This window comes from Maylandia zebra, unplaced genomic scaffold (assembly GCF_041146795.1).
Source record: "Maylandia zebra isolate NMK-2024a unplaced genomic scaffold, Mzebra_GT3a scaffold01, whole genome shotgun sequence".
NCBI lineage: Eukaryota > Metazoa > Chordata > Actinopteri > Cichliformes > Cichlidae > Maylandia > Maylandia zebra.
In genome coordinates, this window is record NW_027490031.1 from 2,302,622 (window position 1) to 2,374,710 (window position 72,089).

Here is a 72,089-nt window from a genome sequence, read left to right on the forward strand (position 1 = left end):
ACTGACTGTATTACACTCAATACCACTGCATTTATAATGCAGATGCTGCTCTATCGACAATTCTCATTCTTTTTTTTTCTTTTTTCTTTTTTTTTTTGTGTGTCCCGTTTGGATCTTTAGCCATCAGAATTGTTGTCTTGAGGCCAAGAAAGATGCCAAGCGGATTTATTTTACCAAGTGGATCATCATGGCCTTGCCATATTGGTCCATTTGATTGACCTTTATTATAATTATGAATTTATTTTATTTTCAGTTGCTACAAACGGTAAAGACATGACTGTGGGATAGGCCAGGGAGAAAGAATGAAAGAAAGAGAGGGAGAGAAAGAAAACCAAAGGGGAGAAGAGACGGTGAGAAGGGGTGAAGAGAGAAAGAAAAACAAACAAAACACCTGGATCACCTGTATGGAGAAAAAAACAGAAGAGAAAGCAAACACAAAAAAAAGAGCAACATATTAAAAACAGCACCATCACAATAAACTAGCTAGCAGTAGATAACAGTAGATACTAAATATTAAACAATATTGTGCAGCACGCAAGATAGACAGCGCACAGTGTGCTTTGAGGCAGCAGCCAAGAAAGGTGTAGTCCGCGTCTGTGAACACCCATGTGTACAACTGTGTCATACCTGTGTGGATCAGCAGGCTTGTATTCCAAAGGTTTCTCCATGTAACGATCTGCTAGGGAGTGTGGGGAGCCATAGCTCCGTCCACCAGGGTATGAAGCAGGTATGGAGGAGATCCAGGCCCCAGATATCCAGAGGCCCCAGAGTACAAGGACCCGAGGAGGACCACCAAAAGGGGGGGAACCGTGCCACCCTCCTGGGAAGAGCTGAGTAGAGCCCCAAATGAGAGATCACCCAGCAGCTACGGAGCAGAGGCCAGAAGGGGTTGCAGTGGCGTGCCCGCGGGCTCTGCTGGCAGCCAGCTGTGCCAGAGAGGACTGAGCTTCAGGCCCAGAGGCCAGAGGCCTGAGGGCACCCCACCCCCCGGAAGGGGCCCAGTAGGGCCACAGGCGCCAGGCCCCACCAATCGGCCACCAGGAGTGATCCGGTACATACATGAGCGCCCAGCCCCAGTTGACAAGGACCAAACCCTTAGTGTTGGGTCTAAACTCAGACCCCGCTGTATCCAGGACTTATTCCCATGAAAGAAAAACAAGGCAACAGTGTTCGATCGATTTCTTGCGCAAGGGAGGCCCTTCCATCTGTGACCAGCACGTCGAAATGACCACACTGGTGGCCCTCCTCTCGCTGCCTTTTATTGACAAACTTCAAACAATAGTTTACAAAACACCTCCCCTTGCAACCCCCTTTGGTTACAAAGACAAGGCACTGTATGTAAATGTATATGTGTGAACTTCTGTAAGAGTGTGTGTGTGTGTGTGTGAGACCTCCTGCTGACCAAAGGGTCGTAAACGCAGGAAGCTTACATCAAAAGAAACAGATCTTTCAGATAGGATGTATCTACAATAAAACCTCCCCCAGCACAGAGTGGCTGGAGAGGTGGTCAGGATCAAAGAGATGGCTTTGATCCTACTGCTTAAACTAAGACTATACAAATTTAAGAAACACAATGGCAACATTCAACAATTAGACTTAACACTTAGTGTCTATATGAATTTAAAATTGAGGGTAGGGCACCAGCGCCAGAGGTGGGTTGGAGTACGCCGACCATCCTCTGGATGCTGTAAAACATGCCCACCCCCAAGGCCCTATATGTATGTGTTATGTGAGAGTGTGAGTAATGTGGGTGTCTAGGTTGCAGAATAAAATTGAGGCACAGGCGGCCAGAAGGGGACAGAGGGGGAGTGCCTCCCCTGCACCCTGGTGACATACCTGCACCCCAAGCCTTGCGTGTGTGGGTGGGTGTGGTAGAGCGGGAATAGGGAGGCAGCTGAGGATGGGGAGGGAAAAAAGGGAGGGGCAAGCGGCCCCTCCCTGGGGCCAGCTCCCCCGCTGACCCCAGTAGGCACCCCCACACTCTGGAACCCACCAGGGCAAGGGGGCCCAGGCCCATCCGGACCGGGGCCCGCAGCAGCATCGCCCAGCCCCACAGAGTCCAGGGCAGCCCACCTGACTCCACCCCAGAGAAAACTACACCCACCCCATCATCCAATCATCTCCCAAACTACACAAGACAATAGACACCCAGGTTGAGTTCATTCTCCACCTTTCCTATATCTCTCCCCCACCTGCAGAGTGAGCTCCTGTAGAGAGGAGACCACCTGCAAAGATATAACAACCTCCCCACCAGTTAGAGAGCCCCCTAGTTGGGCCGATGCACCAGAGGTCCCCTGCACTGGGGCTGAGCCCCCCTGCACCCACCCGCCCACAGCTCCGGCGACACAACAGCCAGGACCCAAGCCGCCAAGGCCCGGCCAGCACCCCAGACCGGGGGCGGAGCACCCCCAGACCCCCAAGCCTCCACGCCCGTCCCGGACCCTCCCAGGGGCAGCCAGGCTACCAGGCCGGTAACCAGTGTCCGCCAGCACAGACCCTGCCCCATCTCCGCTGTACGCAGCCACGTGGAAAACACCATCTAAGAGCCACCAGAGCTTCTAACCAGGTCATGGCCACATCCCCCAGGTTAGTCCCTCCAGGGAAACATCCCTAGGGACTCCCCAGACACCCTAAGGCCGTCCCTACCCCATATCAACCACAATAGCAAAGGCAGGACAAAATCATGACCCCCCCCCCCACCCCCCACTAGGTGATGAAGCAATCAAAGGAGCCCAAAGGGATTGATCAAATGTGATGGCAGAGGCTGTATCAAGACTAACGTGATCTATTAGATGGTTTTTATATTGGTTAGAATTAAGATTATTTTTATTTTTCCAGTTAATGACGACCATTTTTTTGGCAATGCATAGGGCCGTAAAAACAATGTGGGCTATGTTTATTTCTTCAGTGACCTCATTCAAGTTGCCCAGCAAGCATACTAAAGGGGAGGCTGGAATGTTACATTTCAGACACTTTGATAAGTCTTCACATATCTCACACCAAAACTTCTGAACTGGACAGAACCAAAGAGCAGGGGCCCGTTCTTCGTACGTCGCTTACTACATCCAAGATCAAATGACACATCCAGAGACCAAATCATCGAGCTAACCGTGAGCTCGCTAATCCGGTTCCCCGAACACACCTGCTGTTGACGATTAGTACAGCTGGATGAAGTAATGTGAGATCACTGGGTGTCGTAAAAGGGGCTACGCATCGATAGTAGAAACATTGATCGGCAACCCGCTGATTGGTCGGCGAAAATGTCGAAGGAGCGCGTTCGGTATTTTTCGGCAGCAGAGCAAGAACTCTTGAGTGAGGGATTTCAGGAGTTTCAGAGTTTAATCAGAACGCAAGGGAACACTGCAAAGGCTGCAAAAGCAAGGAGAGAGGGCTGGCAGAAAGTTGCTGACAAATTAAACTCGTAAGTAATTTCATATCACACTATATTATCCAATATTATATTACATTATATTATATTATAATATGTTATATTATATCCCCTTTCACATTAGAGCCACAACAGGACCCACTAGAACATGGGAACAAGTAAAAGTGAAATATAAGAATATTCTACAGAATGGTAATATTTATCACTTATATTGCTTTTCGTCTCTTGGAAAGAGACCCTGAAATAATCTGTTTGTTTGTTCATAACAGCAACCAAGAAAAGGGCAGAGCAGAAGAAGACAGGTGGTGGTCCTGCACCCCCTCGTCAACAAGTTGGTTAAGTGAATAATACCCTCACGGGAATATCGATATCTCTCAATGAGCACACTGTCGCGCTGAGCTAAAGGATCCTGTCTATCCCGCAATATACGCTGGATTCTGAGGACTCTCCTTATCAATCTTGCACCTTCTGCAATGGGTTGCTCGCGTATACGGACAGGACATGGCTGCGACAGGCTTCCCAAATCCACCTTCGCTTTTATAGCCGTGGTCTCTCATCTTGATTACACGAAGTAATTTACAATTACTACTCTGAAATATGAATTACATCTGTAATAATCACATACATGTAATAGAATGTTAATAGTACATTTCCCTTTTTTAGGAAATGACCTGTATGTATCTGTGTGAAATCAATAAAAGGATCAAGTGCTGCATTATCTTTAGTTACATTGATAATATTTATTTATGGTGAAACAGTGGTGGAATATCGCTGTTGCTTTCGTATAAATGAAGCGGACATACCTGCGTGGCCGCGATCTAATCCTGTTTACATAAAGTAAACCTGCTCCCGAGCAGGTTTATGCTTACGGCTCTGTTGCTACGACAGCAAGTCCCGGATGAGCTTCGGGGAACCGAACGATCCAGGATCACGCGAAATCGTCAACAATCTAATCCAGCTAACCTACTTAGCGAGGTACGAAGAACGGGCCCCTGGGATGTAATTGTCCGGTGTATTTGCTGTGCAGTGTGAGCAGTTGTTGGAAGGTGTATAGCCCATCTTGAACATCCTATGACCAGTATAGTGCACTCCGTGTAATATTTTGTATTGTATTAATTGCAAAATGGGATTTCTGATCCATTGAATGTCACGGCGAGTGAGATAAGCCGTGTAAAAATAATAAATGAGGATCCAATTGCAGGCAGTCGTGAACATGTGAAGGTGGTTTATTGAATAAATGGCAAAGGAAAAATGGCAAACGAAGACAAACTAAACTATACTGGAAAACAGCTAAACTACAGAGCACAAACCTGAATGAGAACAAGCAGAGGAGAATGACGATGGACAGCAGGGAGAACACACGGGTGAGACATGGTGGATACACAGACGGACCAGCAACTACAATGACAGAGGACACGACTTAAATACACACAGAGAAACACAAGGGAATTAAACACAGGTGGTGGACACAGCTGGGAATAATCAACAGTACGAGACAGAGGTAAAACTGAACACACTCACATGAGACGCAGACCTTCACAATAAAACAGGAACAAGAAACCATCACACTAAGACGCAGACTCGACATAGAGACACAGACAGAAAATGACACATGGAACTAAACTAAACCTGCAAAAACATGACAACTCAAAATACTGGGTCAACCTGACCCAGAACCGTGACATTGAAAGGTTTTTAAGCATATCTGAGACCAAAGGATTGGGTCTAAGTTGATTGATAAATCTGCTTCCCATTTTGCAATAGGAAGGGATTTTGATTCATCTATTTTAGAAAGTGTTCTGTATATTTTAGACAATAATTTGGGGGGGGGGTTTAGACTAAAAAATTGAACCACACTTGGTGGTGTTTGTAATTCAGCTTCACTGGAATTAAATTTCTTTTTTACTATGGATTTAATTTGTCTATATTCCAAAAGTCGTTTCTTGTTGATCCCATATTGTGTAACTAGTCTGTCAAACGAAATAAAGTCTGTTCCTTCCAATATATGTTCTAGGTATTTAATTCCTTTGCAACTCCAATCTGGAAAGTTTATCATATTATTGTTTTGTAATATGTCCGGATTGTTTCAGATAGGTGTACGTTTGCATGGAATTAATGAAGACTCTGTTATTTTTAGAAACTCCCACCATGCTGTCAGAGAAGAGCTAATATTGATGCTTTTAAAGCATTCATGTCGTTTGATGTTTGAGCTGATAAATGGTAGGTCTCAAATTTCTAGATTATTACATAGTGCCTGTTCTACATCTATCCAAGGTTCATCTAAGAGGGTGTGTTTAAACCATCTAGAGATGAACTGAAGCCTGTTGGCTAAAAAATAGTGATTAAAGTTAGGCAGATCCTCCTTTATCCTTGGTCTTTTGTAGTGATTTTAAGCTGATACGTGGGGGTTTATTTTTCCAAAGGAATTTAGAAATATACGAGTCTAGAGATCTGAATCTTGTGATGGCTTATTTGGGATCATTGAAAATAAATTGTTTATTTTTGGCAAGACCATCATTTTTATAGCGGCGAGCCTTCCCATGAGTGATATGGGTAAAGATTTCAATCTAGCCAGATCGCCTTCTACTGTCTTTAAAAGTGGGATGTGGTTTAATTTAGTTAATTCTGAAAGTTTAGGAGAGACATTAATGTGGTGTTTCGATAGAAGAACGGAGACGACTTGGTTTATAATGGAACGTGTATTCAGCAGTAGTTAGCCATCCAAAACATATCATAATACACTTCTCTTCTTCTATCCTTCTATCACTCTTAGTCACAGAGCCCCTTACTGGTAACTGAGTACATGTTCATAATCAGTCCCCCTTGTAAGCAACCCTTCACCATCTTAGAAGTGTACACTGTTCCAAAAAATAGTAATGTCAAATTATTTTACTGTGTAGTTTACAGTTGTGTACTGTTTTTCTAGAATATCATTACATTTACATAAGTAGACTGTGATCTGACACGTCAAATGTAAAATAACATAACATCACTGTAAATGTAATAAAACACAATTTACTTGTTTGTTATATATATTTTGTTGTACATATGCATATTTAGATCGTAAAAATACATCCAGGAATGTCTCCCATCATGCCTTGGGACATGTGCTGCTGTTTAGATGTTCTTGTTTTATTGTTTATGGTTACGTTACTTTTAACTGTTATCTTGAATGTTGTGTTTACGCCATGGTGCAGCGTCACTGACAGTTGTTGTTTTGTAGAGAGAGTGCTGTACCATGAGTGACTTCTGTTGTGCTGTTGTTGAACTTTGAGGCACATAGTAGCACCAGCAAGTGTTTAAATGAAGAGCTCCCCCTACCAGCTTGGAGTTAAATAACAAGCTCAATCTCTCTCTGCGAGCTTCCTTGTTAAGATTTCTCTGCATGCCAAAATGTAAAACATTGCACACACAGGGTGGCCTTTTGTTGTGGGCAGTCTGAGGTACACCTGTGCACTACTCATGATGTCAGATCAGCATCCTGATGTGGCACACCTGTGAGGTGGGATGGATTATCTCAATATAGCAGATGTGCCCACTACCACACATTTGGACTGATTTGTGACCACTGTTTGGGAGGGATGGTTATATTGTGTATCTGGAATGAATTTTAGGTCTCTACGTCCATCCCATGGGGAATGGGAGCAGTAACAAAGGTGTTGCGTTTATATTTTTGTTGAGTGTAGTTCAGCTACTCCAGGATCGGGCTCTGATTTGGGCTCAAGCTGTGCTTCACGCCAACCCTGAAATAACGTATTCTGACTTTCTGGATAAGTTCAAAGACGTCTTCGACAGAAAATCCACCACGCTCACAGCCGGCCAGCGCCTGCTCGTGCTCAAACAAGGCAAGCGGAGTGTGGCTGATTTCTCTATTGACTTCCTCACCTCGGCTGAACAGACAAAGTGGGGGGAGGAGGCTCTTAAGAGTACTTTGCTTTCTAATGTTAACGAAGAAATAAAGAAAGAACTGATGCTTCGTGAACTGCCTTCTTCCCTAGACGCGCTTATGACCCTGTGCGTCCGGTTGGATGATCGCGTGCATGCACACCGGAGCGCACACACACGGACTGGACAGGAATCACTGGAGTATCACGGGGCCTCTCCTGCCGGCTGCGGGCCGCGCGACTCCGACACCTGTAATGAGGAGGAGCCCATGCAGCTTGGACACTCGCGGCTGATGCCTGCAAGAGCGCCAGCGCCGTCTGGCCGCCGGTGAGTGCGTCTATTGCGGCCGTAAGGGTCACTCTGTCTCCTCGTGCCCGACGCTGGCAAAAGGGCGCGCTCACCAGTGATTGAGAGGGTGCTGGTGGGCGATCTGTCTAGTAAAAACCCTCTCCCCAGACTTCTCTTACCCGCCAAACATCGAGTGCAATCTGTTTTTCACTCGCTTTCAGTACTCATTGACTCTGGGGCTGAGCAGAACTTTATTGACACCTCGCTCGCCACCAAACTAAACATCGCTTTGGAACCCTTGTCACGCCCTCTCCGCGTGCACGCGCTCTCTGGTCACCGCCTGCCCGATATCACTCATGTCTCGGAATTCCTTTCGCTGTCTCTCTCGGGCAATCACACGGAGAGGATTTGTTTTTTTGCATTCACAGCTCCGCTCACCCCGCTGGTTCTCGGTCACCCCTGGCTTGTGCTCCATAACCCGCACATTGACTGGGAGAAAGGTGACATCCTAGGTTGGAGTGTGAATTGTCACGTCTTGCCTTCGGGCGGCCACGTCACCTGTTCCGCTTCTTCCCTCTGGTTCGCCGTCCGACCCCCCGGATCTTTCGGCGGTCCCGCGGGTCTATCATGACTTGCGAGGCGTGTTCTGCAAGGATCGGGTGCGGTCCCTTCCCCCCCACCGCCCATATGACTGCGCTATCGATCTCCTTCCGGGGGCTCCGTTGCCGTCTAGTCGCCTGTACAGCCTCTCCCAGCCGGAGCGGGTCGCTATGGAACGTTACATTTCTGAGTCGCTTGCTGCGGGCTTGATCCGTCCCTCCTCCTCCCCGGTTGCGGCTGGGTTCTTCTTCGTGGACAAGAAGGATGGTTCGTTGCGCCCGTGTATCGATTATCGGGGCCTTAATCTGATCACTGTCAAGAACAGGTATCCTTTGCCGCTGCTGTCCTCTGCTTTTGAGCTGCTCCAGGGCAACGCCTACCACCTGGTTCGCGTCAGGGAGGGGGATGAGTGGAAGATGGCCTTCAATACTCGCCAGGGGCACTTTGAGTACCTTGTTATGCCCTTCGGCCTCACCAACGCTCCCGTGGTTTTTCAAACCATGGTGAACGAGGTGCTTCGTGACTGTGTTAATCGCTGTGTCTTTGTGTACTTGGATGATATTCTCATCTTTTCTAAGACGCTCGCGGAACATCAGGTGCATGTGAGACAGGTCCTGCAACGCCTCCTGGAGAACCGGCTGTTTGTGAAGGGGGAGAAGTGTGAGTTCCACGTGCCTGCAGTAGCTTTCCTGGGCTATATAGTTGAGAGGGGAAATCTACGAACAGACCCTGGAAAGGTGCGTGCGGTGGTTGAATGGCCTGTCCCTCCTAATCGCCGCCAACTGCAACGTTTTCTGGGATTCGCTAATTTCTACAGGAGATTCATTCGCGATTTTAGTAGGATCTCCCTCCCTCTCACTAAACTCACCTCTCCGAAGGTTCGTTTTCAGTGGGATCCTGCCGCTCAGCGAGCCTTCGCCCAGCTCAAGGAGAGGTTTTCCTCGGCACCCATCCTCCGGCAACCGGACCTCACACGGCAGTTCGTGGTGGAAGTCGACGCTTCTGACTCCGGGGTGGGGGCGGTTCTCTCGCAACAAGAGGACGGTAAGCTTCACCCGTGTGCTTTCTTCTCTCGCCGTCTCTCGCCCGCAGAAAGCAATTACAACGTCGGGGATCGGGAACTCTTGGCCATAAAACTCGCCCTGGAGGAATGGAGACATTGGCTGGAGGGAGCTGCTCACCCGTTCATTGTTTGGACGGATCACAAGAACCTGGAGTACATCCGTTCAGCCAGACGTCTCAGTTCTCGGCAAGCCAGGTGGGCGTTGTTCTTTGCTCGCTTTGATTTCACCATCACCTACAGGCCAGGATCTCGCAACGTGAAGCCAGACGCCCTGTCCCGGCAGTTTTCCACCAAATTCAAATTCAAATTCAAATTTTATTTGTCACGTACACAGTCATACACAGTACGATATGTAGTGAAATGCTTGGACAACTGCTCGTGACCTAAAGAAAACAAAAAAAGGAAAAGGCTATGAATAAGATAGGAAATAAATATGAAAAATTAAAAAGGGTAAATTTAACTAGGAAGGAATAGAATATAAATTAAGGTTAAAAATGAAATAACTGTACAACACAAATTAGAATGAAGGGTAAATTTAACTGGGAAGAATAAGATAAAGATAAATATATAAATTAAAGTTGAAAATAAAATAACTGTACAACAAAATACACAATACACAATATAGAACTATATAAGAATGTATGAAGAAATCTAAATATAAATAAATATATACACAATAACAGCAGCTGTACAAGTATTAACCGGAAATGAAGAATATAGTGACCAGTGTTGTGCAAAACCAAAGTCCAGAAAGTCCAGTGTGTGTGTAAGAACTGTATGTGTGGGTCAGTACTGTGTGGTGGTGTGATTGAGAGACCGTATCGCCTGCGGGAAGAAGCTCCTCCTCAGTCTCTCTGTGTTGGTCTTCAGGGAGCGGAATCGCTTTCCTGACCTCAACAGAGAGAACAGTCTGTTGTTGGGATGGCTGAGGTCCTTCACGATCTTCCTGGCCTTGGTCCAGCACCGCCTGCTGCAGATTGAGTGCAGGTCAGGGAGCTCGGAGCGGATGGTGCACTCAGCTGACCGCACAACCCTCTGTAGAGCTCGTCTGTCCTGCATGGTGCTGTTCCCGAACCAGGTTAAGATGTTTCCCGTCAGGATGCTCTCTATGGTGCACGAGTAAAAGTTCCTGAGCACCTTGGAGGGCAGTTGGAAGTCTCTCAAGCGTCTGAGGTGGTAGAGACGCTGACGGGCCTTTTTCACCACGGTGTTGATGTGACAGGACCATGACAGGTCCTGCGTGATGTGAACTCCGAGGTATTTGAAGCTGTCCACTCTCTCCACTGGGCACTCGTTGATGACGGGGGTCTGGTAGTTCCTCTCCTGCTCAATGCTGAAGTCCACTATCAGCTCCTTTGTCTTACTGACGTTTAGAAGGAGGTTGTTCCTCTGGCACCAGTTCTCCAGATTCCTAATCTCCTTCAGGTAGGCCGTCTCGTTGTTATCAGAGATCAGGCCCACCACGATGGTGTCGTCAGCAAACTTGATGATGGTGGTGGAGCTGGTAGTGGCCACACAGTCATATGTGTACAAAGAGTACAGCAGGGGGCTCAGAACACACCCCTGGGGGGCTCCAGTGCTGAGAGTGGTGGAGGCAGAGACATGTCCGCCCATCATTACTGCCTGTGGTCTGCCAGTTAGGAAGTTGGAGATCCACTGACACATAGATGAGCTGAGTCCCAGATGCTCCAGCTTGGTGGTGAGTGTGGAGGGAATTATGGTGTTAAATGCAGAGCTGTAGTCTATGAAGAGCATTTTAACATAATTCCCCCTTCTAGTGTCCAAGTGAGTGAGTGATGTGTGGAGGAGATGAGAGATGGCATCGTCTGTGGAACGATTTGGACGGTAAGCGAACTGTAGTGGGTCCAGTGTGTCTGGTAGTGAAGAAATGATGAAGTCTTTGACCAGGCGTTCAAAGCACTTCATCACTACTGAGGTGAGGGCTACAGGGCGATAGTCATTGAGAGAAGCAGGGTGGGGTTTCTTCGGGACAGGAACAATGATGGACTCTTTGAAGCATGTGGGGATCACCGACTGAGATAAAGAGATGTTGAATATCTCAGTGAACACAGGAGCTAGCTGGTATGCGCAGTCTCTTAGGATACGACCTGGGATGCCGTCTGGTCCTGCTGCTTTCCTGGTGTTCACTCTCTTGAAGGCTCTCCTTGCTTCATGCTCGGAGATGACGAGCACGTTTCCGGTGCTGGCAGTATCTTCCTGTCTGCAGCCGTTAGTGCCGCTAACACTAGCATTGTTGGAGACCTTAGCTGCAGCCTCGAAGCGAGCATAGAAAGTGTTCAGCTCGTCTGCCAGAGTCACGGCCGCGTTCGTCATACCGGTTGTTGGTGCTTTATAGTCCGTTATTGTCCTTAGTCCCCGCCACAGGCTCCTAGAGTCACTCTGTTGGAGTTGTGACTCTAGTTTCCTCCCGTAGCGCTGCTTCGCCTCTTTCACCGCCCTCCGCACGTTATATGACGCGGCTTTGTACGGGTCCATGTCCCCCGTCATGAGTCCCGTGTTGTAGGCAGCGGTGCGGGATCTCAGAGCGTCGCGGATGGTTTTATCCACCCACGGCTTCTGGTTGGGAAACGTTTTGATAGTCTTTGTCTCCACGGTATCATCCGCTAGTTTCCCGATGAATCCCACAACCACTTCCGTAAACACGTTGACGTCATCGTCGGAGCTGTTTCTGAACATGCCCCAGTCTGCGTCATCGAGTGCGTCCTGTAACGCGGCCACCGATTGATCCGTCCAGCGCGCGACCTTCCTCTGAACCGGAACTTCCTGTTTCAGCCTTTGTTTGTATTTTGGCATGAGGAAGATGGCGGCGTGATCAGATTTGCCAAACGGGGGGCGGGATTGTGCCTTGTAGCCGTCCTGTAGTGTAGCAGTGGTCCAGTGTCCTTTCACCCCTGGTGGGGCAGGTGATGTGTTGATAAAAGTTCGGCACTGCGCGTTTGAGGTTGGCGCTATTAAAGTCCCCCGTCACAATAAGCGCAGCATCCCGGTGTTGTGTCTGGTGCTGTGTGAGTGCCTCATGCAGCTCGCATAAGGCGGTGACCGTGTCCGCTTGTGGTGGAATATAAACGGCACTTACAATGACCGATGTAAATTCCCGAGGTAGATAAAAAGGACGACACATGATGGACAGTAGTTCCAGATTTGGTGTGCAGGAGCGTGTGAGAGGAACAACGTTCGCACTGTTGCACCAGTTGTTGTTCACCATTAAACACACGCCGCCTCCCCTTGACTTCCCCGAGTCCCGTGTCCTGTCCATGCGGTGAACCGAGAAGAACTCGGCCGGCTGGATGGCGTGGTCCGGCACCGCTGGGTTCAGCCATGTCTCGGTGAAGCAGAGGAGATTGCAGTCCCGAATGTCTCTCTGGAACTTTATCCTGGCCCTGAGGTCGTCAAGCTTGTTCTCCAGTGACTGGACGTTGGCGAGCAGGATGCTAGGCAGAGGTGTGCGGTGTGCACGAGCTCTCAGCCTGTTCCTGACGCCGGCTCGCTTCCCTCTAGGCCGCCGCCGCTTCCCTTTGTTCTCCCTCGAGATCTCACTCGGCCAGCTCGGATCCGGAGTTAAAAACTTCGAATTGTGAGTACATTGTAAACCAATAGAAACAAGAGTGTCACTGTCATACCTAATGTACCCAATGGTGATGATTTTGCCGATTTAGAAACGCTGAAAACCAACTTAAAAAACAAAGACAAAGAAAAAGTGGTCGGAGCAGTCGTGACGGCAGCCGACCTCACCGGCGCCATCTTAAATGAGGAGGAGGAGTCGGACCCTGAACCCGTTCTGCCAGCGGCCTGGGTGGTTGGAGTCGTTTCCTGGGAGATTGAATCCCTCATTCAGGAGGCACAAGAGACTGAACCGGATCCTGGTACCGGCCCGACTGGCCGCCTCTTCGTCCCCCTCGGCGGTCCGCTCCCAGGTACTCCAGTGGGCTCACACTGCCCGTTTCTCATGTCACCCCGGGGTCCTCCTCACCCTGTCCTTCCTTCGACGCTACTTCTGGTGGCCCACCATGGCGAGGGACACCAGGGAGTTTGTGTCCGCCTGTCCGACCTGCGCCCAGAACAAGCGGTCAAACCAACCGCCGTTGGGCCGTCTCCTACCTCTCCCTACGCCGGCCCGACCATGGTCACACATCGCTCTGGACTTCATCACTGGACTGCCTCCCTCTGCAGGTTACACCGCTATACTAACTATCATCGACCGTTTCTCTAAGGCCGCACACTGTCGCCCTTCCTAAACTCCCTACTGCTCTGGAGACGGCTCGGCTCCTCACCTCACATGTGTTCAGGCTCCACGGGATCCCCGAGGACATCGTCTCAGACAGAGGACCACAATTCACTTCCCGAGTATAGAAGGAATTTTGCACCGCGCTGGGAGCCAAGGTCAGCCTCTCTTCCGGTTTCCACCTGCAGAGCAACGGACAGTCCGAACGGGCTAACCAGGAGTTGGAAGCTGCCCTCCGGTGTGTTGCCTCCCACAATCAATCAACTTGGAGTGAACAGCTGCCATGGATCGAATACGCCCACAACAGCCACCGCCGCCACGGGCAGGTCACCCTTTGAGGCATCCCTGGGCTACCAACCACCCCTGCTCCCAGCTGTCGAAGGTGAGCACTCTGTCCCCTCTGTTCAGGCTCACCTCCGCAGGTGCCGCTGGGCCTGGCATGCTACTCGGGCCGCTCTACTCCGCACTAAGGAGCGCAACAAAGCCCTCGCTGACCGTCACCGGACACGGCCCCTGAATACTCCGTCGGTCAACAGGTATGGCTGTCTACCCGTTTTGTGCCGTTACGGACCGAGTCTAAGAAGCTGTCACCTCATTGGCCCCTTTCCCATAGACTCCATTGTCAACCCTGTGTCCGTTCGCCTCAAGCTGCCATGTACCATGCGGATTCACAATGTTTTCCATGTGTCCCAGGTCAAGCCTGTGCTCTCCAGCCCGCTGTGTCCTCCCGCCAGGGCCCCGCCGCCCCCCCGGCTTGTGGGTGGTCAGCTGGTCTACGACATCTCCCGCATCATGGACTCCCGGCGCCGGGGCAGGGGTTTTCAGTACCTGGTGGATTGGGAGGGCTACGGGCTAGAGGAACGTTCCTGGGTGCCTCCGGCGGTTATTCTGGACAAGAATATGCTTCGGGACTTCCATCGCAGGCATCCAGGTAAGCCCGGTGGGTCGCCGGGAGGCTCCCGTTGAGGGGGGGGGGGGGGGGGGGGGTACTGTCATGGTCCCTGTGCCTGCCCAGCCGGCCTCACAAGGCTACACTTGTGTTTTTGCTTTCTCTCTCTCTCCCCTGCCTCTCTGCCTGGGCGGAGCTCACAGCTGGCTCCCGCCCTTGGCTCACACAGCTGTTGGCGATCAGCTGATTACCCATCTACTATTTGAGGCTGGGTCACAGATCCTCTCATCGCTGGATGATTGAGCTACTGACGTTAGTCTTTCTTTTGGTCTTATACCTTTACGCCCTACCTTCGTGATTTGTGAGTGATTTCTCCCTTCCCTGTTCCAGTTTATCTTCCCGGACCTGTGACCTCCCCGTGGTACGGACGTGTGTGAGTCGGCTGTGAGGACGTGAGCGAGCGTGAGAGAGAGAGAGAGCCTTCCCCTAATCCCCTGGAACCCTGGACTTTCCCCTTCACTGTATATAGTATTGCACTGGTGTGTAAATAAATCGTGTTCTGAGACGTCAACCTGCTCTGCGCTTGAGTCCCTGCTTTCAGTTTGTGACATGAGTAGTCTATTAAATTAAGTAATCTACGTGTATTTGTTGATGAGTGCCTACCTTTTATCAAACCAGTTTGGTCAGGATGAATTAAAAGGGGCGTTATTTTCTCTAATCTTTTTGAGAGAGCTTTGCAGATTATTTTAAGGTCTACATTAATAAGGTACGGTGGCTGGGAAGTGCAAATCGCAACAAATTAAAAAACCGCAACAAATTTAAAAAAACCCACAACAAATTACAAAAACCCCACAACAAAATACAAAAACCCCACAACAAATTACAAAAACCCCACAACAAATTACAGAAAAAACCACAACAAAATACAAAAACCCCACAACAAATTACAAAAACCCCACAACAAATTACAAAAACCCCACAACAAAACACAAAAACCCCACAACAAATTACAAAAACCCCACAACAAAACACAAAAACCCCACAACAAATTACAAAACCCCCACAACAAATTACAAAAACCCCATAACAAAATAAAAAGACTAAAGACTAAAGACTAAAGAAGACTAATCCACTGTGGACTGTGGTTGGGAGGCCTGTGCTGTCTGAGCATGATGCTGGATACTGGTTAACTTGCACCTGTGTGTATCTAGGACAGCTTTTATTGTGGCGGTGCCTCCTGTCAGAGTGGTACAGCTTCCTGTTGAGAGTCTCCTGAGAGGAGGGTGAGGTCGGAGGCAGTGAGGAGCTCTGTAACGGGACTGTGAGGATGAAAATGAGGCTGCTGTCTGTGATCCTGCTGCACAGTAAGAAGAATTTCTCACCTCTGATCCAACACACACTCTGAAGGAGCTGCTTTTTCAGTGTGTGTGTCTCCTTTACACACAGAGATGTTTGCAGGGTGTCAGGATGTGTGTTCAGCCTTTCTTTGCTTGAACTTTTTGAAAGTTTCTAAAATAACGCAGGTGTGGTGGACAGGGGGGTTGTTCCTCTGGGTTTCTAACCTGGATGAGAGTGTGTGTTAATAACTCTAAACTCTGTTAGAGAGTCTGCAAACTTTGAGCTCATCCACATGTAAATGCTCATTTAGAGCAGTGAGCACAGAGTTTGGAAAAACTTCTTAAAGAGAGAAGGTTGTCATGAACTCTGCTTTTTTATAAAGTCTTTATGCATCAGAGCTGTGTGCCTTTATTTGGCTACATGTGCTTTGTTACCGTTTGCAGGCTTTATTGATCAGCACCTTCCTGTGACGGTGCTGGAGATCGATTTTGTGCATTTTATGTAAAAAGACTCTGTTTTTTTTTGTTTTTCAAAAGGGAAAGTCTGCACGTTCATGTGGACACAAGCCTGTTCATGATACGAGTCAGGGTGATGTGGGGGTGGGATTGAGAGTTTCTAATGAAAAGGACACAGAAAGAGAAAGTGAAGGATGAGACCGTTACACTGATAATCCAGACGACTCTCCACTAGTCTGTACTTGTCAAAACTGGCATCTTACACCATGAAACTGTTCTTACACTGTTGTTTTATAACCCGTTCAAAACACTGACATGAGTCCACTATCAGATAAGATTATTAGTAACCTTCACTGTTTCTGTGCTGTGATGAGCTCTGAAACCTGACTGAAACTCTTCCAATAAGCCATTCCTCTGCAGATGATCTGTTAGCTGTTTGACAACTACTCTTTGACATGAAAGGACGGTTGGATACTGGCGTATAATTGGCTAAGACTGCTGGGTCTAGATTCCTTGTCGTGGTTCTGTTTTTTGTTTTTTAATTGATGGTTCTTAGTTATTTTTGCAACTCTGTGATTTCCTAGCCTTTAGGTTTTTTCTCCTTGCCTCCCTTGTGTTGCTTGTGTAGTCCCATTATGATACTTAATTCTACCAAATCAATGTTTATCCTTAGCCAGCAGTGTCAGGGATCCCTCAATGCTGCCTCGGGTCCACTATTCCTCAATCTGTAATGATAGAGCTATCCTCTGAAAGCTCTGTGCAGTGACCACCCCCCACTTCCGCACTTCTATCCGCTGTATCACCAATAATGATTCAAATTATAAAGTAAAGGAGTTATTAACAGCTTTTTCAAATTTTATATATATATATTTCCTCGACATCATTATCATGTTAGCCAAGAGGAATCTAATCTGTCACTATGCCTTTTCACTGAGAGATGAGGAGTTTCATGATGGCGCTGTCTGTGATGACAGGAGAGGAATGATTTATAATGGTCTGTTTTACGTCTCATGTCTTATCAGACTTAGTTTAAAGCACTGCTTGCCTTACTTGTCCAGACAGAGCCCCAAACTTTGTACGCCATGGTACATCGCTACCACTCCATACAAACACCAGGTATTTTCTTACCTGTGTTAGAAAATACTCCAGTAAAAGATGAAGCACTGAAGAAACTTCTTTACTCAATAAAAGTTAAAAAGTACAGGCTGTGAAGTTGTTAAGGAATATATTCTAAAACACTTCTTCAGCAAAGACTTAGAGAAGAGAAACACACAGAACTTCTTGCTAGCAAGGGCAGCCTCCAGACTGAGACTCGTGCTGAGAAACTGCCCCGGTCTTTATTTATACTTCAGTGTGCGTGTGTGTGTGTGTGTGTGTGTGTGTGTGTGGTGTCCTGCTGATCAAAGGGTCATATAACATGAAAGCACAAAAGGTACATCCTTGGTCATCTATATGTAAAGAAGCACTTAAACTAAAACTGACATAGCTACGTTAATCCTGCCGTAAAACAATAAGACAAGGTACGACCTCTCTCATGCTCCTGGGATGTGGGTGTGAACACCTTAGAATGTTACAGACCTCCTAGGATGAGACATTCTTTCAATATGCCACCAACTATATACTTCTACACACAAATAACTACATGCAGTATTCTACCATATGCAAACTTATATCACTAAAAGATTATACTGATTACTAAGTACAATTTTCCATTGACATTCCCTCCTGTTGTCAGTAAAAACTTTAAGTGAGATATCAGTTTGTAACATCTTGTTGTACATTTTCTGTCACATCATCATTAATTACACAAAGTCTTCATGTTCCAACAGGTTGGGGTCATTATCATCATCACTTGTCATGGCTATGTATGCAGCAACAGTAGAAAATATTATGCGGTTAATCATGAGTTTTAGGCATGGCAATATACACGTTACAAAGACACAAAATAAAAGTAAAAATATCCCAACTCCGATGAGTAGTCTTTTTAGCACCTGTAACCAGGAGCCAGTGTAGAGCCAAGAAAGCCAGTCACTTGTATCACTTACATAGTCCTGATTTTGAGCCTGCTGGATCTGTCTCAAAGCATTCAGGGTATCAGTCATGTTTAATGAGTGTACATCGTCCAGTATGTAAATGCCGCATGTTTTATTGAAGAGGATGCAAAATCCCTCTCTCTCTGCTAATATCATAGAGTAGTTCTTCCCTGGGAGTTGGTCCAGGAACACATATAGTGTGGGGTATGTTGCCGTGCTGGGTAGATGGGAACAGACATAATAGTCTGTATTTGCCGATTCTGCTTTTGTTCTGTCGTGGATATAACGGTACCAGGCATTGTTCATCCGCGGAGGGATGTGGTCTTGCGTCATGTCTCTTAGGTGAGAGTTGTCATGTGTCCATCTTTTCTGCCTGCCTCCTGGTTCAGCTGTTTCCGGCACCAGCTGGGGTCCTGTAAAAGTGAGCGTCGTAGTAAAGGTAACCAAGAGGGTCCACCTTCCCATGGTTGCACACAGGTCCGTCACGCCTCGCACTTGGTTGCCCTAGAGTTGATCAGAGGCTGGAGGTTGAAGTGCGAGCTTACCCTACGGGGGCTCAATCAGCACTCCCCCCTCACCACTGAAACAACCAAGTGTGAGATTTCTCTATTGTGCTGTCTTGGGGGTGCTGGGGTTTCCTGGGACCTCAACCTTTTTGCAGTGGCTCTGATAAATCCAGGAGGGTCTCTCTGCTATTTTGCAGGCAGTTGAAATGGTCAGAAGCACTTGAATTGGCCTCTATCAACCCCCATCACCTCACTTCAGGCCTTCATCCTGCAGTAGGAATACTTATGACTCCTCCATTGTCCAACCTCTGCAGAAAAACCCCTCTGTGGAAAAAGGTGCTGGGTCCAGTTATCTTACTGCTGTTATGATCCCAGCAGTCTTCAGCGTGCCATCGTATGCACAGTATAGTGGCACAGCATTAGGTGATGGTCATAGGAAACTGCTGTCATCACCACCATAGCTTCTGGTTCCTGTGCTTTCACAGAATCATGATGCCATCCTTAGATTCCCTCTGCGCTGTCGATGGAGCTTGGCACGCTCCCCTCATCCTTCAGGTGCCCGTCCGTCGTCCACAATCTCCTCTGTTGGCCTCTGGAAATCCCCCTTGGCACAGCTCTCATTCCAACGCAGTTTCATGGTCCTTGCTGTGGCTCCAAAGTCTGATCTCATGATGGGCCCCAACCAGCTCGACCTTTGACCTCAACCACTGCCTGGGCTGTCAGCTATGCCTGGAATGTTTCTCGCTTCTCACTGGGCCTCTGAAGATTTCTCAGGAGATCCCTTTCAGCAGACTGCTGTACCTGTATTTCCTTGCTAGGAGGAAAAACTTCTATTTGGAGAGCATGTCAACAATCATCAAACCACATTCTTTAGTTCAGTGAACTTCACTTATAGGCCATCAAAGCCTCATCTGAACATGGATGCACCACTTGCATAGGTTTAATACCCGTTGAATGAACTGTTAATCACACAAATCGCTGCAAAAATCATATAGAATAGAATAGAATTCAACTTTATTGTCATTGCACATGCACAGGTACAGGGCAACGAAATGCAGTTTGCATCCATCCAGAAGTGCTTTAGTGATATAGATATATTACAATATATATTAGCAATAGTATAGATATGTAAGTATATTACAGAAATGGGTCTATTATGGTATGTTATAATGTACACGGTATGAAGTATGTTGTGAATATTCTATAACTATAAGTATGTACAGGCTGTAGTGAGTACAAGCTATGTACAGGATATGAACATGATATAAATATGAAAAACTATACAGAATATGAAATAAATAACTTTACAGAAATCTGAGATATAGAGCTATACAGAAATGTGAACTATGCAAGTTGTAAACAGTTGTAGAATTAAAGATTATCGAATGTACAGAATGATTATTTACACAGAGCTATACAGTAGTGCAGTTAAGATAAGTGAGGGTGTAGATAGTTTCTACAGAGGCTATATAAAGTGCTAGTGGTTGTGAGTGGTGGTTCAGTCCATGTTATTATTGTGTTTGAGGGTACAGTTGTCCATTGTGGGTGTGTGTATGTTCAGTCCATGAGTTTAACGTGGGTCAGATGTCAGGAGGCAGAGTTCAGGAGTCTGACAGCTGTGGGGAAGAAGCTGTTCCGGTACCTGGTGGTCTTAGTCCGGGGGCTCCTGTAGCGCCTCCCAGAGGGCAGGAGGGTGAAGAGTCCATGTGATGGGTGACTGGGGTCTTTGATGATTTTCCCAGCCCTTTTCAGACACCGCTTCCTGTAGATGTCCTTTATGGCAGGAAGTGGTGCTCCGGCGATGCACTGGGCAGTTTTCACGACCCTCTGCAACGCCTTCCGGTCCGAGGCAGAGCAGTTCCCGTACCAGACTGTTATACAGTTGGTCAGGATGCTCTCGATGGTGCAACGATAGAAGTTCACCAGGATGTCTGAGGACAGGTGGTTCTTCCTCAGAGTCCTCAAGAAGAAGAGGCGCTGGTGAGCCTTCTTGACCAGCTTGAAGTACTGTGACTTATTGCCCCGCCCACTTTTACCACTTAAGCACAGCAACAAAGTATCTGTACTTTGGTAATGCCCACCTCTTTTGATAAACCATGCAGGGTTTATGCAATTTTTTTTTGCACACCCTATAAGAGGATGAAGCTCGTACACCAGGGGTGTCAAACTCCAGGCCACAAGAGCCGGTGTCCTGCAGGTTTTATATCTCACCCTGGGTCAACACACCTGACTCCAATGATTATTTTATTACCAGGCCTCTGGAGAACTTCAAGACATGTCGAGGATGTTTTAGCTATTTAAATCAGCTGTGTTAGATCAAGGACACATGTTATCTGACAGTATGTTTGCACTGAAGCACCGCAGCAATTTCCTAATGTTGTAAACCTGCTCAACATTTGGCAGTAAAACCCTTTCTGATTCTGATTCTGATTCTGAAACCTGCAGAACACAAGGCTTGGAGTTCCCCACCCCTGTAGTATACAGTCACACTTTCACTGACCCTCAGTGACCTCTGACCTTCAGTGACCGCTGTCCTCCTGTTGCAGGTGTGTGTGTGCTGCATCTCTCTGCACTGACTGTTTCTGCAGGTGAGTTGATGGAAGTGAAAACCATCAGTGAGACTCCAACAAGAACACAAATACATTTAGTCTGTCTGTGTATCTGTCTGCCCTTCAGTCTCTCTGAGTGTAACTCCAGATTACAAGCAGTTCTTCAATGGTGCTGCTCTAGCGATTCTGTCTTGTGATGATGATGATGAACAAAGAGTTGATGGATGGACAGTGAAGAGGACCAGAGGAGGAATCACTGAGAGATGTGGAGCAGCTGAAGGCCTTGTTCTTAAAAATTCTCTGTGTCAACTCAAGTTGCGTAACCCCTCTGATGGAGCTTACTTCTGTGAAAGCTCATCTGGGCATCAGCGTAGTGATGAAGTCAACATCATTGTTTCAGGTACAGATGTTCCAGCTGTGTCTGTATGACTCTGTGTGTTGGTGGAAGTCTGTCTCTGTATCACTCTGTTTGTGTCTCTGTTGGTCAGCTGGTTCTCTGATCCTGAAGGCCCCTTCATCTCCTGTGTGGACAGGAAGTAATGTGACTCTGCTCTGTCAAAGCAGAGACGGTGAACCGGTGAAGTCTTATTTCTATAAAGATGGGGACATGATTGGATCTGATCCTAAAGAAAATTTGACTCTCACTAATGTTCAGAAGTCTGATGAAGGTCTCTACTCGTGCTCCACTGAGGATCATCCACATACTCATGAAAGCAGGCTGACAGTCAGAGGTCAGTGCAATGATCTTTCTTATTCAACCTCTTTTCCTGGACTTTAGTAGAAATGTCATAGAGATCAATGAAAGGTGGTAGGTTATATCTTACTTTATCGATACATGTTCTCTTAATGTATTCAGGTCACATAAACAGAGCAGCCAGAGAAAATTATCCCATCATTACAAAGGTTGGAATATTAAAGAAGGAACAAAGAAGTCCATCTTCACTGTGGTGGCACAAAACCTCTATTTGACTTTAAAACTCTGCTGGATTTACTAAAGAGACTCAGTGTCAGGTTGTGACTGACAGATGTGAACATTAGTTTCTTTTCAGGCCCATGTTTCTCTTTCAAGAGGAGAATATTTAATATAAATATAAATGTGAGTCACTAAGGTTTAACCACAGAGAAAAGCACATCTCATTGCTGCTGTGAAAGATGCAGGGAGTCTGTTTGGAATGAGACCATCTCCTCTGCTGATCGGGCCCACCACAGTTGACACACCTGTCCATTGGTATTGTAGGCAGGCTTGCAGTCATGTGTGTGAGGACAGTATAGGAGAGGACTCAGGATAGGCAGAATCACTCGTTCCAATCGTCTGCAGTTGATCCTGATCTAACTCGTTTATTCTATAATGCTGATTTCTGTCTGCGGTCTTGAGATGAATATGAGAGAAGAAGATGGGTACGCCCAGACCATCACTGCACTCCTCTCCATCCTGTGCCTGATAAAGTCCATAAATAAAGACTTTCATGACAGACAGTCTCAGTGTATCCTCTTCTACAGGAGGCGACACAGGAAAAACCTGAAGCTCATTTCTTTAGTATTTCAAGAATTCAGACAGCTCTGTCTATCAGTGAGGAAGCTTCCACAGACTACTGGAACTGATGAACTGACCAGATAATAAACTGACTGAACCATCTTTGTCATTGTTCCGGCAGATCCTCCTACTGTAAAACCTACCACTACTACTACTACTACTACCACTACTACTACTACTACTACTACTACTACTACAACAACCACAACCACTCGTCGTCGCTCTTCTGGCCCTCCTCTCACAGCCTCCATCATGTCAGGTCTGGTTTCTGTGGTTCTCCTGGTTCTGGTTTGAGTTCTGCTCCTTTGGAGGAAGCTAAAAGGTAAGAAGTGTGTCAGCTGAGTCACAGAGCACATACATGTGTGTGTTAGGGAAGGTCAAAGGTCACCAGATCTGAGCTGAAATTGCTGATGTTTGTCTTTGAAGAGGAAAGTGAGGACGCACTCTGCCTTATGGAGGACCTTCATCCTACTGTCTCATCATTGCCCCCCCCCCGAAGCTCCAGTAACCAGTATAAAAGGGGGTGTGTCTTCAGAGTGTCAGCTTTGCTGTTGTATCTTTACTGCTGGGCCTGGGATTTTACATGTTTTGTCTTATTATGCAGCACTTTGTGGTTGTTTTTAAAAGTGCTTTTAACCCTTCAAGACCTACCATTGAACCAATTCTGCCAGAGCTTTTCTTTATATTTTTACATGCTGCCATTTTGGGGAGCATTTCAAGTTACTGTACACCAATACAACCATTATAGCCCAGATTTTAATAACATGTATGCATTAAGTGCATAGTAATTACATAAATTGCAAAAAAAGTGCAACAAACTACAAAAAAACTGAAAATCGCTTTTTTTTGTTAACATATATTTCTAGTTAGCGAAATTTAAGATGCTTATTCCTCAAAACTGTAAATACAAAAAAGTTGCACAAAATAGTTTCCCATCACAGGAAATTTATTTTATTAAGTGTCTTCATAGTTTTATTTTTGAAATACGCCAATTTTTATATACTGCAGGAAAAACGAAAATAAGTATTATAATGCAGATTTGCAAAAAAATAGTTTATTTTGATGCATATGCTATTTCCAGCAGTACAATTTGAATTCTAAGCATCCCAGAAACGACACAGAAAGTCATAAAGTCAAACATAACTTTTAAAAACACCAGTATAGGCTTAGAAGGGCCTGATGGTAACAAACTACATTTCTGCGAAAATGACGTCACTTCTGGTTTCGGGCAGGTCACGGCGGATATGCGATAGTTCGCGCTGATGAACGTAGGAAGTGTTACGAACAGCTGATCGGATCGGCAAAGCATGTTTCTGGGATATTATGTTTTTGTTGCTGCAAGTGCTTTTTATGCAATTTTTGCAAAGCTATAGGACAAGCTGATGTAAGTACAACTCCTCCGGTTTCATATGCAAAAAAAAAAATTGCGCTATTTTACATGGTTGCAGTGCTACTGGGATTTAAAAATAGTTATGCAAAACGGAGCATGCCCACTCTGACTGGCTTTTTAAGGGTTAAGTAAAATATTTTTGGATGTTTAAAGGTTTTCCTGCAGCTCTGCAATGACTTGTATTTTCAGACATGACAGCTGTGACTGTGTGTGTATTACACAGGTTTTGCGCTGTAATAATGAACTATTAAAGTTTCTCACCACAAACACATTAATGTCTGAGTCTTTGTTCAAGATTGCTGGAGAGCAGCTGGTCTCCAAGCACAGCACCATGACAGGGTGGCAGTCAGTAGAAAATGTGGAGATCAGGGAAATATTTTACTGCTACTATTCATAACCATCATCATTACCATTACATTAATTATCATTTCATCAAAGCATTTATTCAGTAAATTACACATGTTCTTAGTTAAGATTATTACACCGATCACAGAGAGCTTCTGTCTAGTAAAAGGTTAGAAGCATCAACGGGCGGGGTGAGTCTGAGTGCGTTGGAGGTTGAGACACACACACAAACAGTAGTTAGACTCATATTTAGGTAAGAGTTCAAATAATAGTTTGCAAAAGCTTGTGACTGCAAAACTGTGTCTGCCTAAGGGACAGTTTGTTCCAGGAGATGAGCGAGAGTTAGAAGATTAATAGGAAGCACCTGGCCTCGAGACGGAGAAGATGTCCTTTTAAATGTGTCAAAAGTCATCAACAGAACATTTGCATATCCATGTATTGTATCTGCTTTGACGCATGAGGGGGCGTCATAAATAATACCCTGATGTTATAAAAACAACTGCTTGTGTATCATTGGGCGGAGATCGATGCTGTCGGTATGCAGTGTTCATCTCCCCACGCGTGTGTCCATTGTTTGACCGAAGCTCTTCTGGACCATAGTAGTTTTTGTGCTCACCCTCAATATTTGAACTCTATTAGAAACATTAGAAGACGTTTCTGATCATCAATGGGCTGATATGTGATTAAGACAGTTAAATGAATGTTATGCTATCACTGATAAGAATGAAATAAATCGTGATATACAGCAACAGATTGATTGCGATTTTGCATTCTGACCAGTTGAGGCCAATTTTAACCGCCCATTGAACCTCATCATTAAAAGGTAAAATGTTGCATCTTTTGGTCTGGTTTTAGTTTCTGGAGAGTGCTAACGTTCTTGATGTGTTGATGTTGGGCACTGAGGAGGACTGAATACGATAAAAAAAACAAAACACACATTGTAAATATGATACTCACTAAGATCATTTCTTTTAACCTTGACTGATCTTTTCAATTTAAAATGTCCTTAATTAACTAGTTTCAAATAGAAGCTCAAGTAACCACTATAAAAGCAGGGAGTGTGTATTTGGAGAGTTTGCTGTGCTACTTTCCTTTTTAAAAGTTTTCCTTCAGCTCTGCACTGACTTATTACCTGACATTACCAGAGTTGGGCAGTACTGCAATCCAGTAAAGTGTAAAGCAAGGGATTACTATGGCAAAAAAGTAATTAAATTACATACTGCTTGAAGGTATTCCACTGAGACCCATTGTTAGCAGCATGAACTCAGCCACTTACAACATTTCAAAACACCTTGCTACAACCAACTTCACCCCCGAACAGAATGGCACACTGTTAGACCTCTGCCTTACCTCCACAATATTTCAAATATAACGAGGTTTTCTACAGACACGAACATGGATGTGCCATAGGCTCCCTGGCGTCACCTACTGTAGCCAACCTTTACATGGAGGAAGTGGAAAGAAAGTCTCTTGGCTTTTTAAAAAGGAGAGTACCTAGCCACTGGTACAGATATGTAGATGACACCTGGGTCATAATTGTTGGAGTTGTCATTGTTGTCATTAAAACTGTAAATCTTCTCCCAAACTGCATGTTCGGATATTTTCTTCACGTGAGGAAACTTGTCTCCTGGGGTGACAAACAGAAGTCTTTATCACTGTAATAATAATAATGATAGATTGCATTTATAAAGCGCTTTTCTATACACTCAAAGCTTTTTCCAATTCCACTATTCATTCACTCTCACATTCACACACAATGACTACAAGAGAACACGTGACCATGGATGAACAGCTGTTCCTACCAAGGTCCATTCACACAGTATATCGCAACCAAGCCAGACAAATTTGGGATCAGGTTCTGGATGGCCACGAATTTGGAGACCAAATATGTCTGCAGTGCATTTCCTTACTTGGCAAATGACCCCAGTCGTCAGAAGGGAGAGAGGTAGGCAGAGAATGTGGTCATGAAACTGATGGAGCCATTTTTGGATGATGGGAGAAATGTCACAATGGACAATTTATTCACCTCACTGTCGCTCAGACTGCTGCAGAGCAAACATTACTGGGCACGGTGAATAAAGTCTGCTGTTCTGGGATTCCATCCTACCTGACAAACCATCCTACCCGTTGTTTCTGTGCATGCGCACAACACGAAATTAAGTGTTAAACCCTCCTACCTTTGTGAATGTGACCTACAAGCATACTTTCACAGCTAAAATTCAGTGGCAAATCATCCTACCTTTGCCACAACACCTAGAACAGCACAGTGGGGGGGACTGTGGAGAAGGAAAACGAACTCAACAACTTCTTCAACAGGTTTGACCAGCCCACAACCCCCCCACCCTCACCCTCACCTTTACTACAGAGTCCTCTCCCCACTCTCCTACCTCCCTCGCTTCCCCCCCTTCCTGACACCATGACACCCCCCTCCTCCAATCCCTCTCTCAGCAGCAAGACATCTTCTCCCCCTCCCCTCCTCCCAAACATCTCCCAATGTGACAGTGGATCAGGTCAGGAGACAACTGAGGAAGCTTCGCCCCAGAAAGGCAGCAGGCCCAGACAAGGTGTGTCCTAGGATGCTAAAGGCGTGTGCTGCTGAACTTGGGGAGCCGCTACAACGAGTCTTCAATCTCAGTCTGCAACTGGGGAGAGTGCCCGCCCTATGGAAGACATCCTGCATCGTCCCGGTCCCCAAAAGGAACCGGCCCAATGAGCTGAATGACTTCCGACCGGTGGCACTGACATCACATCTTATGAAGATTCTAGAGCGGCTCTTCCTCAACCTCCTCCGACCACAGGTACAACATGCCCAGGACCCACTACAGTTCGCCTACAAGGTGGGTGTCGGAGTGGAGGATGCCATCCTGTACCTCCTGCATAGAGCCCACTCACACCTGGATGGGGGAAAAGGCACGGTCAGGATCCTGTTTCTTGACTTTTCCAGTGCCTTTAATACCATCCGGCCCTGTATGCTTTAGGAAAAACTGAACAGGATGGAGGTGGACCCCCCCGACTACCTCACCGACAGGCCACAGTACGTCAGACTGAAGGACATCACGTCTGACACTGTGGTCAGCAGCACAGGAGCACCCACACAAACACGAGCAAATCTAAGATGCAACACTTTTTAAAAATTTCCACTTTTAAATTTTGGGACACAAAATAAGTAACGCGCTGCTCGCAACAAATCTCAGAGATCCATGTTCATTGATCAAAGGTAAGAAACCTAGTTTGAAATAAGAGTGAACCAACAGAATAAATTGTCAGGTGTATCTTTAAGGTAACAAGCATGTTGCGAGTTCATTTATGAAGCCTTCATCACTTGGTTAAAGATTGTTAGAGTTTATTCACTGTTGTAAAGGGTATAATTTACGTATATAATATACGTAAAGGTAAATTAAAGGGTATAATTTAATATGATAAATCATGAATGAACCTGCTCCTTAAAAAAGTGCGTGTTACACTGACATGTTTCCAGTGTTGGGTAAGTTACTTTAAATTAGTAACTTAGTTACATTACTAGTTACTTCTATCAAAAGTAACTCAGTTACTTCAAGTTACTCGTTACTTTCAAAGTAACTAGTTACTAGGGAAAGTAACTTTGGTTTTACTCAGAATTCTCTTGTTTATGTGTTGCTTCCGTAACTGGATACCCAGCAAGATTGCCAGTCTTCTTGCTTGCTTACTTGCCACAAGTGCACTGTGCCACCTACCAATAGAAAGGAAAAGATAATGTGCACATTTCCACGAGAGAAATCCCACGCCTGATTCTATCCTAGCCTGCTTTTTACATCCAACACAAAAACTGCAGTCGTGGTGCTTTCGATTGTACTCAGAACTCGGGAATTCTGCCTTCTGAATAGGAAGATGTAGGTAACACCAGACTGCAGATGAGCTGCATACAGAGCTGGACTGGGACAAAAAAATCGTCCCGGGCATTTTGACTAGAGACTGGCCCACCATTATAGGAAAAATCATAAAGCCTTTGAATGAAAATAAACACTGTTGTGACAGTGATGTACACTGTTCTGACGGTATATATGCATCAATCTATCAATTGTTTGTTGTAAGACTCAGATAATTATTTTTTTAAAAGTGAGACATTTTAAATGAGAATAAGAAAGTATGTCTTTGTGCCCCCCTCTCCCTGTTAATGCCCTACCTGGCCCTCTGGCAACACTTTGCTAGACCCGCCCCTGCACAGTTACCAGCTGTCAGCTGCTTAGAAAAGCATCCTGGTGTTATTTGTCTCTCAGAAACAGTTCATAACTTCAACTCATTCATGTCACCTAAAAGGTAAACCTGTTTCTCCATCACCTGTTCAGCTCTGATGATTCAGTAAGGACATCTCCTGGTTTCATCTTCATGTTTCCCTCTCACCAGATAACCAAACCGACATCATGACCAGCAGCTTTGCAGCTGTGGCTCCAGCAAACATCAGCTGATACTAGAAATTAATATTAAATAAATTCTAACATCAGCTGATCAAGCTTAAACGTGCTGCTGTTGTTTAGCGCGACATCCGCTGGTTTCCTCTTTCTGGCGCAAAGTGGGCGATAAACAAACAAGAGAGAAAAGCCGATCAGCTGATCATTGATCAGTTTCATGATTGAAGTAGCAACAGGAGAGGGAGGGGGGAGAGAATCAGAGAAGAGGCAGCTGTGCAGCGTAACGACAGAATAACTCCAGCTTTGTGTCTTTTTCATTCTAGCTGAAGTCCGGGACAAACTGTTCCTTTTCACCTCAATAAGAAATGCGTAATATTTTCTCTGAATACGAGACGATTCCGTTTTTTACGGGACGGTTGGCAACTCTAATAATTAACCTTATGAACAAAATAAAGTTCAACATCAGTAACATAGCACCACCCAGCTGTATAGAAACTCCATCATGCTAGCTAGCACGCAGTATGAAAAAGTCAGCACAACGAAAATAAACTCCACCTAAACTTGGTTCATATCTGACCCAGAGAGACTGCAGGTCATAACTTCTTACCTGAAGTTCAGTTCACCTGACACTCTCGGACCAGCGGCCGCTTCGGGTCTCTCCTCTTGCCTCCCCTTTCTCTCATCCACCTGCTGGCCTCCACCACTTGCTAATGTTACTGAATCTGTGGAAGCTCCGCGATGCCACCACACGAAGTAACGAATAACGACCCTATCTAAATCCCAGTAACGAGTAACGCGTTCCTGGTTTTGGCATAATAACTAGTTACTGTGCTCGTTACCACAATAATAACGTAGTTATTGTAACGCGTTACTTAATAACGCGTTAGTCCCAACACTTCATGTTTCACTGTTAAATAAACTTCGTAGGTTTCTGACTGCTCTGACACTTGCATTACTATAATGTGGTGTAATTAAATAACCTATAAATAGCTTGTTGTGAGCTGACATGCTTTTTTAAAATTCTGGATTGCTTTCATGTTGCAATGGTAGGTAATCTTATCGATGCAACAGTCTGTCTTGATATCTCACTAACATGAGCAATGCTAACTAGTGTATGAATAATCATAGAGATGTTGATAACTGCCTGCAGTTCTTCCCATATTGGAAAGAAATAGAAAAAACCTATAAAAGACTTGCATCAGATTTGACTTACTTCATATAGTGAATCATAAAAGGCTTATATGATTTAGTCATATACAGGGGGATCACACTCCTCAGCCTCCCTGGGAAAGTCTATGCCAGGGTGCTGGAAAGGAGAGTTCGTCCGCTAGTCAAACCTCGGATACAGGAAGAACAATGCGGTTTTCGTCCTGGTCGCGGAACACTGGACCAGCTCTTTATCCTCTCCAGGATACTTGAGGGTGCATGGGAGTTTGTCCAACCAGTCTACATGTGTTTTGTCGACTTGGAGAAGGCATTCGACCGTGTCCCTCGGGGTGTCCTGTGGGAGGTGTTGTGGGAGTATGGGGTGTCTGGCCCATTGCTACGGGCCATTCGATCTCTATACAACCGTTGCAGGAGCTTGGTTCGCATTGCCGGCAATAAGTCGGACTCGTTCCCGGTGGGTGATGGGCTCCGCCAGGGCTGCCCTTTGTCTCCGGTTCTGTTCATAATTTTTATGGACAGGATTTCTAGGCGCAGCCAAGTGGCGGAGGGCTTTCGCTTTGGTGGCCTCAGAATCTCATCTCTGCTTTTTGCGGATGATGTGGTTCTGTTGGCTTCATCGGGTGAGGGCCTCCAGCTCGCACTGGAACGGTTCGCAGCCGAGTGTGAAGCAGCGGGAATGAGGATCAGCACCTCCAAATCTGAGGCCATGGTTCTCAGCCGGAAAAGGGTGGAGTGCCCACTCCGGGTCGGGGATGAGTTCCTGCCCCAAGTGGAGGAGTTCAAGTATCTCGGGGTCTTGTTCGTGAGTGATGGGAGAAGGGAGCCGGAGATCGACAGACGGATTGGGGCTGCAGCTGCAGTAATGCAGACGCTGCACCGGTCCGTCGTGGTGAAGAGGGAGCTGAGTGTAAAAGCGAAGCTCTCAATTTACCGGTCGATCTACGTCCCTACCCTCACCTATGGCCACGAGCTGTGGGTAGTGACCGAAAGAACGAGATCGCGGATACAAGCGGCAGAAATACAAGCGGCAGAAATGAGCTTCCTCCGAAGGGTGGCTGGCCTCTCCCTTAGAGATAGGGTGAGAAGTTCGGCCATCCGGGAGGGGCTCAGAGTAGAGCCGCTGCTGCTCCACATCGAAAGGAGCCAGCTGAGGTGGTTCGGGCATCTGACAAGGATGCCCCCTGGGCGCCTCCTGGGTGAGGTGTTCCAGGCATGTCCCACCGGGAGGAGGCCCCGGGGCAGACCCAGGACACGCTGGAGAGATTATATCTCTCGGCTGGCCTGGGAACGCCTTGGTGTTCCCCCGGATAAGCTGGAGGAGGTGGCTGGGGAGAGGGAGGTCTGGGCCTCTTTGCTTAGGCTGCTGCCCCCGCGACCCGGCCCCGGATAAAGCGGATGAAGATGGATGGATGGATGGATGATTTAGTCATGAAAGTGGCCACTTTCATATGTTGTCTAAAACATACAAGTTTCATTTACATAATTTTTCAAGGGATCTTATATCTGTTTTCACTCTTGCATGCTTTTCATACAAGTTTCACACAAGACAGATACAAACTTTATAAGACATATATATTTTTCCATATGGGTCATGTGCCATGACTACGACACATGAATAAATACATATGAAATACATTTTTTTAAATAATTGTTTATTTTTTCACTGCATATCAAGATGCATAAGAAAGTTGTATCCTACCCAGGGAAAATCTCTGTCGTGTTCCGCACTTGGACACCTTCTCCACAAGACGTTGGATGAAACTAGATGGATTAATAATATCATTGATCCCTGTAGGGAAATTCCTCTCTGCATATAACCTATTCAATCTGTGAAGCAATTGGCAGCCACCAATCTAGCACCCAGCGAGACTGGCACAGGTGTATATCTAGGGCAGCTTTTATTGTGGCGGTGCCTCTTGTCAGAGTGGTACAGCTTCCTGTTGAGAGTCTCCTGAGAGGAGGGTGAGGTCCGAAGCAGTGAGGAGCTCTGTAACGGGACTGTGAGGATGAAAATGAGGCTGCTGTCTGTGATCCTGCTGCACGGTAAGAAGAATTTCTCACCTCTGATCCATCACACACTCTGAAGGAGCTGCTTTTTCAGTGTGTGTGTCTCCTTTACACACAGAGATGTTGGCAGTGTGTCAGGATGTGTGTTCAGCCTCTGTGTGCTTGGATTTTCTGAAAGTTTCTAAAATTTAACAGGTGTGGTGAACAGCGGGGAACATTGCTCACAAGTCTTTATGCATCAGAGCTGTGTGCCTTTATTTCTATTGATTTCTATTTTTGACTTACTGTTTAGAGGCTTCATTGACCAGCACCTCCATCTGACGGTGCTGGAGATCGTTTTGGTGTATTTTATATTAAAAAAAATTGTTTTGTTTTGTTTTTCAAAGGGGAAAGTCTGCACGTTCATGTGGACACAAGCCTGTTCATGATACGAGTCAGGGTGATGCGGGGGTGGGATTGACAGTTTCTAATGAAAAGGACACAGAAAGAGAAAGAGAAGGATGAGACCGTTACACTAGTCTGTACTTGTCAAAACTGGCATCTTACACCATGAAACTGTTCTTACACTGTTGTTTTATAACCCGTTCAAAACACTGACATGAGTCCACTATCAGATAAGATCATTTGTAACCTTCAATGTTTCTGTGCTGTGATGAAACCTGAATGAAACTCTTCCAATAAGCCATTCCTCCACAGATGTTCAGTTAGCTGTTTGACAACTACTCTTTCAAGGATTTTAGCTATGAAAGGAAGGTTGGAGATTGGCCTATAATTGATCTCACCATCTAGATTTATAGACTACAGCAGGAAGGACTTCCTTAAGCTTTCTTCATGGCAGCCAGGTTGAATCAGTCTGAGGGACGAGGAGCTCTGCTGCCTCAGCAGTAAGGATGGTAATGGTCTTCCATGTTGAAGAGCAGTTTGTTCAGTGACCTCTGACCCTCACTGGCTCAAGAAATACTAAATAACTCATTACAGCACTGCAAGCTAACCTGTTTATTCTGCACTAAACTACCCATGATTTTCACATATTACTGAAAGTACATAAAATAAGCAGTGTACGGAATACATGTACGCCGTTACGTATTTCAAATACAAAATATGAGTAACTGTATTCCGTTACAGTTACCGTTTAAATAGGTGGTATTTGGAATACAGTTACTTTGTTGAAATAAATGGATTATTGGTATTTTCCTGTTTCATATTGTGGCGGGTCAGGACTGTTTGGGTTTTGTTTGACAGCTACGTTCTGTTGTTCTAGGCAGCAGCGTTACGGTTGCCGTGGTTATAGGGTGACGCGCTCTCTCTGCGACTGTGTTTTTCCTGGGAGAGAGAGAGGCTTTTTGTTGTTGTTGTTGTGCTAAGCTAACAGGCAGAGTGTTACAGGCATTGCCCTAAACGATGTAGCCTCATGGGCAGTGTAGTCCGTGCTGCAGGGAGAATGGACCGCCATACACGTTATGTGTCTGTGAGCGAGGGAGGGAGAGAAAGGAGAGTGGAAAATTAGTTCTCATCGAGCAGAAATGGGAGCTCTTCTCCTTCCTTCAAGCTATCGTCCAATATCCCTTATTAATGTAGACCTTAAAATAATCTGCAAAGCTCTCTCAAAAAGATTACAGAAAATTACGCCCCTTTTAATTCATCCTGACCAAACTGGTTTGATGAAAGGTAGGCACTCATCAACAAATACACGTAGATTACTTAATTTAATAGACTACTCATGCAGTAAAAACATTGAAACCATAATATTTTCTTTAGATGCGGAAAAAGCATTTGACAGAGTTAACTGGAAATTTCTATTTGCAACTTTACACAAATTTGGTTTTGGATCCTCTTTCATAAACTGGTTAAAAATATTATATAATTCCCCAACAGCTTGTGTCAGAACAAATGACCAGACATCCTCCAGCTTCTCTCTCCTGAGGGGCACCAGGCAGGGATGCCCACTCTCCCCTTCACTGTTTGCAATTTTTATTGAGCCACTAGCAGCAGCAATTAGACAGAAGTCAGTAATTAAGGGCATAAAATGTAAGAATGTAGAACATAAAATCAGCCTTTATGCGGATGATGTGTTACTTTTTCTCCAAAACTCAAACCAATCTCTCTGGGGTAATTGAATTGATAAATTCCTTCTCAAGTGTTTCAGATTATTCAATTAACTGGTCAAAATCTACAGTCCTTCAGATTAATTGCTCCTTCCATAATTCTTCTCCTTCCCCACTGCAATGTGGAAATATAAAATATTTAGGTATTAATGTCTCCCCTAAACTTTCAGAATTAACTAAATTAAACCACATCCCACTTTTAAAGACAGTAGAAGGCGACCTGGGTAGATGGAAATCTTTACCCATATCACTCATGGGAAGGGTCGCCGCTATAAAAATGATGGTCTTGCCAAAAATGAACTATTTAGTTTCAATGATCCCAAATAAGCCATCACAAGATTGGTTCAGATCTCTAGACTCGTATATTTCTAAATTCCTTTGGAAAGATAAGCCCCCACGTATCAGCTTAAAAACACTACAAAGGACCAAGGATAAAGGAGGATTAGATCTGCCTAACTTTAATCACTATTTTTTAGCCAACAGGCTTCAGTTCATCTCTAGATGGTTTAAACACACCCTCTTAGATGAACCTTGGATAGATGTAGAACAGGCACTATGTAATAACCTAGAAATTTGAGACCTACCATTTATCAGCTCAAACATCAAACGACATGAATGCTTTAAAAGCATCAACATCAGCTCTTCTCTGACAGCATGGTGGGAGTTTCTAAAAACGACAGAGTCTTCATTAATCCAAAGCAAACGTACACCTATCTGGAACAACCCTGACATATTACAAAACAATAATATGATAAACATTTCAGATTGGAGTGGTAAAGGAATTAAATACTTGGAACATATATTGGAAGGAACAGACTTTATTTCGTTTGACAGACTAGTTACACAATATGGGATCAACAAGATCCCATATTGTGTAACTGTTATCTACTGCTAGCTAGTTTATTGTGATGGTGCTGTATTTATTATGTTGCTCTTTGTTGTTTGCTTTCTCTTCTGTTTGTTTTTTCTCCATACAGGTGATCCAGGTGTTTTGTTTGTTTTTCTTTCATTCTTCCCCCCTTTCTCACCGTCTCTTCTCTCCTCTGGTTTTCTTTCTCTCCCTCTCTTTCTTTCATTCTTTCTCCCTGTCCTATCCCACAGTCATGTCTGTCCCATTTGTAGCAACCGAAAATAAAATAAATACATAATTATAATAAAGGTCAATCAAATGGACCAATATGGCAAGGCCATGATGATCCACTTGGTAAAATAAATCCGCTTGGCATCTTTCTTGGCCTTAAGACAACAATTCTGATGGCTAAAGATCCAAAAAAAAAGAAAAAAAAAGAAACGGGAGCTGGAAGCATGTAAATATAATAATAACCACTGCAGCCAAGAAGAGAGCCTGACGAGCCCAGTTGTAAGTAAGCTATTAAGACTCGACTGTACACCGTGTTCGTGTTTTCCTCCGAAACAATAAGTTCAGTTGGAGCAGTCTTTCAACGCCTCTCTCTGTCTAAAACAAAGTTGACCCAGACAACAAAGTTAATCTATTTTTCGGCTACGAGCCCGACACGGCACCCGACGTATTAGCCAGAGGTCCCTTTACTACGGTTCAAGCCGCGCACCTGTTTTATATATGCGCTGAATAGTTTTCTATACCAGATCGCTGCAAAAAGTGCAGCCTAACCTAATGTCCACCTACTGTTACTCATGTATATTAAGATTTAAACATCTATTTTGTATTGGTATGGCGAGTAGCCTTCAGTAATAGTAATATATCTCACAGCAATAGTACATTCATGCAGTTATAAAACGCATGATAATATATAAAGTAATCCAAAGTACTCAGAATACATTACTCACATTGAGTAACGTAATGGAATACGTTACAAAATACATTTTTGGGGCATGCATTTTTCTAATCTGTAGTGGAATACATTTTAAGAGTAACCTTCCCAACACTGGATTTAAGTATACTTTACTTTGTTTGACAACATGAAAGATCTTCACATACAGGTCCAATATGTGATTAAAGTCATGGCTTGTTTACATTTCCAGTTCATGACATCACACTAAGCAGTCCTTCTCTTTAAATCTAAGCTCTCTACGTCCTCTCCTGTGCTTCTTTCTTATCTTTCTCCATCTCTGAGTGACGTTAGCTCTCTTTCTTTCCTCTCTTTGAAATACAGCAGCTGGACCGTTAACTGTAACACACTGTGAGACAAACTGCACACAAACAGTTTGTGTGTTTGCTGATGTTTGTTGTGGTCATAGAAACGCTGCATTTGAAATGACCTGACATATAATAAACCGTTACTCCCTTTATGCTCGCTCCTCTTCAGCAGGGCTAGCTAGATGCTGAAGTAGTGTGACTTACTGCCCCGCCCACTTTTACCACTTAAGCACAGTAACAAAGTATTTTTACTTTGGTAATGCCCATCACTGTTGATGAATCATGCAGGATTCATGCAGTTTTTTTTGTACGCACTATAAGAGAATGAAGCTCGTACACCAGGGGTGTCAAACTCCAGGCCTCGAGAGCTGGTGTCCTGCAGGTTTTTGATTCCCCCCTGGGTAAACACACCTGAATCCGATGATTAGTTCATTACCAGGCCTCTGGAGAACTTCAAGATATCTTGAGGAAGTTACTTAGCTGTTTAAATCAGCTGTGTTAGATCAAGGACACTAGGTCTCAAGGCCTGAGTTCCCCACCCCCGTAGTACACCCTCACATTTTTTGTCTGACCTTCAGTGACCTCTGACCTTCAGTGACCTCTGTCCTCCTGTTGCAGGTGTGTGTGTGCTGCATCTCTCTGCACTGACTGTTTCTGCAGGTGAGTCGATGGAAGTGAAAACCATCAGTGAGACTCCAACAAGAACACAAATACATTTACTCTGTCTGTGTATCTGTCTGAGTGTAACTCCAGATCACAAGCAGTTCTTCAGTGGTGGTGCTCTAGCGATTCTGACTTGTGTTGATGGTGATGGAAAAACAGTTGATGAATGGACAGTGAAGAGGACCACAGGAGCACTCACTGAGAGGTGTGGAGCAGCTGAAGGCCTTGTTCTTAAAAATTCTCTGTGTCAACTCAAGTTGCGTAACCCCTCTGATGGAGCTTACTTCTGTGAAAGCTCATCTGGGCAGTGTAGTGATGAAGTCAACATCATTGTTTCAGGTACAGATGTTCCAGCTGTGTCTGTATGACTCTGTGTGTTGGTGGAAGTATGTCTCTGTATCACTCTGTTTGTGTCTCTGTTGGTCAGCTGGTTCTCTGATCCTGAAGGCCCCTTCATTTCCTGTGTGGACAGGAAGTAATGAGATCCTGCTTTGTCAATTCAAAGATCTGGGGAACTTTTCTTTATATAAAGTTGGTGAGAAAATGAGATCTGATCCTGAATTAAAGTTGACTCTCACTAATGTTCAGAAGTCTGATGAAGGTCTCTACTCGTGCTCCACTGGTGTTGATCAGTCTCCTAAAAGCAGGCTGACAGTCAGAGGTCAGTGCAATGATCTTTCTTATTCAACCTCTTTTCCTGGACTTTAGTAGAAATGTCATAGAGATCAATGAAAGGTGGTAGGTTATATCTTACTTTATCGATACATGTTCTCTTAATGTATTCAGGTCACATAAACAGAGCAGCCAGAGAAAATTATCCCATCATTACAAAGGTTGGAATATTAAAGAAGGAACAAAGAAGTCCATCTTCACTGTGGTGGCACAAAACCTCTATTTGACTTTAAAACTCTGCTGGATTCACTAAAGAGACTCAGTGTCAGGTTGTGACTGACAGATGTGAACATTAGTTTCTTTTCAGGCCCATGTTTCTCTTTCAAGAGGAGAATATTTGAATGAATCACACAAATGTGAGTCACTAAGGTTTAACCGCAGAGAAAAGCACATCTTATAGCTGCTGTGAAAGATGCAGGGAGTCTGTTTGGAATGAGACCATCTCCTCTGCTGATCGGGCCCACCACAGTTGACACACCTGTCCATTGGTATTGTAGGCAGGCTTGCAGTCATGTGTGTGAGTACAGTATAGGAGAGGACTCAGGATAGGCAGAATCACTCGTTCCAATCGTCTGCAGTTGATCCTGATCTAACTCATTTATTCTATAATGCTGATTTCTGTCTGCGGTCTTGAGATGAATATGAGAGAAGAAGATGGGTACGCCCAGACCGTCACTGCACTCCTCTCCATCCTGTGCCTGATAAAGTCCATAAATAAAGACTTTCATGACAGATAGTCTCAGTGTATCCTCAGTGTAACCTGAAGATCCTTTCTTTAGTCTTTCAAGAATTCAGACAGCTCTGTCTATCAGTGAGGAAGCTTCCACAGACTACTGGAACTGATGAACTGACCAGATAATAAACTGACTGAACCATCTTTTTCGTTGTTCCTGCAGATCCTCCTACAGATCCTCCTCCTAATGTAAAAGCTCATCCTGGTACTGGTACTGGTCCCCATCCTCTGGCCCTCCTCTCACAGCCTCCATCATGTCAGGTCTGGTTTCTGTGGTTCTCCTGGTTCTGGTTTGAGTTCTGCTCCTTTGGAGGAAGCTAAAAGGTAAGACGTGTGTCAGCTGAGTCACAGAGCACATACATGTGTGTGTTAGGAAAGGTCAAAGGTCACCAGATCCGAGCTGAAATCGCTGATGTTTGTCTCTGAACAGGAAAGTGAGGACGCACTCTGCCTTATGGAGGACCTTCATCCTACTGTCTCTGATTGGCTGCTGTTCTGTGACATCATTGGTCCCCCCTGAAGCTCCAGTAACCAGCATAAAAGCAGTGGATGTGTCTTTGCTGTTGTATCTTTACTGTCGGCCTGTGATTTTACATGTTTGGTCTTATTATGCAGCACTTCGTGGTTTTTTTTTTTTCAATGCTTTTAAGTAAAATATTTTGGGACGTTTAAAGGTTTTCCTGCAGCTCTGCAATGACTTGTATTTTCAGACATGACAACTGTGACTGTGTGTGTATTACACTGTTTCTGTTTTGTAATCATAAACAATTAAAGTTTCTCACCAGAAACATACTCATGTCCAAGTCTTTGTTCAAAGGAACCCTGACTTATGGAGAAGGGCACAGCACAATGACAGGGTTGCAGTCAGTAGAAAAAACGCACACTAGTAGATGTTCCTGCTCATCAGTGGGATGATATGTGATTAAGACTGTTAAATGAATGTTAAGCCAGCCACTCGCCACGCCCACAGTGCCTCAGATCACCATCATGTTGACTGTTAAATGCTTTAAAGGTAAAATATGACGTCTTTCAATCTGGTTTACTTCCTGGAGGGTGCTAACTTTCTTCAGTGTCTCTGAGTCATGTTGATGATGGGCAGTGAGGAGGACCAAATAAAAAACATAACATATTGTAAATGTGATACCCGCTAAGATCATGTCCTGATATTTTCATTTTAAAATGCCCTAAATTCACTAGTTTAAACTAGAGGCCTGGTATCATAACTGTAGTGTGAGCGGTGTCTGCCTGTACTGTACAGCTGCTGTTATTGTGTATATATATATTTATATTTCTTCATACATTCTTATATAGTTCTATACTGTGTATTGTGTATTCTGTTGTACAGTTATTTCATTTTTAACTTTAATTTTTTATATTTTATTCCTTCCTAGTTAAATTTACCCTTTTTAATTTTTTCATATTTATTTCCTATCTTATTCATAGCCTTTTCCTTTTTTTTTTTCTTTAGGTCACGAGCAGTTGTCTAAGCATTTCACTGCATATCGTACTGTGTATGACTGTGTACGTGACAAATAAAATTTGAATTTGAATTTACTGTACGTGAGCTTAAAGCCCCATCTTTCTTCTTCTACTGGAATATTGTGAAATCTACTGCAGCATCATGCTTCCATCTGCAGACGATCAAGCTTGATTTGAACTTTTTTTTAAAAGAGGTTCGTGTTTGGGCATTCTGTGAGGAGCTTGCATGTCCTCCCACAGTCCACAGATATGCATCTGAGGTCAACTGCTGACCTGCGTGGATAATTGTGGCTCTGAGTGGGAAAGTTCCACCTATTATTCTGTGAGCCAGACTCTGTGGTTCACATCAGAGAGGACAGTGCTGATGAATGTCACAAGACCTTTGCACATGCAGTAAGGAAGCATTTTCCTGTGTATGCAGATATCCTTAATTCATCCTTTTCATATAGTCAATAAGATTCTGAGAATTGTGATTTATTTTCAGTACATACGTTTTTATTGCAGCTTTTAATGACTTTGTTGAACTTGTTAGTGCTCTAGGATACGGTCTTCTTATGGTCTCTGTTCTTCTTCATTGCCCACTTTGCTGCTTCTGAAAAAGCATTCGAAACACAACAAGTTCAGTCATCAACATTCACATGAGTCTTTATATTTCCTGCTCACTAACAAATCTGAATGTCTTCCAGTCAGCAGCTCTTCATCACCCCTCAGTATCACTCCTCTGCTGTTGTGATATTGTTCTGCATTGCAGACAGGTGAATGTATACATCATCACAGCTCATTTCTTCATTGATGGAAGTTGTATTGGATCTGAATCTAAATCAGAGCTCATCATAATTAACGTCCACCAGTCTGATGAAGGTCTCTACTCATGTTCAATTCAATTCAGTTTAATGCAATCCAATTCAATTCCATTCAAATCAGTTCAATTTTATTTATGTAGCGTCAAATCAAAACAACAGTTGCCTCAAGGTGCTTTATATTGTAAGGTAGACCCTACAATAATACATACAGAGAAAACCAAAACCCAACAATCAATCCATAAACAAGGGCTTCCAATGATTTTCAGGTCATTGGTCTACCGACCTAGTGCTGGACTTACCAATACTCAGCTGACGAACTTCTCTGACTCCGCTTTCACCTAACTGCTCCACCGCCGGCTGCGCTTTATCTCCACACAGCTATCGCATTCCTCCCTCGCCGAAAGTACATTCGCCGGGACTCTCGTCGGAATTTTCACCATGACGACTCTAAGCCAATACAGTCCCTCTGGTCTCGTCACCCTTCACGGAACTTCGAAAGGGATGTTGACCACAGTGTTTTAGCCAGCCTGCCCAGGTCACCAAATACCTCTCTCCAGTCTGACAGCACCGATGTCAACTTTGGCTTCCTTAACAGCCGCTCCCTTACGAGCAAGGGTCATCTCATCTTGGATCTCCTCACAGATCGTAAGTTTGACTTTTTCTGTTTGACTGACATGTGGCAACAGCCCAATGACTTTTCGCAGCTCAACGACTCCACTTTTTGTACACCTGCCAACCTCGTGGGTGCGGCCGTGGTGAAGGTCTCGCAGTAATCTATCGTGAGAACTGGAAAGTCACGCTGTCTGTACCTGTCTACAATTCCTTTGAATCCATTGTTTGTCAACTCTCAGCACCTGTTCCAACTGTTATAGCTATCATTTACCGCCCTGCAAAGTCTAATTCTGTCTTCATAAGTGACTTTGTTGATCTGCTGACTCACATAGCTGTTTCCCCAAATACCATACTTCTGGGAGACTTTAATAATCATATGGATAGCAGTGATCATCCTCTCATACAAAGACTTCTCATCCTGCTTCGATAGTTGTGGCTTTAAACAACAAATAACTTTCCTACTCATAATAAGCACCATACTTTGGACCTAGTTTGCTGCTCTGGACTTATTCCTTTCAACTGCAAAGCTGATGAACTGCTAATTTCTGATGACTTTACTTCTTTCAAAATGACCTTTTCTATAACCAAGAACCTTTGTACCATTTCTTTTCAGGAAACTGACAGACCTGGGCATCAGTTCCCTCATCTGCAAATGGTTACTGGACTTCCTGACCAACCGCCCCCAACATGTCCGGCTGGATAACCACTGCTCATCTACCATCACAATGAACACCGGTGTACCACAAGGCTGTGTGATGAGCCCTTTCCTCTACTCCCTCTTCACCCACGACTGCAGACCTGCTGATGGTTCCAACACCATCATTAAGTTTGCAGATGACACCACGGTGATTGGCCTCATCAGTGACAACGATGAGGCCGCCTAGAGGGAGGAGCATCGTCTGGCTGAGTGGTGCGACACAAACAACCTGCTGCTTAACACCGAGAAGACTAAGGAGCTCATCGTGGACTACAGGAGGAATGCTGACCCACATCCACCCATCCACATTAAGGGGACGGCTGTGGAGTGTGTGAGCAGCTTTAAGTTCCTGGGAGTCCACATCTCCGAGGATCTCACCTGGACGACCAACTGCTCCAAGCTGGTCAAGAAGGCTTAACAGCGCCTCTTCTTCTTGAGGACTCTGAGGAAGAACCACCTGTCCTCAGACATCCTGGTGAACTTCTATCGCTGCACCATCAAGAGCATCCTGACCAACTGTATAACAGTCTGGTACGGGAACTGCTCTGCCTCGGACCGGAAGGCGTTGCAGAGGGTCGTGAAAACTGCCCAGCGCATCGCCGGAGCACCACTTCCTGCCATAAAAGACATCTACAGGAAGCGGTGTCTGAAAAGGGCTGGGAAAATCATCAAAGACCCCAGTCACCCATCACATGGACTCTTCACCCTCCTGCCCTCTGGGAGGCGCTACAGGAGCCTCCGGACTAAGACCACCAGGTACCGGAACAGCTTCTTCCCCACAGCTGTCAGACTCAGATGTCGGAGTGCAGGATGCCATCCTGTACCTCCTGCATAGAGCCCACTCACACCTGGATGGGGGAAAAGGCACAGTCAGGATCCTGTTTCTTGACTTTTCCAGTGCCTTTAATACCATCCAGCCCTGTATGCTTCAGGAAAAACTGAACAGGATGGAGGTGGACCCCTGCCTGGTGGCTTGGATCTCCAACTACCTCACTGACAGACCACAGTACGTCAGGCTGAAGGACATCATGTCTGACACTGTGGTCAGCAGCACAGGAGCACCACAGGGAACTGTGCTGTCCCCTCTTCTCTTCACCCTGTACACCTCTGACTTTTGCTACAACTATGAATTATGCCACATTCAGAAGTTTGCAGATGACACAGCCATCATGGGGTGTATCTGGGATGATCAGGAAGAGGAGTACAGAAGTCTGGTGAGGAACTTTGTCGCATGGAGTCACACAAACCACCTGCAACTCAACACCTCAAAGACTAAGGAACTGGTTGTGGACTTCGGGACGTCCAGAGAAGGTCCACTGCCGGTTCAGATAGAGGGGGAGGAGGTGGTCAACAAGTACAAGTACCTCGGGCTGTGGGTGGACAATAAACTGGACTGGTCATGCAACACAGAGCACCTGTATAAAAAAGCCCAAAGCCGACTGTACTTCCTCAGGAGGCTGAGGTCTTTTAACATCTGCAGGAAGCTCCTGAGGATGTTTTACCAGTCGGTGGTTGCTGGAGTACTTTTCTATGCTGTGGTGTGCTGGGGGAGCAGCACAGCAAAGAAGGACTCATCCAGGCTGGAGAAACTGATCAGGAGGGCTAGCTCTGTGGTCGGCATGAAGCTGGACACTCTGGTGACAGTGGCAGAGAAAAGGACATTAAAGAAACTGATGGACATTATGAACAATGCTGGGCATCCTCTGCACACGGCCATTAACAACCAGAAGAGTCTGTTCAGTGACAGGTTGCTTCTCCCCAAGACAAGAACTAACAGACTTAAAAACTCCTTTGTCCCACACGCCATCAGACTGTTTAACTCCTCTCTGGAGGGGAGAGGGAGGGGAGACAGGAGGACAAAGGAGGGGGGAACAACTAAGCTGTAGTGCCTCTTCACTTCACTGTGCAATACTTTTTGTTAATATCCAACGGTGCAATAGACTTTAATACTTGAAATGTGCAATTCCCTTGTATTCTTATTCCTATTTTTTCTATTTATCCCGTTGTATACTCTTTATTTATCTATGTCTCTGTATGTATATATGTGTCTATATGGTATATTTCGGTGCTGTGCTAATTGGAAACCGAATTTCCCGGAGGAACCCACCCAAGGGATTAATAAAGTTTTATCTAATCTAACATGTAGTTCCTGCTTTTCCTTATTTGTCATGGATTTGCTGTGTTATTGAGTGATGGTTCTACTTGTCAGCTCAGGTCTGTAGGTTTCTGCAAGTGTTAGCATGTCTGATGTGCTGGCAGTCACGCTTTGCTTTGTAAATTGACGCTAAGTTGTTGTTTCTTTCTGTTTGTTGTAATCTACTTTATTCATCTCTTTTCCAGAACCACAAGCAACTCCATGTCCCTGTGTGACACTAACATGCTTCAGCTCGTCCTCTGTAAGCGGTTGGTGGCTCAGGTGATCAGTTTCTGTTTCAGGTCACTTTCTACATGCTGATCATAACATGCAGGTGACCTCAGTCAGAAGGATGATCCAAGTGTTCTGTTTACCTGTCTGCTGTGGTTTCTTACAGATACCAGACTGTATCAGCTTGAAGCCTCTGTCCAGAACCGTTGGCTGGTCACACAGATGATTAAGACGAATTCAAGGTCAACTAAACAGAGAACTGTCCCTGCAGTAGCCATTTCTGTAGTGATGTATTTCAGTACAGTAGTTACTTTATACACAGCAAAAATGCCAGTATTGATTTTTCAGTGTTAGCAGAATTCAACAGAGTTCAGAGTTAGTTCAACACTTAATCGAGTTAAAATAACACATCGGGAGTTGATTCCTGAAAAGTGTTAGTGTGGATTTTAGTCGTTACTGCATTTTAACACTGTGGGTGTTAAATTAGACCACACCTTCATTTCCTGTGGAGCTTCGCATTTCAGAATCTTCGGTCGCCATTTTGTCTTGCTGCTGCGGTAAGTTTTATTCGGTCAAATATTAAGTTTTAGATTGATGTTAGAGCAAGTAACATGATAACTAGTAAAAAAAATAGTATTTATATCAAAATACATCATCTTTAAGTGTCATATTTGAATTTTAACTGTTTTTGTTAAGCTGGGCTACTGCTAGCTAGAACTCTGCAAAGTACCAGTTTCTTTCCTAATATTCATTTAGCATAATCTGGGTGTTGGCAGACTGTAATGAATATTACTTGTTAATATATGTCACAGTTTTTATTAAATGCCTTTTATTTATTTTCAAATTAAACTGCTAAAGCCTTAGGGTCAGTGGTCTCAAACACGCGGCCCAGAGGCCACTTACGGCCCATGTCAGGTGAGGTGAAGAAGTATAATGCAATTTGGCCCTTAAAGTGACTTTTTTTTGTCATTAGCCAAAAATGATTTAATATGAAGGCAATAAGGGCAGAGTGTTACGGGCCCTCATAGGCAGCGTAGTCCGTGCTGCAGGGAGAACGTGGAATTGCCCCTCCCGTTGTGTGTTTGAGCGCGAGAGAGGGAGAAAGTAGGAGCTGTTACCGAGGAGAAATGGAAGAAGAAAGCATGTAAATATAATAATAACCACTGCCGCCAAAATGAGTGCCTGGTTGTAAGAAAGCTGTTAAGACTCGACTGTACACTGTGTTCGCTGACAGTAAAGTTACAAGCCCGACAACCCGACGTATTAGCCAGAGGTGTCATTACCACGGTTCAGAGCCGCGGACCTGGCCGAGGTAACAAGAGAGTACAAACAGGTGGTTTGATTGGCTTTGTTAGTTCAGTGAGAGTCAAAAACTAATGTGAACACTTCTTTCTGCATTTTTATTTTGTTAAATATGAACAAAATTACAGCAGAAGTGCTGCAAAGTGTCTGACCAGAAAGAGAGGACCATTGTGTTCATTTGGTAGTTCAATTAAAGGCATCGGTTAGTTAAGAGTGAGGGGGGGGGGGGGGGGGGGGGGGGGGTGTTCATATTTGCAGTTTTGTCTTGTTATACAATATTTGAAACTTAAAAACGAACAAACCAAACGCTACATTGTCAGGAATATTTGTGGGTGTTTTCTTTGTGGTTTCTGTTTTTTTGAAGTAGCCCTCCAATGAGATGACAGCTCATTTAAGTTTGAGACCCTTCCTTAGGTGAACTAGGATGCTTAAGGGTAACCTGGGAGTATTTTTAAACTATAATGGCCCCTACATCTTGTAAATTATGGGAATTTCATCATAGTGCGCATTTCTGTAGCCAGTAGGTATTTTTCTTTTTTTTTTTTCTTTTTTTTAGATTTTGTTTGTGGTACATTAAGCATTTTCTAGTCTAAAAATGAATAACAGGGTTATATTAGGGTTTGTTAGAGAGTGGGGAGGGGTTTTATGGCTTAAAATATATAAAAATAATAAAATAGAAATATGGTTCCTACTAACCCCTGCGATAATTGAGACAATACTGTGTTGCAGTCATGTTACACAGCTTGTACTACTTAAAAATGGACCAAGGATGTTTTTTCTTAACAAAATTAATTTAACCCTTGTGTGGTGTTCATATTTTTGTTACTCAGCCAGTGTTCATGGGTCTGGTGGACCCGCTAGAGTTTTGGCTTTCCAAATTAACACTATTAAACAATTTTATGTTAAATTACTCAACAGATGTTTACTTCATCCCAATTACAAGCCATATGAACAGCAAACATGGTTAATTTTTTCCCTTTACCTTTGTTAGATCACATTTATGAATTAATGTGCTTCTCGTTTTTTTTTTTGTTGTTTTTTTAATAAAATGTTATAAAAAAATAAATCAGTTGTAATCAAGTGGAGTGAGTGGAAAGACACAACACATTTACACGTGAAGCAATATGTTTCATAACTAAATGGGATCAGCTGCTCATCAATGGTGACATTAGGCCCAGGGATGTAAAACAGAGGGAGGAGGTGCACCCACTTATCCCACACTGTCCTGATGGCATCTAGCTTGTCTCACTGCCGTCGAGCTGGTCTGTAGTGTCCGTTATCAAAACGGATAATCCTGGAAATTTTGTGGAAGTTTTCCAGAGACATTGATGCACGGTGAAGAAAATATAATCTGATCAAACATTATTCAGCTTTAAATATTGTTCAGCTTTAAAGTTACTGTGCAACTGTGTAATAAAAATGTGCTCACGACTTTGGCCTTGAGAGCGATAAGAAGCGATCGCCTCATCCTGCAGGTGCAAGATATCTGCAAGCGAAGAGACTAGAACACCCAAGGCCGATTTCCTTTTATGGAGTTGTTTTTCTGCTAATGCAGCACTTTCCTCACAACCCCCTCCTGTAAGTTTTAGAGAATATATACCCATCCTCACAGCAAATATTAGGAATCTCTTGATGTGAGCTGTGTTGAGAAGTTGTCTCTGTCTCAATAAAAGTTCACTGATTCCCCATCTGCTGCAGGTGTCCGGTTGTCTTCATTCTCCGCCAGCCTGGTTAAGTCAATTCCTCCTTAACATCTAAAAGAACCTATTTAATGAAGGAAGACGGTTCACTTTGTGTTTAATATTATTCTATTGCTGTTGTTGTTTTTTTATATCCTTCAATTGGCGTCACGGAACAGGATCCGCTCCAGGCCAAACTGGAACGGGGGGGAGGACATCAGCCGTGGTCTGAGTGAACGGAGTTTGGACAAAAGCTGTGTGCACACAAAAACAAGGTAAGCAGACCTTTTATTTCTGCTATATTGAACATTATAAAAATACTTAGTGTCCAAACTCCTAGTAATTCATAACCAAAATTGTCTGGCTTACTTAAGGCTTGTTGAGAATCAGACAAGTGAATAAGAGATAAGTGAATAAGTGAATAAAGATAAGAGTGAACTGAGGTCTGACCACGGTTGCAGCCGACGGGTTGCTCTCCGGTGTCGGATAAATACCTCAGTGCAGGTCTGGGACCTTGAAAGGGTTTATTAGTAACGCCTTTCTAAACAAATTAAAAGGTTAAAGGCCTTGAGAATATTTTTTAGTAATATTCTCTAAACTACAGAAGGGTTAGGAAGGCCCAGAGGACTTTATTAGAAAAGATCCTCTAAAACTTAAAAAGGAGAAGTACTGGTTGGAGTCCAAAGGAGGGGTCCCTTTGATCAATAGGAGAAAACGGATCTCTTCTTAAAACCCCGATGATTTTAGTGTTTTAAATGTTTTGATGTTCTGTTTGATATTGGACACACATAAATACACGCTGAATGCTTGCTGTGGAACACTGGGCAGGACAGTTTGGTTCTCCGTTGTTCACAGATTACACAATTAAAGGAACTAGGTTCCTCTTTTGGTTAAAATAATACACCACACATAGAATTTTTTTACACATTTATTACATACATAAGGAGGGTAATGAGTGACTGCAGGTAATGTATGAAGTGTGAATGAGACGTGTGAACAAGGTGACAACCAACTAGCACCCCTATCAGGAAGCTCTAGGCAAGGTTACCCGCCAGACTCCGGTTTGGTAGAAGCCTGGTAACACCTGAAGGGATATTTCAGTGCTGACTCACCTTTAAAGCAGCGCCCCAGCTGTTAGTGCCTAACAGAGGCAGAAACCCAGCTGGCCCAAATTCTCCTTTAAAATCAATAAATAGAACATAAATTACCGGTGTGTGTAAATAAGTTGTATAAATCTGTTAGATCTGAAACTCCTGCTAAAAAACTTCCTCTCTACAACTCTTTTCTCTTCTCTCCCTCTTTCTCTCAGTTGGGATTCTGTGTGTGTATGTGTGCTGGAGAAATAAAAAAAAAGGAAAAGGGTCTCTCTCTCTGTCTCTGTGAGAGGAAAAAGGTGGGGGCCGAGTGAGCCCGCGGGGCCGAGCGGGTCCGCGGGAGCGAGCGTGTATGCTGTATGAGGAAGAAGGGAGTGAGAGGGAGCGAGTGAAAAGAGTAATCGAGTATTTGGTGATTTTTTTTTATTATTTCAGAGGCACTGGGTAAGAGTTTTGACTTTAGCTGTGAGAGTTGTGAAAAGAGCAGGTTTTTCTTTTGTTGTAGACTGTGAGTAATCGGTGTTTTTCTGCCTATTGTGCTGCGTGGAAGACACAGAAGTGTAGAAATGTTTGTGGTTTATCTTTGTTTGACGTTTTATATAGAGTTGGTTGATTCAGGGTGATTTCTCCCGTTTAAGGGAGGAGTTGCATTGTGGTTATGTTAAAGCTTTGCTGTAGGGGTATGTGTGTGATTTTGTGCTGGCTTCGCATGTTTAAATGGATGCATAGAAGTTTGTCAGTGAGAAATTGTTATGGTGGGGTTTTAAAGTTAGTAAAGAGTCAAACAACGCCCACTGTTTTAAAAAAGGCCCAAAACATCATAAAAGACACCTCACATCCTGGCCACTCCCTGTTCGAACTGTTGCCCTAAGGCAGACGGTACAGGGCAATCAGAGCAAAGACTAATAGACTCAAACACAGCTGTTATCCAACTGCAATAACACATCTGAATACTACAAAAATGTCCACCATGCCACTCTTGTGTTAATCTATGCACGGTCTGAAGCATGACGGTGGGAATACTTAGTATTTTAAGTATTCTATCTATTTTATTGATTGAATTTTATTGTTTTTTTTTTATATTTGATATTACTAGGGATGATGCAATGATCGGGGACCATTCTTAATGTCGTCGGTCTCATGACAATGACAATAAAGTTTTTGATTTTGATTCTGATTCTGAAATACACCCTCCTCAAGAGTTCAATGATTTAGGCAGTTATGTTTATACAAATACTAAATGTATGTTTAGTGTCTTCATACAGGTGTTTTTTCTTAACCTGGAAGCCTGAGTACGGCAGCAGAAGACAGGCCAAGCTTTGGCTAAAATTCACGGCTGGACACCAGAGTTGTCCTCACCCCTCCCGGTAAAACAAAAAAGAGAGAATGTAGTTTGAGGCGGGTTTTTCTTGCTGAACTGCTCTGGGTGCTGTGTCCCTGGATCTCACCAGTGTTAACCTCTGGCGGAAGACATGGAGAAAAGGAAAAGATGTTCCTGGTAAATCACTGAAACAAATAAAACCACACACAACCAGAGAAAGATATGAGAAGGGTGAGGAACAGACACGTGTGCGTGTTAGAGAAATGCCTCGTTTGAGAAAAAGTTAAAGTAACCCATATACAGACGCACCCATACATGCAATGAAGAAACAGCTTACATACATGTGCACGTACATGCAAGGTTAAAGTAGCGACACTTAACATACACCTGTTTTTAAATGATATAGTTTATACATTACTGACAATTAAACGCTTTGGGTTGCAGGACAACAACGTAACGTCAAAAGACAAAGACACTGGTCTGAGGATTAAGTGAGGACACGACAAATTTAGTGGTTAAAAGGGTCGACTTGGGACATGTTTTTGTTGATTGTTTAAGACAAATGACTACTGAATGATAGGAAATTCCTTTTTAGGTTTCTAAACAGGATCTTAAGAATTTTAACACGTACCTGTGTTGTCCTGTCAACTTGAGGGGTTATGAGTTGATTATATGGTGAAAAAAAAAAAAAAACAAAAACAAAAAAAGGGGGGAGACGAGATCTCGTTGTTTCTCCCCTCTCGGGATAACACAGCCAACACAGCACAGCCAACACAACATCATTTTCCTGTTCGCCTGTTTTGTTTTGTTTTTGTTTTTTCTGAGAGCCGAAGCTGACCTGGACTCCTACCCTCCCCTCTACCATCGTTGCCCTCTCCGCGACCATCTTTGACCCTTTGACCCCTGAAGGCCACAGCAGCTGGACTCACAACAACAACTTGAGGATGTCAACAGTGCTGCAAAAGAGTGATCTCATGCAGCAGAGACGGAGAGCACTAAACCTAAAGCCCGTTTCACTACACGGGGGAAATTCCCAGGCTGCGTCAGCTGACAGAGCTGTGACGAGACGCGCATTAAGCCCGGAGGAAAAGGGACGGTGAGCAGAAGGATGCTGACCTCTGAGAAGAGCCGAACAGCAGAGCTGCAGAAGGCCGTGGAGCAAAGTAAGGACAACATAAACAGACCCAAAGAGGAGGGGAGGACCCTAGGCCATGCGTCAGGCCGCTGGTTTACCTAAACTACAGAACAGGAAGGTGATGAACACAAACATATACCAACACACGAACACACACTTCTGCATGCGCCTACTTAGAATGAAGGGAAACACACACATGAACACTTATGCACTTGTTGAGGGAGTAAAAACTGATACATACCCATGCACTAAAATCAAAATGTTGATTTAATTTACTAAGAAGTGACACACAATGCTCCAGCTGCTGCAATGAAGAATGCTTTACTGACAAAGGCTCAATGCTGCACACAACAAAGTCAAATACAGAATTTGCTATAATAATAAGCCCAGAGGGCATTTGTGTGGTCTGGGGAGCAGAGTCCGGAGCGGTTTGGTTATGAAAATGATGCCCGTGCGAGATATCTGGGGCTTAAGGCCTCGACTTAATTGTTTACTCTACACTAAAAAGAAAAGAAAACACTCTGAGCAGTGGTGCAGAGTGAAAACGAGGAATTAACAGTGTGAGTTTTATTTCAGAGCGCCACGTCATTGTGATGGAGATTTAATAAAGGAGGAACACACGGACAAAGAAGAAGAGAAGGGGGGGCAGCCCTTGAACGCGATTGCCTGAGGCATTAAAGTTCTGTACTAAATTCTGGTTTCCAGTGTGAGAAAAGTCACGCAGTGCCAGTAGTAGAGCTAGGTTGAGTGATGATTCTAAATTACTGTAAGTAAATCATCGTACACCGTTCAAGTTTCATGATAACGGGGATCTAGACTTTGTTGAACCCTAGGCAATTTGAACAGGTAAAAGTCGAGTGACCAAGTAGCAGTTGAATAAAAGTCATTGAATAAGTGTTGAAATAAACTGGCAGAATTAAGAGAATTAAAACATTTCAAGAGCTCAACTTACTTAATGGTTCAATTTTGTTTCACGAACGCAAAACATATAGGTTTATGAATATGAAAAGGTTGAGGTGGTGTTGATTTGACTCTGTGTAGGTTTAGGTTGGTATTTTTATTGATGGGAAGAATATTCAGTGACAAGTCCTAAGACCCGGGCGTCTGCATTCTGTTTTTGTTATTTTTCATTTTATTTTGTTTTATATTTACTGATTTTTGTTTGTGAATCTTTTCTTTAAGCAGATCTGCACATCGGAAATTACAAGCATTACACGTCGGCGAGAAAATTGTTGTAAGTGAGTTTCTCCGCATTGAAATGGGTTCTGGAGGAAACACTTGTGGGGACAATTAGAAACGAGAGTCCCTGTTTAAAAAAGGATTCAGCGAGGTAATCCAAACTCAAGTTCTTGTTTCTTTTTGAGATGACGTCATTTTGCTGAGTGTGGAAACTAGATGCGACGACAGGTTTCACTATCAGCAAAGAACGGATGAATGGATGAAAGACTGGGAATAAAAACAAACGGACTGACTGGTAAAAGATGACAAGACTTGACCATGACTCAAGGTTAACCACCTCCACCTAGATAGGATAAAAGGGTGGATGAATTTATGTGGGTTTCTTTTACAGGAGTAGAAGGATGACAAAATATTCGAGGATGAGTGAACCTGTAAATGCCATTTTTGTGTCTTGTGTTGCTTACAGAGGTAACTGCGCAGCGTTACCATTTACATTTTCTTCCCTACAGGGTTACAGTTTTAATGTTTTTCTATTACAGGATTTCTGGGCGGATGTGTGAAGAAACGGTGTTTATGGGTTAGGAGTTGGGGATGCTATTACACTGTATTCTGGTGAGAGTGTTGGGGGAGACACACCCTGTCTTGAAAACTGTGATTCTTTTACAGGAAATGTTTTATAGCACCTATGGAATGAGGATGCCTGACTACGGTCAATGTGCTGCTAATGTTTGCTTTGCTTTGATGAGAGGGGTGCAGTAGAAAACAGACAAGTGACATGAAAACAAGTAATAATAACAAATAACAAATTTGGGGACAGTTTGACCTAGAGCCCACTAACTGGCCATTAGGGGCTCTCTCTCTCTCTCTCTCTCTCTCTCTCTCTCTCTCTCTCTCTCTCTCTCTCTCTCTCTCTCTCTCTCTCTCTCTCTCTCTCTTGGAATAACATTGCCCAAAGGGTGAATAAAGCAAATTGTGGCAATAATAGTGATTTAATGATTGGAGAAACCTGAACATGATACTTGTCTGTTGAGCTGAATCGTTTATTACTCTTATGATTTTCCGGTGGGACTATGAAGATTTTTTGGTACAGATTGCAGGTTGTTGCTCTTTAACTCCTAGAACACGCCCTTGGCGAGGTGGGGGGAACTGGACCACCTTTCTCTGCCCCATCATCCTCTATTAGACGACATCCAAGCTAAGTAAACATGTCTTGGCCCTTTCCCCCTGAAATGACAGGCAGGCAAAGATGTTGCGTCTTTGTTTGCTTCCTGGCCCTGGGTCTCATTCCCATTGGCATAATCCTGATCTGTGAAGGGCCCCCGACACTTCTGACACCTTCAAGTTCAAAAGCTTCGCCCCCTTCTGACAGTCCCAATCTGACAAATGTAGCCCCTAGGGTCTTGCCCACCACTTCCTCTCCAGTTTTACCATATTCACTTTTGAATGTCCTTAGCAGTTACCGTTCTGGGTTTATTTTACGGTTGATTTATTCTTTCACATTTTCACGTTTATATCTCTCATTATTATAGTATACTCTGTACTCTCCACATTTTTATCATTACTTATGCTTTTTGGTTGCTGAGTTACAGGAACTGTTAATTTTGTGTCACTACCCTGGTTGCACTAACTCGTTGTATCCGTGTGTGCAGGACAGCTGTTACTGCTTTCGTCGGGAACCGAGACTGCTTGCAGCCGACCCCTGGGCAGGGTGGTGCCTGGACTCTTTTCTCCTCATCTGCAATGACAGATAAAGACAAATGATAAGACCCGAGGAGTTTTTCGAGCCAGGCTTCGACACGTCTCTGTGTTCCTTTGAATGTTACTTATTTTTGTGTGTTGACCCATTTAAGATGGGTCAAAAGGGGGATTTGAAGAAAATATAATCTGATCAAACATTATTCAGCTTTAAATATTGTTCAGCTTTAAAGTTACTGTGCAACTGTGTAATAAAAATGTGCTCACGACTTTGGCCTTGAGAGCGATAAGAAGCGATCGCCTCATCCTGCAGGTGCAAGATATCTGCAAGCGAAGAGACTAGAACACCCAAGGCCGATTTCCTTTTATGGAGTTGTTTTTCTGCTAATGCAGCACTTTCCTCACAACCCCCTCCTGTAAGTTTTAGAGAATATATACCCATCCTCACAGCAAATATTAGGAATCTCTTGATGTGAGCTGTGTTGAGAAGTTGTCTCTGTCTCAATAAAAGTTCACTGATTCCCCATCTGCTGCAGGTGTCCGGTTGTCTTCATTCTCCGCCAGCCTGGTTAAGTCAATTCCTCCTTAACATCTAAAAGAACCTATTTAATGAAGGAAGACGGTTCACTTTGTGTTTAATATTATTCTATTGCTGTTGTTGTTTTTTTATATCCTTCAACGGAAAGGTTCTTGCCGGTTTCTGCATCCCACAGGGATTCTGTGGATTCCCCTTTGGACCTGAAAACTCCAGCAAGGATAAGAACCCCAAAGTAGGGCTGTAGATGAATTTGGTCCATCTCCTTCCACCTCTCTCCAAAAACACACCTTCCTTCTAGATTACTGCAATCCAGAATAATTTTCTGGATGGAATCTGGGATGAAAAGCTCAAATGAAGACTTGATGTCCTGCACATGAGTAACCGTCAGCCGTGTTGGCCCTGGCTTATCACAGTAACAGCTCTGCAGGGTGGCTCATTTCTTGGGTAAGAAGACCATTCAATTTCACCAGTTATTGACATCCATATTTCTTCACTTGCTGTCTGGTGGGCTTGTTCTGGTCCTAGAGCTGGCTGCAGATGGGGTACTCATCTTCGTTTTGTTACTAAATGGTGCTCAACCTCATCCTCTTCTTCAAAGTCACTGTCAGACTCTGAATTTTCAGAAATGTGAAATATTCTGAAACCTCTTTGTCAACATCATCATCAGAAGCCCCTCTCTCTTCCAAAATCAATTGGATGGCCCTCGCAGCAGATAATCTTTTGCCATCTTGATCAGTTGTGATAAAGAACCACACTGGCAAAGTCTTATTTACAGCATTATGCCCCTAATTTGCAGGTGGGACAGGGTATGAGAAAATAAAATTTGGATCCCTCAAGAAAGAGGGTAAAATGTGTGAGATGTAAGAGCAGACGGTGTTGATAGTTGAATTTTCAACAATGTGGCAACTTTGTGCGGAGCAGGAGGGGAAGAAAACACTATCAGCAGCACCAGAAAGGAAGACAGAGTGTGGGAACACAGGACCTGCACTTTCAACACTTTTATTAGACCTGGGTCCAGTGGACCCGAACACCTTGTATGTAATGTAAATGCGTGGGGGGAGGTACAGTATGAGGTCATTGAAAATTAGTTCGGATTTATGTTCTTCACAGAAAATAAGCCAAAGCCAATGAATTTCAGGTTGAAAAAATAATTAATTAATTAACTGAAAACGGGTCTCACAGACCCGAACACCATACAAGGGTTAGGCTCAGTCTAAAGGGACTAGACATGCTAGATATTTTGCAAAGAAATGGTGTTATATGCTGGACCTTATTTTACTCTTGGAAGGTGGTGATATGCTGGTTCCTGAGAAGAGATGAAGTAATCAAAGTCAGCTTTTCAAGACAGCCCCAAGACTCTTCGCAACTTGTGTTCAAATGTGAGGCCGTTGTGAGGTGATAAATGCAAGGAAGAGGCACTCAACTGACATGAAACATGTCAAAGACAATATGAAGGTGACATTTCAACATAGGCAAAAAGTGGTTCAAGAACCTGCCACAGCTTCTGCTGTCCTGGACCTTTTCCCAAGGTTTCTGGATACACCTGGCTTGGTAAGGCATAAAATGATTTAATGACTGCTTTGTGGTTCCTTTGTTTGTTTTCTTGTTAAAGTGTTGTTTCTGTTGTTACACTTTGTGTTTAAGATTGACCAAGACTTCACAATACTGTTTGTTGGGCAGGAAGTGTCTGCAAAGTTCCTTGCAAAGTGGCCAACATTCTTCAAGCCAAGGATCATCAAAGATTGCAAAAATCTGTCTCAGAGTACAGAATTGGATGAGCTGCTCATTTCTGCACAGCGTTACTCTGACGAGGCTGGTAAGTGTAAGTTGGAAATGGTAGATTTTGCATGCCTTTACAGCATTTGCTTAATTCCCACAACACAATATATCACTGGACCATACTGGTAAACCTTTACTACAAATTGGAATACAGCTGTCCATTTTCTAAATCACATTGGGTTTCTGTTCATTTCTGTATGGTATGAAAATAAGCTTACAAACATGTTAAACCTGAAATGACATTTAATGTAGTTTGAACACAAAAAAGTTACATAATCTTACTATTGTTATGACTCGATATCTACTTCACTTGGTGGCCAGAAGATTTTAAGTCTCTAGAAATGAATTTTTATACCAAAGCGCTGGTTTGGTAGTTGAAAAATTATCAGGTGTCTAAGACGTCATCATGGTATTACATAACGTGGAAAAAATGGCTGCTGGGGTCCTTTAAATGACAGTAATTGTGATGATCTTAATTCCTATTCTGTAGTTTGGGACTGCGAGGCGGCTGCCATCTTTTGCTGCTTCACTTCACTCCAACATCTAAGGGAAGGACGTCTTCAAAGATTAGCACATCAGATGCTGCTCACCACCTAATGAAATTCATCAAGGTATGCTTTTTAGAATTGTATATTTCTCTTTTGATGAGAACAGATGCAAAATATCAAGGGCTGATATTTTAAGATGGCAAGGTGATCCAACCTGCAGCAGATGTATCTATCGCAGACAGGCTTGGTGTTGCAGGACTGACATGTCATTGTTTCTATTAAAACTAAATGTACACATTGAAACAAAAATAATTGTGCGCGCGGAGTGAAACATTTTAATATTGTCATAATTTCCAGCAGCAAAGCCTCAACATCAGATTATCAATTTTGTTTAATGTCAATCACTTGGTTTCTTTCTCTCCCTCAGGTGGGAGGTAGCACGGAGGCTTTTCCTAAGGCTGGCCCCACTCAGCCATTCGTCCTGTGTGTTGGAGAAAGAAAGAACATCATCCAGAGTTTCTACATTGTCCTGTGTGACACAGATGGGAGATGCAGTTTTTTTGACAAGGCAAAACTTTTCAAGGCACATTTTTTATTTGCCGTGTCCTTTGATGAGGCATTGGACAACTTCTACACATTCATCCAGACCACCGTGTATGGCATTGATGTTGGCAGCTTTGAAGGACAGTCAGGGAAACAAGAGGAAGTCTTCACTGTACAGTTTAAAAATATCCACTATTCAGCACTTTGACTGGAAATGTTCACCTGTTACATTTGCAAGATACACCACACAAGTTGCTCAGTGTTATTCAGACATTTGAAGAAGTTCCAGCATGGTTTGTACCCAGGAAGGTTTTTACGTTTGACCTGTGGAGAGCCTGGATGTTCATTTATCTTTCGCACGTACTCTGGTTACAAGCGGCACTTATTCCGAGCACATGGAGACTGTGTTCACTCTGAGGTCATCAATAATTTTGAGCCTGTACCTAACGATGGAACCTCTGTTTCACAGCCTGTAAATGTGGCTCATCCCATGACAATAACTACACAGGTTCCAGTTGGAAAAAGGCAAATACTGAACATGTGCAGCTCTGTTTTTGCTCAAGTATCAAGTGAGATGCCTTTGTTCAATAAGATTGTCAATATAATTGTTAGAGATTGCAATGCTTATCTTCTAACTTGTAAGGTCTCAACAGTATATTTCAATGACCACTTAAATGCATTTGTTAATGAGGATGGATTAGATGTCTTTGCACTGATCTCTGTAGATGATCTGGTGTACTATAGACCTCATGATAGGCAATTTTCAAATGGCACTGATGACAAAATGTACATTGTTTCATACTGTAATTTTGTATAACTTGTTTACTTGTGGTCTATCTGAATACAAAGTATTTTGGAACGTTAATGTCTTGTAATGGGTAGATGTTAGGGGTTAATTGTAGCAGTAGAGATATCAGAGATTAATGGGAGTTTATTGTAATCTGGTGGTATTAATGATTTGACTGACACTAGTGTTAGTATTAGAAAATTAACACTATTCAGAGTTGAATTTTTAAACACCAGGGCTAGTGTAAAGTACCACCAACACTATTCGGTGTTAATTGTTAACACTTAACACCAGTGTAGAATATTTTTGACACTGGTCAGTGTTACTCAGTGTTAATCTTTAACTCTGTGCAGTGTCAAAATAACACTAGCTCATTGTTAAAAATATAACACTTTGAAAAGTGTTAATTTAACACTCAAAAGAGTGGACACATATAGACACTTTTCTAGTGTTAAATTTAACACTCACAGTGTTAATTTCACACTAGCGATTTTGCTGTGTAGCTGATAACAGTCTTTACAAGGTTAATGCAGCGTTCCTGTCATGATCGCTGTGTGGCAGGCAGGATGAGGACTCAAAATGCAAACTCACGGACCCAGGGGATAAACTCAAAATCACAGCTTTATTGCTGGAAGGCAGATTACAAGAAATACAAAACTTAAACTGGGAACAATAACTAACACTCGCAGAGAGACACAGGGAAATCCACGCAGCATGAGGGAGAACGCGACACAGAACTGAGGGAGACGCAGACATAAATACACAGAGGGTTAACGAGGGAAGTGGGAGCACACGGGGAACACAGGTGACACTGATAATCATAACAAGACACGGCAGGAGTGAACGCAACACTAACGGGAGACGGGAAAAGTAAAACAGGAAGTACAGAGGTTCAGACAGGAGGAGAGAGAGCACGGGGAGAACACAGACATAACGGGCTGGGGAAAACATAGAATAAAACACAAAGAGAGACGAGGGCTCATAAATACACAGAGGGGCACACAGGGGGTAAGAGTCACGAAGGGAAAACACTTAGGGAACAACACAACAGGACAACTCAGGAAACATGGCCTAAATAAGGAACGAAATACAAAAATACAAGGAACTAAGAATACTGGGCCCACATGGCCCAGGACCATGACAGTTCCAGGATTGTGGTCCAGTAACTGGGGTATCTGGTCACACAGCTCCACCTCTGTTGGCAGATATCCAGTTTCAGTTGCAAGCTTGCTATCACTCTCTTCCTATTGTTCTATTAGCTATCAATAGGAGTATCATTAGAATATAGTTTTTGACTGGACTATACGTCTCTCTAGGTATAACTCCTAAAAGAGATCTGATTGGATTTAGTGGAGACATAACTTGTCTGTTTCTTCTTTGATTCTTATCGTGAATCATTGGATTGATGGACAATCCCAAAAAGTATGTGAATAATTTCATATTTTCTCATCTGATTTTAAGTTCCAAAGGCCTGCATTGTCCCACCTACTAAAGCCACTGACTCCCACAGAAGGCTGGAATTCTTCCGATTGCCTCTCACTGGTGCGGTCTTTGAAACAGATAATTGTTGTCCACACCTTGAGAGTACTTTCTATTGTTGGGTTTTTGACCGACTTTGCATTAATGAAAGGTAGTGTTGATAAAGACATGTTCTTAGCTTTACTTTCCTTAATCTGGACCCAGTTTTCTGCCATCAGTTAAGTTTTGTAATGTTTTGTAGCGGCTCTTATCGCGGTCAGCAAATCAAGCTGCATTTTGAGTTTAAGCCCAGTTTCTGTGAGTGTGCATGGCTGCACACAGCAGCTTTCGTTACAGGATGAAGCTTGTCATGTTCTTCTTTGTCTTATAGTGGATAGAAATCATTTTTTGAAGTCGCACAAATAATTTGTGTGGAGCTTATTTGATGCAGAACACCTGATTGGTCTGTAAATAGTAAATCATTATCAGAAAAGCTGCATTTTTATGTAAATAGCTGCAAATGGATTTGCTATTTGCAAAACTTGTGCACAGGTTTTTAAAATGTACAATTTAGATTTTTTATTTCAAGTTCTGAAAATGATTCGTTAAACATGTTTGTGGTTGTTACAGTAAAAAAATTAAACTTTTTTCTACTGAGAGTTTGTTTTCTTTATCTGATTTTAGATCAATTGTGTTAATACAGTATGTCAAAATGAAAAAAATAACAGTAAATTCAGACATGTGAGGTTGTGCTGAAAAGAATGATACCAAACAAGGAAAAGTAAATCGTTTTTAAAGGTGAAATGTGGAGGAAACATCAAAAGCAGTCAAAAACAGCTGATTGTACCCTGGACCTCAGCAGGTAGCACACTGTTTTCTAAGTAACGCAATAGTTACTTTACCTAATATTTAGTTACTTTTAAAATATTGTAACTCAGTTACTTTATTAAAGAATTAACTAGTAAGTATAACTGATAGGTTTGTAGCTTGAACCTATTCGCTGGAACGTTGAAGACAATATAATTACACAGCAAAGCAAGACACGAAGTAGGCAAAGTTCTTCATGTTTCTCGTGCACGGGAGAGAACCGGACAAACGCCGTTCCTTCGCTTGACCCCAGTTGCTCTCGTCCGCTCCCCCGTAACACTGTTCTTTTATTGAGGTTACATGAATATGCATAGGTTCATTAACATATGACGTCTACATACACACAAAGAGTACCTTTGACCCCATAAAGACTTCCCTAAACCTGCTGGTCTGGAAGTCCAGCAGTTCATCTAAACCAAAGGCACTTAGCCTAAAACAGATACAGCCACGTTTATCCTGCCATAAAACAATAAGACAAGGTACGACCTCTCCCATGCTCCCAGGATGTAGGTGTGCACACAAAGTTTGCAGACTATTAAGGATCAAACCTCTACCAATCTACAACTAATTATAAAACTCTAAGCATATATAAGTAGATATTTCTAAGCATAAATGACAATCAACAATACAAAACCTAACAATAACTAATTACTTTTTGAAATTAACCAACACTGCTGATGCTGACCTCTCCCAGTTTGAGTTCCGACTCACTGTCCAATCAAAGCTCTTTGTTTCTCTCTTCACTTTCTTCCAGTAAAATTTAATCACGGCTCATGTTGGATGATTTTGATCACATCACTGTAAATTTGTCCAGTCATTTTCACTCCAGGCTACATTTATATTGCGCCATATTGTAAGGTGAATACAGTATTACAACAAAAGAAAGAAAACTTGAAGACTAATCCAGTGTTGGCTGTGGCTGGGAGGCCTGTGCTGTCTGAGCCTGATGCTGGATACTGGTTAACTTGTACGTGTCTGAAACACATGATCAGGACGCGACTGGCACAGGTGTTTATCTAGGGCAGCTTTTATTGTGGCGGTGCCTCCTGTCAGAGTGGTACAGCTTCCTGTTGAGAGTCTCCTGAGAGGAGGGTGAGGTCGGAGGCAGTGAGGAGCTCTAAACGGGACTGTGAGGATGAAAATGAGGCTGCTGTCTGTGATCCTGCTGCACGGTAAGAAGAATTTCCAACCTCTGATCCAGCACACACACTGAAGGAGCAGCTTTTTCAGTGTGTGTGTCTCCTTTACACACAGAGATGTTTGCAGTGTGTCAGTATGTTCAGTATGTGTTCAGCTTCTGTCTGCTTGCTGTGCAAACACATGCAAAAATAACACACAAACAATAACTATAATACAGAAAAGGGCCATTAGATTAATAAATAATGTGGGGTACAGGGACCATACAAATGCACTCTTTGTCAAAATGCAAGCTATTAAATTCCAAGACTTGGTGAAGCTTAAAACAGCGCAAATAATGTATGAAGTAAGAAATAAATTGCTTCTAAAAGAAATCTGTAAATTGTTCATAGAAAGAGAAGGTGGGTATAACTTAAGAGGGAAATGGAATTTAAATACAAAGTGCTAGAACAACTTTAAAAATCTAACAGAAGAAATAAAAGAAATTAAAACATAAACCAGTTGAAAATAAAATATAAAAAACTTATTTCAAATAATTATAAGAATGACAAAAACAGGGTTAACCCAGCACGGTGATGTTGCTGTAAATGGTGTTGTAGTTCTTTTCTGTTTGTTTGTTTGTTTTCATAACTTGTGAATCTGCAGATTTACACATTCTGTCTTTTTCATATGAAAAACTTACTTTTGCTTCATATGTTGTTTGTTTAATTTAAGACTAAAAGAAAATTAAATGAATGAGAGGTCAAACATGAGGGGGTAGGGACAAATAACTATATACTTCTGGTTATTTTGTAACGATTGTGAGGCACATGTGTGAAAGGAAATGAACTGAGCTGGATCACAGTGTGTGTGCATTAACTTCAGTATTGTTTGGAAAAACTTCTTCCTGAGAGAAGGTTTTCATAAACCCTGCTTCTGTGCTCACAAGTCTTTATGCATCAGAGCTGTGTGCCTTTATTTCTATTTATTTCTATTTTTGACTTACTGTTTAGAGGCTTCATTGACCAGCACCTCCATCTGACGATGCTGGAGATCGTTTTGGTGTATTTTATATTTAAAAAAAATTGTTTTGTTTTGTTTTTCAAAGGGGAAAGTCTGCACGTTCATGTGGACACAAGCCTGTTCATGATACGAGTCAGGGTGATGCGGGGGTGGGATTGACAGGTTCTAATGAAAAGGACACAGAAAGAGAAAGAGAAGGATGAGACCGTTACACTAGTCTGTACTTGTCAAAACTGGCATCTTACACCATGAAACTGTTCTTACACTGTTGTTTTATAACCCGTTCAAAACACTGACATGAGTCCACTATCAGATAAGATCATTTGTAACCTTCACTAAAGCTGTTTCTGTGCTGTGCTCTGAAACCTGACTGAAACTCTTCAAATAAACCATTCCTCTGCAGATGATCTGTTAGCTGTTTGACAACTACTCTTTCAAGGATGTTTGATATAAAGGAAGGTTGGAGATTGGCCTATAATTAGCTAAGACTGCTGGGTCTAGAGATGCTTTTTGAGTAAAGGTTTAACTACAGCCAGCTTGAAGGCCTGTGGTACATAGCCGATCATTAGAGATAGGTTGATCATATTTAAGATTGGAGCATTAATTAATGGCAGGACTTCTCTTGGCAGTCTTTACAGATTATTTTTTTCAAAAGTAATTAGTTACTTTATTACTAGAGATGGGTACCGGTATCCGGTGCCATTATTGCACCGGTTCTGACATAAAGGGTAGTAACCAGACCGAAAGGCAGCGTACATTTCGTTTTTTGTTTTTTTTGGTAGTGATGTGCAGATCGATCCTGAAATATCGATTCCTCCGATACCAATCATTTATGTTCTAGAATCGATTCTCACATTAAAATATCAATATTTTAGTAATTTTGAGTAAATTTGTAGTTTATCATTAACAGGAACACAGTGGAAAGAAACTATAACATTGGATTGTCTACATTTGAAGGAACTACTTCCTCTTCCGCCTTTCATAGTCATGTGCGAAATACGGCTGTATAAACATGTTGCAGCCCCTTGGCGCGCGCACTCACAACAATGGCTGAGTGTAATTGGACTTATGTGCGGACTTATTTTACCTCCACAAACAGCTGACACGTGGTTTGCAATCCATGTGGCAAAAAAGTGAGGTATTGCTGCAACATCACTAACCTTGTCAAACACCTCAGAGTAAATCATATCACAGAATATGACGAGCGTATGTTGAGGCGAACTGAAGAGGAGGACAGGGACAGGTGCTGCTAGGGCGAGACAGACGTCTCTCACGGAGTCCTTTAGTGCTGCAGGCAGGCAACGTGTTCAAATAGCACAACTTCAGTTTTTTTATTTCTATATGATGAACTCTGCATTATTAAGTGATAAGAACAAGTAATCTGATGTCCTGTAATCATTATGACGCTATAATTTGAGATACAATAAATAAAATACGTTTTTGTACAAAGTATCGTATCGGATCAGTATCGTCGATACCACCCTGAATATTACTTGGAAAGGAAATCTTAACCCTACCATAGAACCAAGTCTGCCAGAGCTTATATTATATTTTTACCTGCTGTGGAGCCATTTTTGGGAGCATTTCAAGTTGCTATACATCAATACAACCATTACAGCCTAAATTTTAATAATATGTCTGCATTAAGTGCATAGTAATTACATAAATTGCAAAAAAGTGCAATAAACTACAAAAAAATTGAAAATCGTTTTTGCTTTTTTAACATATATTTGTAGTTAGAGAAATTTAAGAGGCTTATCCCTCAAAACTGTAAATACAAAAAAGTTGCACAAAATAGTTTCCCACCACAGGAAAATTATTTTGAGTGTCTTCATGGTTTTATTTTTGAAATACACCAATTTCTATACACTGCAGGAAAAACGAAAATAAATATTATAGTGCAAATTTGCAAAAAAAAAACAGCATGTGCATCAAAATAAACTATTTCCAGCAGTGCAATATGAGTCCTAAGCATCCCAGAAACAACACAGAAAGTCATAAAGTCAAACATAACTTTTAAAAACACCAGTATAGGCTCATGAGGCCTTGATGGTAAAAAACTACATTTCCGCGAAAATGACGTCACTTCCGGTTTCGGGCAGGTAATGGCGGACATGCGATAGTTCGTGCTGATGGACTAGGAAGTGTTACAAACAGCTGATCGGATCGGCAAAGCGTGTTTCTGGAATATTATGTTTTTTTTCCTTCAAGTGCTTTTTATGCAGTTTTTGCAAAGCTATATGTGGAAGGAAACTGTGACCAAGGACAAGCTGATGGCATAAGATGTAAGTACAACTCCTTTCATATGCAAAAAAAATTATTGTGCTAGCTCACGTGGTTGCAGTGCTACCGGGATTTAAAAATAGTTACGCAAAACGGAGCGTGCCCGCTCTGACCGGTTTTAAAGGGTTAAATAATCAGGCCCCATCTTATCTTAATGACCTTGTAGTACCATATCACTCTATTAGAGCACTTCGCTCTCGCTCTGCAGGCCTACTTGTTGTTCCTAGAGTATTTAAAAGTAGAATGGGAGGCAGAGCCTTCAGTTTTCAGGCCCCTCTTCTGTGGAACCAGCTTCCAGTTTGGATTCAGGAGACAGACACTATCTCTACTTTTAAGTTTAGGCTTCAAACTTTCCTTTTTGCTAAAGCATATAGTTAGGGCTGGACCAGGTGACCCTGAATCCTCCCTTAGTTATGCTGCAATAGACGTAGGCTGCCGGAGGATTCCCATGATGCATTGAGTTTTTCCTTTCCAGTCACCTTTCTCACTCACTATGTATTAACAGACCTCTCTGCATTGAATCATATCTGTTATTAACCTCTGTCTCTCTTCCACAGCATGTCTTTATCCTGTCTTCCTTCTCTCACCCCAACCGGTCGCAGCAGATGGCCCCGCCCCTCCCTGAGCCTGGTTCTGCCGGAGGTTTCTTCCTGTTAAAAGGGAGTTTTTCCTTCCCACTGTCGCCAAAGTGCTTGCTCATAGGGGGTCATATGATTGTTGGGTTTTTCTCTGTATCTATGAAGCGCCTTGAGGCGACTTTTGTTGTGATTTGGCGCTATATAAATAAAATTGAATTGAATTGGATGTTATTCCATCCAAATTCTCATTATAATCAGCTTGAATCTGTTATATATAATCTTTGATTTTGACTTTGCGTGCACAACCAATCAGAAAAATGTGAACAGCCAAAGTGCTAAAGTGAGGTTTGGCATCTGGGGCAACCCTAAGATCACTAGAAGATCAGCAGATGTAGTGGTGGGCAGATCAATCCAAGTATCGTTAACATTGATTTATATGGATCAGTACAAGTGTAATGAGATTGGTGCTTCAGTTTCTGTTTCTCTCCTGTATGCACTGATGAGGTTTCATCAGAGGCAGCCTGGCTGCTGCTTCTTTCAAGTGTCACAGCCCGGGCCGGTTCCCTTTTCTCCCCTCTTGTACTTTGATGTTTTCCTGTCACATGACCCAACAGCGCTAGGCAAACAAGCAAGCAGGTTCAGCTAGCCAGGCCCGCTCAGCACTGCATCAATGACAGAGAATATCCTGGTAGATGGCTGTGGGAATAGTAATAATATTGTTATCTTCAGACTTAATTTTCACAGTGAAACTGGCTCATTCTTATGTATCCAACTGAAAAAGTATTTATGCTAAGACCCTTATCTAATACATTTACCTTAGTGACGCTCATGAACACCACAGTCACTGCAGATGGATAGAAAGATACTTTATTGATCCCACAAATGAAATATTTCTGTTACACCAGCATCAGTCTACAAATAACAGAGCTAAAATAATAATAAAAAACTAATGTAAAAATCAAATTAATTAAAAGCAGTAAAGGTCAGACTGACATAGGAAGAATTTCATGTTCTTCATGGCAGCCGGGTTGAATCAGTCTGAGGGATGAGGAAGCTCTGCTGCCTCAGCAGTGAGGACTGTGATGGTCGTGCATGATAGAGAGCAGTTTGTTCAGTGACCTCCGACCCTCACTGGCTCAAGACAGTCTAAATAATTCACCACAGTGCTGCAAGCTAACCTGTTTATCCTGCACAAAACTACCCAGGATTTTCATGTACTAATGGAAGAACATGAAATAAGCATACCTTACTTTGTTTTGCAAGACATTTCACATTATGAAAGTACATCACATACAGATAGGGCTGCCACAAACGATTATTTTGATAGTCGACTAGTCACAAATCGGAAGATTAGTTAGACTAATCATATCATGCATCCATTGGACGTACAACGTGCACCAGCACGCATCTGCTCTAATATAACTATCATTAGCTTAGAGCTTTAAGTGATTAAGATATGTGCTATCTAAAAATAAAGACAAGATGACAGTTTTAGATTTAGATTAGATTTAGATTTAAGTATTTATTGTCATTGTCAGAAAACAATGAAATTGCGTTTGGAGCTTCCGTACAACCCGGAGCTTCCGTACAACCCAAGATGGCGGCGCGCACAGACGCAGCGGCCCGGAGCTCCTACATTTTTGCACTTTTGGTGGTACTGGGTATTATTTCACACAGTCTGGGGTTACTTCAATACAACAGAGACGATCTACTACAACTAAGCCGTGGAGATCTTCAACTAACATCCGAGTATCTCATCCCCCCCGGAGTTCGTTAAGCAACCCCCGGGGCTACCCGCAACAGCAAGCCGCAGGAGGAGACGTTGCGAGCAGAGGCAGAAGAGGGGCAGGCGGGGAGGCTTGTGGGCACGGCTAAAGACTAGTCCGTTTAAACCACCACTCCCAACCATATTCCTCTCCAATGCCCGTTCAATCCGTTACAAACTGGATGAAATACGACTGCAGATCGCCACTAGACGGACTTTTAATAACTGTTCGTGCATGACAGTTTATTGACTTTAAATTAAATTTGCAGATTGTTTCGGTGAAGTTTAATAAAGTGGGCCGTCTGCTCCTTGCTATCTAAATGTCATGGTCTGCGGCCCGGCCGTGGCTGTTAACTCCACACCTGCACCCCATCCCAGGCGATCATCAGGTGGACTATTTGATCCAGCCCAGCCTGCTGCTCCACGCCAGTCCGTAGTCGTCTCACAGCGGTAACGTACACCTACGGGAAAGCGATTGTGAAAACTCATCTGTCCGAACTAGCGCTAATTCCTGTGCACTCAGATAACAACTCGCCGTGTTTTTTTGAGCCACCTGCCTGTCCACCTGCCCGTCTGGAATTTGGATCGCCTTCAGTACTCGCCACCTCGACTTTCCTTGAGCTGCCCCGCGGACACTCACCCCTCCCTCCGGCTCCCACAGCCCCGCTGTCACCGTAAGACTCATACTCTTCCCCCACGTATGCTGCTATTTCCCCGCACCCCAATAATTCTTTTCCTTTTTCTGTTGCAGCCTCCCACAGTCCCGTTTTCGGCGTTCCTGCGCGACTCACCTCCCGGTCCCTTGGTTTCTCTAGTTTCACGTGTGTTTTCCTTCTACCCTCCCGGGACACCTTCAGTTAAAATAAAGTTTATTTTCTCATACTCCTGTGTGTGTTGGCTCTGCTTCTGGGTCCAGCTTGTGCGCAGAACTTCGGTTCATGACACTAAAATATAACAGGACATTCTCGAGCATGGCAGCACGGTGGCACGGTGGTTAGCACTGTTGCCGCACAGCAAGAAGGTCCTGAGTTCAATTCCAACATCATTCTTTCTGTGTGGAGTTTGCATGTTCTCCCCGTGTTTGCGTGGGTTCCCTTCGGGTACTCCGGCTTCCTCCCACCATCCAAAGACATGCAGCTTGTGGGAATAGGCTAATTGGATAATCCAAATTGTCACTAGGTGTGAATGTGAGTGTGAATGGTTGTCTGTCCCTGTGTGTTGGCCCTGCGACAGACTGGCGACCTGTCCAGGGTGTACCCCGCCTCTCGCCCTATGACAGCTGGGATAGGCTCCAGCGCCCCCCGCGACCCTGAAAAGGATAAGCGGAAGCGAATGGATGGATGGATTCTCGAGCATCTCATACTTCTGATAATCAGCTGTCTGCTTGACATTTATTCAGCTGTGTAAAAACTACAACTTTAATCTCAGCCAAACCGATTTACTCAGGAACAAATAAAATACTGAAAAAAATGTTTTAAGTTATCTAAGTGACTTATGCATCATGTTTAACCTGAGTAGGGAAAGACGGCGGTGGGTTTGAAAATGATTTGCCGGGAGTCCGGTGCTCTCACGGCTCTAGTGAGCCTAGCCCCCGGCTAGCTATCGAGCTAGTGTTTAACAGACGTCTCCGAAAACATCGGAGCGCTTTTGAAAATATGTGGTGTCTTCCCTGGTGAACATCAAGTTCACCAAGGAAGACACAAAGGACAACTGTTTGCCTTTCCTGGACTGCGCTGTGCACATTGAAGAGAACGGCAACCTCGACATCGAAGTTTACCGGAAGCCCACACACACGGACCAGTACCTCCTCTTTGACTCCCATCACCCTCTGGAACACAAACTTGGAGTAATTAGGACCCTACACCACCGGGCAGAACATGTTCCCTCTAAGCCTGAAGGAAAAAAGAAGGAACACACACATGTAAAGGAAGCTCTCAAAACGTGCGGCTATCCTAAATGGGCGTTCTTAAAGTCAGCAAAGAGGCACAGAAAAGAAGACCAGACACCAGCTAGGGAGGATAAGAAGGACAGACGCAACAACATCGTCATCCCCTGTGTAGCCGGTGTATCAGAAAAACTCAGGAGAGTTTTCTCCAAGCATGACATCCCGGTGCATTTCAGACCCAGCAACACGCTCAGACAAAAACTGGTTCACCCGAAAGACAAAACGCCAAAACACAGACTTAACAATGTGGTGTATGCTGTACAGTGCAGCGAGGAATGCCCAGACCTCTACATTGGAGAGACCAAACAGCCACTTCACAAGCGCATGGCACAACATAGAAGAGCCACCTCCACAGGACAAGACTCAGCAGTCCATCTGCATCTTAAGGATAAAGGACACTCTTTCGAGGATGCCAATGTTCACATTTTGGACAGAGAGGACAGATGGTTTGAAAGAGGAGTGAAAGAAGCATCTATGTCCACTGTGAGCGACCGTCTTTGAACAGAGGCGGGGGTTTACGACACCAACTCTCTGCCATCTATAATCCAGTTTTGAGATCCCTTCCCAGACACCTTAACGCCCACTCACATCCTGGGCCATCTGATCTCAGGAATTCGCATGATAAGGTGGGGCCAGGTTTCACAATGAACGCACCCGAAACTCTGGCTGATTGGGACCCACACCCAGTTTCACACCTTGGCTCAGGCGATTAGAGGATCATCAGGGGGTCCTTTTGTCCCTCTGTGGGGGGTTACTCCCACTAGGTTTATATCTGGGACTCTCCACCATTTGACCTTAGAACTGAAGAAGCTTCTCGGATGAGAGGTGAAACGTCTTCAAGTAACTTAAAGAAGTCCAGACGCTTTTCTTTGCAAGCTCCTTTGACTACGATGACCTGGATGACTGAGAACCTTCACAGATATGTGGTGTCTTGATAAACTGAGCAGATATTTGAGGTTTACACAGCTACATTCTCGCCTGTTAAACATTTATTTTGTGACCCAGAAAGAATAATAAAAGTAGTAGAACTACCTAGCTGCCGCCATTGTTGGCAACTGGGACACAGCTTCTTCTTCTCCGGGGTTTAACGGTAGCTGGCATCCTTGTACATGCAGTGCTGCCATCTTCTGTTTCTATCTGTTATTACACTCTTAAATCCTGCTACTTATTCCTGCGGCTTTTGGGATCTTACAAAGCTTCAAACGACGTGTCAACTATTAAATTAGTCGACGATTTTGATAGTCGACGTAATCGTGACTAGTCAGCTAATCGTAGAAGCCCTACATTCAGATGATTCAAATCCTGACTTCTTTATACTTCCAGTTTATGACATCACACTAAGCAGTCCTTCTCTTTAAATCTAAGCTCTCTACGTCCTCTCCTGTGCTTCTTTCTTATCTTTCTCCATCTCTGAGTGACATTAGCTCTCTTTCTTTCCTCTCTTTGAAATACAGCAGCTGGACCGTTAACTGTAACACACTGTGAGACAAACTGCACACAAATAGTTTGTGTGTTTGCTGATGTTTGTTGTGCTCATAGAAATGCTGCATTTGAAATGACCTGACATATAATAAACCGTTACTCCCTTTATGCTCACTCCTCTTCAGCAGGGCTAGCTAGATGCTGAAGTAGCGCTAACACAACTTACCTTACAAGGTCCCTTTACTACGGTTCAAGCCGTGCACCTGTTTTATATATGCGCTGAATAGTTTTCTATACCAGATCGCTACAAAAGGTGCAGCCTTACCTAATGTCCACCTACTGTTACTCGTGTATATTAAGATTTAAACATCTATTTTGTATTGGTATGGCGAGTAGCCTTCAGTAATAGTAATATATCTCACAGCAATAGTACATTCATGCAGTTATAAAACGCATGATAATATATAAAGTAATCCAAAGTACTCAGAATACATTACTCACATTGAGTAACGTAATGGAATACGTTACAAAATACATTTTTGGGGCATGCATTTTTCTAATCTGTAGTGGAATACATTTTAAGAGTAACCTTCCCAACACTGGATTTAAGTATACTTTACTTTGTTTGACAACATGAAAGATCTTCACATACAGGTCCAATATGTGATTAAAATCATGGCTTGTTTACATTTCCAGTTCATGACATCACACTAAGCGATCCTTCTCTTTAAATCTAAGCTCTCTACGGCCTCTCATGTGCTTCTTTCTTATCTTCTTATCTTTCTCCATCTCTGAGTGACGTTAGCTCTCTTTCTTTCCTCTCTTTGAAATACAGCAGCTGGACCGTTAACTGTAACACACTGTGAGACAAACTGCACACAAATAGTTTGTGTGTTTGCTGATGTTTGTTGTGCTCATAGAAACGCTGCATTTGAAATGACCTGACATATAATAAACCGTTACTCCCTTTATGCTCGCTCCTCTTCAGCAGGGCTAGCTAGATGCTGAAGTAGTGTGACTTACTGCCCCGCCCACTTTTACCACTTAAGCACAGTAACAAAGTATCTGTACTTTGGTAATGCCCATCACTGTTGATGAATCATGCAGGGTTTATGCAATTTTGTTTTTTTTACACACCCTATAAGAGAATGAAGCTCGTACACCAGGAGTGTCTCCAGGTCTCGAGAGCCTGCAGGTTTGATATCTCACCCTGGGTCAACACACCTGAATCAGATGATTAGTTCATTACCAGGCCTCTGGAGAACTTCAAGACATCTTGAGGAGGTTACTTAGCCATTTAAATCAGCTGTTTTAGATCAAGGACACATCTAAAACCTGCAGGACACCGGCCCTCGAGGCCTGAGTTGGCCAACCCCGTAGTACACCTTCACACTTTCTCTGACCTTCAGTGACCTCTGTCCTCCTGTTGCAGGTGTGTGTGTGCTGCATCTCTCTGCACTGACTGTTTCTGCAGGTGAGTAGATGGAAGTGAAAACCATCAGTGAGACTCCAACAAGAACACAAATACATTTACTCTGTCTGTGTATCTGTCTGCCCTTCAGTCTCTCTGAGTGTAAGTCCAAATTCAACAACGCTCTTCACTGGTAGTGGTCTAGCAGCTCTGACTTGTGATGATGATGATGGAAAAACAGTTGATGGATGGACAGTGAAGAGGTCCAGAGGAGGACGCACTGAGAGGTGTGGAGCAGCTGCAGGATTTGTTCTTAAAAATTCTCATTGTCAACTAATGTTGGACAAAGCCTCTGATGGAGCTTACTT

At 43.7% G+C, this 72,089-nt stretch overlaps 3 protein-coding genes across 4 annotated transcripts in view; all 3 read left to right on the forward strand.

Moving 5' to 3' along the window:
• The first annotated feature begins 15,646 nt into the window (after positions 1–15,646).
• Positions 15,647–24,422, forward strand: LOC112435628 (uncharacterized). The gene is made up of 6 exons (XM_076880898.1): positions 15,647–15,720; positions 21,235–21,276; positions 21,365–21,637; positions 21,726–21,968; positions 22,893–23,093; positions 23,198–24,422. Exons 1-5 carry the CDS (start codon positions 15,684–15,686, stop codon positions 23,063–23,065), a joined length of 768 nt encoding a protein of 255 aa, XP_076737013.1. The 5' UTR covers positions 15,647–15,683; the 3' UTR covers positions 23,066–23,093; positions 23,198–24,422.
• Positions 24,423–32,029: 7,607 nt separating this feature from the next.
• Positions 32,030–39,854, forward strand: LOC143415607 (uncharacterized). Its single transcript, XM_076880900.1, has 6 exons — positions 32,030–32,104; positions 36,908–36,949; positions 37,043–37,291; positions 37,380–37,613; positions 38,521–38,681; positions 38,788–39,854. Exons 1-5 carry the CDS (start codon positions 32,068–32,070, stop codon positions 38,676–38,678), a joined length of 720 nt encoding a protein of 239 aa, XP_076737015.1. The 5' UTR covers positions 32,030–32,067; the 3' UTR covers positions 38,679–38,681; positions 38,788–39,854.
• A 21,425-nt stretch (positions 39,855–61,279) lies between these two features.
• The window catches only part of LOC143415605 (uncharacterized), a 12,831-nt gene continuing 2,021 nt past the window's right edge, over positions 61,280–72,089 (forward strand). For both annotated transcript variants that reach the window (XM_076880896.1, XM_076880897.1), the window contains exons 1-3: positions 61,280–61,350; positions 71,743–71,784; positions 71,873–72,089. The exon at positions 71,873–72,089 is cut by the window's right edge and continues 53 nt beyond it. In XM_076880896.1, coding sequence (XP_076737011.1) covers positions 61,314–61,350; positions 71,743–71,784; positions 71,873–72,089 — 296 coding nt within the window. In that variant the 5' untranslated portion in view covers positions 61,280–61,313. The remainder of the gene's footprint in view (positions 61,351–71,742; positions 71,785–71,872) is intronic.

Coding starts and splice junctions, on each gene's coding strand:
- LOC112435628 (XM_076880898.1), top strand. CDS start 15,684: ATGAAAATGAGGCTGCTGTCTGTGATCCTGCTGCACA. Junction 15,721..21,234: donor GTCTGTGATCCTGCTGCACA/GTAAGAAGAATT, acceptor CTCCTGTTGCAG/GTGTGTGTGTGCTGCATCTC. Junction 21,969..22,892: donor AAGCAGGCTGACAGTCAGAG/GTCAGTGCAATG, acceptor TTGTTCCGGCAG/ATCCTCCTACTGTAAAACCT.
- LOC143415607 (XM_076880900.1), top strand. CDS start 32,068: ATGAAAATGAGGCTGCTGTCTGTGATCCTGCTGCACG. Junction 32,105..36,907: donor GTCTGTGATCCTGCTGCACG/GTAAGAAGAATT, acceptor CTCCTGTTGCAG/GTGTGTGTGTGCTGCATCTC. Junction 37,614..38,520: donor AAGCAGGCTGACAGTCAGAG/GTCAGTGCAATG, acceptor TTGTTCCTGCAG/ATCCTCCTACAGATCCTCCT.